At 42.5% G+C, this 72089-nt stretch overlaps 2 protein-coding genes across 2 annotated transcripts in view; one reads left to right on the top strand and one right to left on the bottom strand.

Annotated features, from left to right (window-relative positions):
- Positions 1-2944, top strand: part of MMGT1 (membrane magnesium transporter 1) — a 12161-nt gene extending 9217 nt beyond the window's left edge. Inside the window, exon 4 of the mRNA XM_008930719.3 lies at positions 689-2944. Coding sequence (XP_008928967.2) covers positions 689-851 — 163 coding nt within the window. The 3' untranslated portion in view covers positions 852-2944. The remainder of the gene's footprint in view (positions 1-688) is intronic.
- Positions 2945-12737: 9793 nt separating this feature from the next.
- On the bottom strand, positions 12738-53345 carry LOC103763898 (integrator complex subunit 6-like). The gene is given in 20 exon segments (XM_018070726.2): positions 12738-13749; positions 14177-14270; positions 16104-16496; positions 17113-17344; positions 17663-17805; positions 18356-18479; positions 18958-19173; positions 20836-20946; positions 21680-21774; positions 27428-27560; positions 29139-29291; positions 30316-30479; positions 32461-32589; positions 33428-33611; positions 33923-34012; positions 34422-34571; positions 52964-52981; positions 52983-53006; positions 53008-53043; positions 53151-53345. Coding segments are annotated over 20 exon segments (2700 nt in total). The 5' UTR covers positions 53262-53345; the 3' UTR covers positions 12738-13649.
- Between the last annotated feature and the right edge of the window lie 18744 nt (positions 53346-72089).

The raw sequence follows: 72089 nt of genomic DNA, 5'->3' as shown, positions 1-72089 counted from the left end.
CTCATCCAAAATCCTGCTGTGCAGAGTTGGTGGAGGAACGAAATGTGTACGAGGGAAGTAGAGCTGAGGAATCACAAACTGCTGTCGTGACATGGTCTCACAGACTGCAGGGCCCTGCCCACCCTCTGTTTGTGTCTGTTCCTTCACAAGAGCCTGAGTTATTTGAATCTTACACTGAACTATTCAAGGCAGAACATCTGAAAGGCTTTGAGAGAATAAGAGATTTTGAACAGGATATGAAATTGGACGGGCAGATGTGGCTTCTCTGGCTGTTTCCAAAGACACAGGAGTGTGTGGAAAGTAAACAAGTTGACATGGGTGTATTTCAGAGCATTCACCTTGAGGTGAATGACTTCAGCTTGGGGCACCCAAAGGGATGGAAAGCTGACAAGGTGTTAACACAAGTGACAGCTGAACAAAGGCTGGTATGTGGTGTGCACATGCAGCACTCCACAGGCTGCCCCTGAGCTCGAGGAAAGGAAGGGAAAGTGTGATGTGGACATTTTGTGGTATTTTTCACAATTGGCTTTGTATTTCCTCTGTTTTAGTTTAGGAAACTTAGAAAATGAGCAGATTTGGGTTGAAAGCTTGTATTTCTGTGTCTCAAGCCAATAAACCCCAGACTGACTCTTATAAACTCCCTGCTCCAAAAGAGTATTAACCTTGGCTTTTTACATTTATTTTGAAGGACATTTGACACATTAAGGAACCATCCGTCTTTTTATGTATTTAATCATCGTGGTAGAGTATTGTTCCAGTCCCCAGACACAGTGAATTCTTCTTCAAACCAAGATGCTTTGTCATCCAGCTCGGCACTGAAATTTCGAAAACTTGAACCTCTGCGCCGCTAAGACTTTTACAGATCCTACCAATAACCCAGGACACTGAGATGTAATATTCAAGTCGGGGATGTAAACACTTTTTTAATTTCTGGAGCAGTATTTATATTGATCTTCCAGACTTTATAAAGTATATATATATATAAATATATATATATAAACTAATGACCTTCTTTGTACACTGTTAATGAGAATGACCGAATTATGGATTGGCAATGCAGTGTAAATTCTACAGTTATGCTGTGAAACACATCTCCAAAAGTTTCAGATATTAAAATGAGTTGCAGCTGACTTAACTTCAGTTAAAACAAAAAGCAAGCTAGTTTTTCCTGCAGTTGGTGTCCTTTGACAGGAGGGAATGTTTGAGTGTATTTATTTTCTCGGTTTGCTTGCGCTACAGTCTGTGGAGCCCCTCGGAAATGCTGTGTGCACTGCTTCACTGAACAGCAGGAAAAGGGGCAGCATCTCCTGTCCCTAGAATGCCTGTGGGACACCTGCACGGTGTGGCAGGGGAAGTCAGAAAGATTGCTTTTGGTTTTATATTTTTTACAATGCTAAAACACAGTTGTGTGAAGGTTGGTTTTTTCCCCTGGTTTTTCATTATCACGTAATTTCCTTGTTGCCCTCCTTTGTTTTATGTAAGTGTCTGATGTTGTCCCCCTGTGCCTGGGCTGTGGCTGGGCTTTGGTGCTTGTGCTGGGGAGGCAGCTCACATAGATAATCCACCACGCTACATCTTCACCCACTGTATCCGTGTTCCCCGGCTGTGAACATGGCAATGTTGAACATTGTGAACATGCTGAACTGTGTGTTGGCACCAGGAACAAGCCCCAAGTCATCTTCTCTGAGAAGTGTTTAAGTATCATTAAGAACTATCCCTTCTGTCAGTGGTCCAGCACTTTGCTCTGTTTGCTGGCAGTAGTCCAGGTCATGGGACAACTCCCCCTTTCTCTGCCAACACAGCCTTTCACTTTGATTTCTCCAGCTGAGCCCTTGATTTAAGATTACTGTCTTGATTTCATGTATTAGAACAGATTATACAGTCCTTAACTCTTACTCACATCTAAATTCTCATCTCCCCTTGGGGCTGAATCAGTGCTAAAATCTATCTTGGTCTGGCATTTCTCCTCCCTGATGTAGCAAAGGGAGGGTGGGTTGAGATAGTGGTGGGGCCAACGAGAATTTTGCCTGGTCTGAGGATGTCTCACTGCCACAGTGGAAACTCAGCCTTTTATCTTGGCATCTGTTAGGTTATTTGTTGGGTGGGTTCTGTTGTTGTTTTTTTTGGTTTTTTTTTTAAACTGCTAAGAACTGTCAAAGGCAAAAAGCTTGGCAAAAGTACTGTGTAAACCGAAGCCTCTTTTTCTAGCTCTGCCCGTCCTATGGAGTGGGTGCCCCAGTGCTCGAGCAATACCCATAGCTGCTGCTCTACAATCACTCCTAAGCATCTGGGTGTGGTTGGAAAGGGTTACTCTGCCAGCTGAAAGTGTCTGAGCTGCAGGATTACTTCCTAAAGTGTCCCGATTCCCCCCGGCTGGTGTCACAAATCAGCTCCTGCCAGCTGCCGTCACCAAAGGCCTCAAATAATAGGTGTCAGGTCATCTCTCCATTGTGGACAGAGCTCTTTCCTTGGGGAACAGGGCTGCTGTGCAGCAGCTGCTGCACAGAGGGAAGAGCTGAACATTGGCTAGGTGACCTTGTGAGGCAGAAGAGAGACAGAATTAGCAGAGGGAGGGAGAAGCACAGCAGGAGGTCAGTAACCACTGTGCCAGACGGGTCCTGCAGCCATGGTTGGCAGTGAGGGTTCGCAGAGGGTCTTAGAGCAGAGCTGTTCACCCAGAACATCCAAGAAGCCCCATTTCTGCTGCTGTAAGGCTACGGGGACCTGCCTGAGGCAGGAGGTGCTGCTGTGGGACAAGGGGGTGGAGAACATCACCTGCTGCTTGGAGCAGGTCCTGCTGGGAACACCCTGTGCGCTGCATCAGGGCCCTGCTCATGATGAGTAGCCTCACTCTGCAGCAGCAATGGTTGTATCACAAAGCTGTACAAATTATTTTTTCTTATTGATCTCACAATGTCAAATAAAAATTGATATCCTTAAAGTGTTTATTTGTTTATTTCTGACCATTCTGGAGCCTGCTGCCACAAATCCCTGGTGAGTGACTATTTAAAAGTAACTGCCTAGCACTGACATGAAGTGATTGCCTTAATTACGGCAGCTCTGTGTGAAAGTGCTGCCTGGCCTGGTGTTCATTACTGGGAGATAGGATCAGTAGGGGGGATCAAAATAGCTGCAAGTAGCTGAGTAAAACATTTAGGAGGGAAATGCTACCAGCCTGGGGATCTGCCTGCCTTGGAGGCTCCCCATCATCCTAACTGGCAGAGCTGACATATTTTCTGTCTTCAATTTAACCACAGTAAAGGCTTTTCCACCATGTGCTAATCCCCTGCCAGCCCACAGGACAGGCTCCTGCAAGGTCTGGTATTGCAACAGTCACTGAGGGAAACATTCAGGCTGCTCCCAGGGTTGGTGACAGTTAAAATCCTGGACTTGAGCAAGATCACTTTTCACTCCTTGCTCTGCTTTTCTGTTTGGGGGGGGGAAGAGGAGGGAGGGGGTTGAAAAGTTGCCAAAGAACTAGAGGAGTTTGCTTAACCACAGTATCCATCAGGATTGCACCACAGAGAGCAGCAGACTCACCCTTCATCTCCTTTCTACACTGCTGCCGCTCCACGTTCAGCACAGAATATGAGGGTGTAAAACACCAACAGTGTTTCAAGAAGGGGCACCTTAACCAACTCCCAAACCCATCTCGTGCTTACCTTGCAGTGTGTGGTTCTTCACAGAAGAGCTTTTCTTCTTCAAAAGTAAAGCAAAAGTTCAGCCAAGAGCTTCTTGGATTAGACAGAATAGTTTCAGCCTCACCCAGAGCACACTTACAGCCACCACGTGATGGCTTTGGCTACAGGCCATGATATTTCTACTACATTAAATACTAAAAAAAAATATGTGCTGGTAATTTCCATTCGTAGCTGAAGTAGCAGGTTTAATCTGCATTAATTTTGCTGGATTTTTCTACTACTCCAGTGAGATCTCAGTGGGGCATTTTTGTTTGCTTAAATCTGAGGAGGGAGGGAGTTGTTTAGGCCCTTGCAGACAAGAGGACAAGGCCCATGGTTTGTGTCGGAGAGGCCAGGCTGGAAGTGCAGCTGGCAGAAAGCTGTTTTCCTAGAGAGTCAGTGAGGGCTGAACTGCAGCACTGTGTGTGGAAATCACTCCTGGTCACACATCTGACAGCTGTGGAGGAGCTTCGTGCGGCCCCTCCACACGTCGGCAGAGATGGAGCACTGGAGCCATCGCTGCTTCCTGAGACCCAGCCCTGCCCCTGTGCCCTCTCCCCACTGCTGCCCAGAGCTGGGTCAAAGTGGATAACACCCCATTTCCACTGCTCTGGAGCACCCACCCACCCTGGAGAAAGCAGGGAATGGTGATGACTTTCTAACTGTTTTTGGCTTCCTTATCACTCACTTCCCATGCTCCAGGTTCCCTCGCCCGTCACCACACTGCAGCAGAGCTGCCCTTCAGTGTCTCTGACACCTTCAGTGAGGACATTAGCTGTATGGACATCCTCCATCTGGACACAGCCCCCCCTTTCCCCACCATTTCTGCTCCCTTTTGGGATCACCTGCACCAAAAGGCAGCCATTTTCCACCAGACCATCCAGGAAGGCTGAGCTTCATCCCGCAGCATCCGGGGCCACAGCGCTGCCCCCGAGCTCCCTGTGGGAAGTCACCCAGCAGGGCAGGGAAGCTGCAGCTCACTCTGCAGTTCCCTGCTGTCCCAGGCACTGCTGTGCAGAGCTGGCAGCCTGCCTGTGGAGGGGAAGGGCAAAGCAAGGCTATTTTGAATGTTAAACAAGCAGAAAAACTTTGGTACCAGCTTTCCACGGCTGGCACTAACAGCAAAGGCAAAACACTCCTTGGATTTGGCCTTGAGGTTCACCTTGAAGCCATAATCACCAGGGCCAGAACCCCGGCGGAAATAAATCTGGTATTCCGGCAGGTAAAAGCCTTTTAATCAGCCCCAGGTTGGTCTCAGTGACACAATGTCATTTCAAAACACTTCAGACTGCGATGAAAGCTACATCCTTAAAATGGCAGCTAATTAATTTTCCTGTCCTGCTAACTTAATCCTTTTTCCAGCCAAGAAACGGGAGTTCACGGAGCAGCGATGCAGCTGGAGCCTGGCAGCGCAAGCAGGAACACGAGCCCCAGGGCTCCTTGGCAGGAGCCCAGGCTGTGCAGTGTCACAGCTTCCCAGGCCATTTTAATAGGAAGGGAGAGGGAGGGAAAAAATAAATTAAAAGGTGACATTTTGATTATCAAACCAGTGGCTCGTCCTATGCCAGTGGTCCTGGGGAACCCACAGGCCCCCACACAGACAGATGTGGCTCTTTATTCCCAGTTCATATCCCAGTGGAACCCTCGCTGCCAGGCAGAGCACCCAGCGCTGACAGTGCCCTCCCCGCCCAGACTGGTGCTGGCTGAACCAGTTTCCCTGGGATCTGCCAGAGGCATGTGGTGCTGCAGGGGCACTTCACTTTGGATTTAAGAAAAAAAAAAGGCCAAAAAAAGGCCAAAAAAAAGAAAAAGCAGGGAAAGAGAAAAACTCCCCCTCCTCCCCCAAGGTATTTGTGCTGGGTATTTCAGAGCTGTTCAGGGCCAGACATGGAAGGCCAGTGCTGACGTCCTCAGAGCCCCAGGCTACTCCATCATCCCCTGTCCCTGCCCCAGGAGGTCTCTGCTGCAGTGCAGGGTGCAGGAGGAACATCCTGTGCACACGGTAATTTATTCCCCCATTCTGGACACAGAAGTGTACAGAAGACACTTGTATCCCAAAGGAGTCTCGGAGCAGCTAGTCTGGGAGATGCCCCAAAGAGAGGCTTCTCTTCCCCACATCCACACCAAGCTGTCATTCCCTGGACTACTTCCAGAGCCCCTGAGGCACCCACAGGCTTGGGTTGATCCCCCAACCCCACAGTAAGACACCACCTCCCCAGCACAACACAAAGCACATGGAGGGGAGAGAGGGGGCCAAATAACGCCCCCTCCTTCCCCAAGGCCACCCCCCTGCTCTGATTTGCAGGCTCTGGTCACACACAGATCTCTGCTGAGGCATCCTGGAGAAAGCGGTGCCATTTCAATGTCAAAGTCACCACTATTACTCTGAAGCAGGAGCCATCTGCTCCTTCCACACCTGTGTGAATATGGCAGCTTCAGATCACAAAGGAAAAGCCACAGCAGAGTGAGGTCCACATTTACCTCCTGTGGAAGGGACACACATATCCTACAGGGTGCAACAGGACCGGTTAACAAACCCAGGTCTGCAAGTACGGCCACGCTGATGCCCTGGGTTGGCCAGGGAGGACAACCTTGTTAATAGACAGGCTGAGATGTCTCCCAGCACAGCACGATGTGGGCACTGGGCAGGGGAGGCCTGCAAGGCACTCTCCTCTCTGCCTTTGCTTCTTGTGCTCGGGTAGCAACTGCAGAGCTTGAAAAGGCAGAAGTGAGGGCTCAACCCCAGCACGTTCTGGGGAGCCAAGCAATGGGACACTCTGCAGAGATCAGCCAGTGTGCAAGTTAAAACAGGAGCACTAAGGGGTGAGTCACATCAGATCAGCTTCAGACAGAGCAGAGTCCACCAGCATCACAATACCCCTCACAAGGCACTGCCACCAGCCTCGTGCTGAGCACACAACCAGCCTCCCAGAGATATAACCTTGGTGCAAGTCTCCACCCTTCAGAGGAGCTCCCCACCCACGTGTCCATGCCCAAGGATGAACAGGGCAAGGCTTTCACAGGTGTTTTCAACCTCTTACTGGTTTCCCATCATGACAAGAGCTGTCCCTTCTCCTCTCCTTGCTTTCACAGCCCCCACTTGCCTCAGCAGAGCGGGCACTCTGAGTCCAGGGGTGCAAGGCAGACCCCAGGAAGGAGAGCCTGCTGTGCTCACATCTGCAGGAACGCAGGGTTTGGCCACCCAGAACCCTGACAAAAACCAGCTTTTGGCTGCCCCATGAGGTCAGAACCTCCCTGGGGCCCTGTTGTGTGAGAAAAGGCATCATTCACCCTATTATCCACTTCCCATCATAGCCTGGGCCGTGACTCACCAGCAACTGCCTTTCCTGCAGGGAATTCACAGCCCGTTCCCAGGAGTGGGTCTGACCCGGTTTCACCTGCTGGAGCTGCAGGGGCTCGGCAGCAGCAGCTTGGTGAGATTCTTCCCTAATCCCTCACCAGCACCGAGCCCCAGCACGTCCTGCCCACATCCAGCCCCCAGCAAGCCAAACGCTGCCACTGCACACTGGCGTTCCTGTTCTCTGACAACACTCCCACGGGAGGATTTGCTGGATGTGATTCACCTAAAGCAGCTTCTTCCAGAGCTCCCGAGTCTCCTACCTGTCTCCCTTTTCCACTAACAATCATTTTGGAGAGTGGCTTCTAAGCTCGGTCTGTTCTCTGAGCGCAGAGGGAGGAGCCCTGAATCCAGGGATGCCAGTGCAATTTCAAAATACACTGGGAAAGGAAAGGCACTGGAGCAGCCTGGATCAGAAGCCAGAACTCTTTTTAAAGAGGCAGCACCACCACCAGTGCCCACAGGCTTGGGCAGCTTCTCTACATCACTCCTATCTCCCTCTTTCCAAGCTCCTGCTTTTTTCCAGCTTTACAAGCACACTTCCAGCAAAAGGCACCTCCTTCAGCCACCTCTGTGTGGAAGCCATAGGGAAGCCTGTCCTGTCCCCATCCCATGCTGCTCGCATGCTAGACCCAGGCTGGCAGGTGGAAGAGCTCAGGGAGGAAGGAGCCCACTGACACACACAAGAGCCCAGCAGTTAGTGTGCTGGGTGGGATTGTGGTGGGATTGTCCACACCAGGGAAATAATTCAAGTTTACAAGACCAAATTAGGGCACAGGTTTTATAATAATCTTTGCTAGTGACACACTATATGACCTTGGGTAAGTCCCTCCATCCATCTCTAAAGACTCTCTCAGAGGAGAGCCACAGGACTTTAATTAGCAGTCCTAAAAGTGCTCGAGATAGTTTGTCTCTCTTCCAAAATAACCAACTGCATATGAATTGGAACAACCTTATTTTCAAATTCTGCAAGCAACTGGGATCCAGGCTGCTCTCAGATCAGTCACTTCAACAACATAATCAAAGTTAAATGTGCCAGCTGTGCATGAAGGGTTTTAATATGCTGCACAGACTGGAAAACAGCTCAAAGAACCAATGCTATTTTTCCATGGCTGGGATGTCACTGTTGAGCAGCTGCATTATAATCATCCGCAATCAGCAAAATGCCTTTTTTTTTAATCACTTTGCAATCTTGGGGAAGAGGGCTCATTTTTATTTCTGTCCTACTTAGGAGAGCACCCTCAAGCCCTGAGGCACCCACTGCCAAGAGATCAGGCAGCTACAACAGCAGCGTGTGCTGATCAGAGACCTCTGGCTGCCCATGATGGAACCCCAAACACACTGACAGGCTCCTGCCCAGACAGTAACTGCTCACACTGACAACACCACCTCAAGAAACAGTAAGTGCATTTCCACAAATCCAGCAAAAATTCAGCTCCAGCTGCCTCTTGTCACACATTCAAGACCTGGGATGGTTCCAGAGCAGAGTCCCTGCCTGTGGAAAACCCAAGCACAGCCCAGCATCCTTCTCTACCTCTGCACAAGCACATGGGTCACAGCTGCAAGATGAAGCAAGAGGGGAAGTCTCCCAAACCCATCCTTTACAAAAGGCTGAACCTCTCTGATACATTCTACATATTAAACATTTACAAATAAAGTTTGGAGAAAATGACAGGAAACAGGCTGACCACATAAAAAATGCTTTGCCCTTTTAACTACTGAAGTGCTTTATAACCCTCTCCTCCTGTTCACCATCCTGCAGGGCTGTATTTTTCAAACAGGCACACACCATGAGGATGATTCCTAAATAGCTCTGTCCCTCCTGCCAGGCTGCTCAGCAGTGGTGAGTGGAGCACTGGGATACAGCAAATTGCCAGAGTTGTCCAATGTTTTAAGGGACATTATGCAAGACTGTTTGCATTAGAGGAGTGACAGTGACTGACATGACAGCAAGCATATATAAATGCCAAGGATCCAGCTACTTCCACTGCAGTTGGAGCTGATCCAGGACTAGGAATTAGCTGTGAAATTCCCATTGCAGATGTGAAGATAAAACTTCCCCAAGCTCTCCAAAAAAACAGATCTCCAGTAAAACTCTGATCAGAGGTTTCCATTTCACTGCCTTTCCCAAGCCAAACTATTCTTTTGGAATTCACCATAAATTGTTTGAGAGTTTCAGCCCAAGCTCAAAATCTTAAATATGCAGTTGTTTTGAGAGCTTCCCAACTCCTGCTTTGGGGCAATACTGTTTTCCTTACATGGTACCAGAAGTCCCCGTTCCTGGCAAAGCCATCTGGCTTCCACTGCCTATGGAAATACCCTCCAGTGCATTTACCACGAGGCTGTACAACAGTTTAACTCCTTCCTTGGCACATTCTTCTTCTGAACACTCAGGAATCAGCTGTTCAAGGTACCAGACTGGTGCTACCAGACCCGAGAAGCATCTCACTGAACCACCTTCACAGCACACAAGCAATGGCTGCTTTTCCCACTGACTCTTCCCACAACTCCTGCCTGAACTCCCAGCTCAGGGTTCCCCTGCCACACTGGTTTAGCCACTACCAAGAGACAACAACAGCAACAAACACAACACAGAATGAGAGAAGAAAACCACCAATGGATAAAGCCAAGCCAGCAGTCTACTTTCACGGATGAAACAACGCGCCGGGTTGCAGCTGAAATGGAATGGAGAAGTTCAGGAAAGTCCAGCATTTTTTGTTTAGTCTGCCCTCCTCAAAATGATCACAAGATTCAGATTTAGAATACAGCTTAACAATTCCTGCGCGCCACAAGATTGTTGCTAAATCCCAAGGCATTATCCTTCTCCAGTTTCTTCTCCTTCCACTTAAGACAGACTTCAACTTGTTTTTGCAAACCTGAAAGCAGCAGCTCCTTTTAAATCCTCTGACTTAACATCCTTTCTTCAGATCTCTGCCAAACCTCCTTTCTGCCAGACTTGAAGTGTCTTTGGCCCTGTTTTCAGCTTAAATAGGTTGCACATTCTTCAAGACAAGCGCTCTTGAGTCCATTTGCTTAAGGTGTGATGCTGCCATGTTCCTAGTATGAAGCACTGTAGTTGAGCTTTGTAGTTATTTTTAAGTTTGTTTCTGTTAGGTAATGCATTTCCTCTTGTATTTTTCCATCAGAAGTTCCTCAGTAGATTTTAAAGAACAGAACAAACTGAAACAAACTCAATACCCTACACTGCTGCCATTTCAGCCAGCCAGTTTAGAGGTAGAACCTGGAGAAAACTATTAGAAGAAAAAAAAGAACAAAAGTGGGGTTTGGGGGGTATTTTTAGTTTCCTACAAAGGGAGACATACAATTGCTTGACCACAGCAAAGTCAAGCACAGCACAGTAACAGCCTCCACAGCTGTTATTTTGGAAGACAACAATCACTTTCTGATGCTGGTTAAACCTGGGCAAGAATACACTTGACAAATGCATTTAGCTTAGGAGAAAAACTCCTTGATGTTTATATAGGAAATAATAAAGATAACATGCAATGAGGCCTAATTAAGAGAGGGTCAGAAAATGGAAGCAGCAGAATATATCCAGGTATCCAGACTCCAAAGCACCACACAGCCTTTCTACCCACAACAGGAAGGCAAGCACTAAATTTGTTAATCTTGATTGTTAAACAATGCTCCTTATAGGAGACACAGAGCTGTAATTTTTCCCCTAGTTCCCAACATTCCAGTTTAAATGTGGCACATTACTTCAACCTTAGGCAAGAGCTCAAAAACGTAAGTTCGAGGAGAGCACAAACAGCTTCCAATTCCTGTATGTATCATGGAGTTGTCCTGTCTCCTGAGGAACACTCCTGTGCAGGGGCTGTTGTACAGACCAGACAGGCCCTGTAAGGCAGCTGTAGCTGCTGGGTCATGGTCTGTACCAGGAAAGGCAAGGCCTGACACCAGCGTGACCCCTCTTGGCTGTCCCTGCACTACCAGCACAGCTTGGGGCTGTGTTTGTCCAAGGCATGTTCCACCCACATCCAGCACTTTGGTCTGTCTTACAGTGAATTTGCTCTGTTAAGATCCTCCTTAACCCGGCTCTGGAGCACTTTCTGCTTCCTAAGTGAACCATGTTCACATTGAGCTCCATGTGGAATTCAGGACTGTGCTCCTGGATCAGTAACTGTTGTTTCTTTTTCTTCATCTCTGCACTGACACAACCCCTGAGGATGGTACATCTTCCTTTCTCCTTATGAAAGACTCACATCCAGTTCACTATATAAACATATATATGGTTTCTTCTCTTTTAATATTCTGACCCAAATTCAATTTATTCAGATAAAATGACAGCAACTTAAAGAAAAATTCTCACTGTTTGTACTTGAATGGGATATTTTGTAGCTTCTGAGGCATAAGATTCCAAACATGTGAATGAAACACACCAGCTTCCTGTAGCTGATTTGGCAGCCAACTGCATCACACCCGAAGAGCAGGTTTACATACTAACGAGGTCACTAGTTAAAAATTCAGCCCCTGCTCAGACACGCTATGATCAAGCAAGTGCCTCTGGAATCAGGAATGAAAATTAAACAGCCATTAACTATATGGAAGAAAGCTGTCTCCTCTTACCACCTACTATTTCAAAAATAGCATATTACATGCAACTTGATGCATGTAACCAGGGCATTTTATGATGAGGTATGCATGGTATATCCGACCCTCTGCAAATAAAATCCCTTTATAGAGTACAACATTAGGAATGGGAGATCCATCATGCAGACAAACAGCTTCCATGTAAAATTCTGAAGGAGTAAATCCCCCTTTGTGTCATTCCAAGGTATTTCTGTGGGTTTTTTTTTTAAAAAACGTTCAACTTGTACAGATGAATAAAAGTTACTTCTAAGAGAAGAATGAGGGCACATCGATAGTAATGCCTTCCCCTATGTCACTTCATTCATATACACTGTGACAGATTTGCTGTCGCTGGATTTCATTTCCTTCTTGAATTTCATTTCCTTCTTGAATTTCACTGCTGTAATCCCAATGGTCAAACTGCATCTTCCAAGGAGTCAATGCCACTGCTTCGGAGTGGATGGAAAAGATGCCTCACAGGCTGGCTAGCACTAAAAATACCAGCAGGAACAGAGAAGTACAAGCTCACCACGAAAATCTGTTTCCCTGCCTGGCAAGTCAACCAGAATCCATGGAATATTTGCCATACGAGGTCAAGAGCACAAAATAACACAAGCACAACTTCAACCTGTCTTCTAAAGAAAGCTGTCAGAGGATCAGAGGATGTTACGCGCGAACAACTGAAACCACACACTTATCCAAAGAGCCACTTGCTACTGGCATATTATTGGTATAAAGAAAATAATAATAATTACATGCAGGTGCTTCAGTCTTCTTTGTATGTTTTGTGATATATAAATCACCTTTGGAAAAAAACAGTAAGAGGAACGGAGGAGGGGATACCAGCTCAGGTAACTGAGGGTTTGGTAAACTGGAACTTAGTGCCCTTAAACCTGAATAAAAATGTGCACCCCACAGAGGCCAAGCTGAGTGACACCTGGGCAGGTACTCCAGGTACAACTACATTCAGCAACTATCACCACAAGCTTTGTGTGAGGGTGTGCAAGACCAGGTTCAGCTGGTTTTACAAAAATATTATCAGTCTGTTGGTAACAGACAACTGCAGGAACTCAGTGCTGCCCACTACAGACTCCTCAGATTAGCACTTCTTAAAAATTAATAAAATGGTTTATTTTATATATACATATGTTCCAAAAAATTTATACAGTTAAAATATCAAATTAGTGATCTGGTAACAATACTGTTCAAAATAATCTCTTTTGTATGAACATTAAAATACACGTTTTTAAAAGCGTTTCCTTTTAGTGCTTCCAAAGCACAGCGTGTGCCAAGGCCACCTGAAGAATCTCCGTCCTCCTCACAGGATGAAAGAGAACTGAAGTCGGGGACCTGGGAAGCCTCAGGTGCACTTTCATAATGTCTGCAGACAAAACAGAAGAGAGTCTGAGGTAGATTGTTTAGTGACCATCGGGTGGTAACAGTCACAGGGCTGTCTTTAGCTTTCATTAACACAATAGCAGTTTCTTTACTCTCAATCTACACTGAATCTCAAGTTTAAAGGCATGGCTAGCAGTTCTTGGGAACAAGACCCTTGTCTCTGTGGTGGCAACATGCAATTTTTACCAGTGCAGGTGTTTCTGGGAGGGTTTTTTTGGGAACACACGGGCTCTCTCCACGATGCAGACAAGTGTGTGCATTTGACAGTGCCCCATTTTAGTGCAACCTGCTGCCTATAGCACGTAAATGTCTAATGACAGCGTTCAAATGAGTAAATTCTCATCACCTGCAGGAGGGGCAGCAATGGTTATTTTCTTCCGCCTGTTGAGCAAACAGCACCCTCCACAGGAGAAAGCCACACCTTTCATAGCAAATCCTTAAGGTTATAGCCCAGCTTCTGCCGAATCAGGTTCTTAAAGTTAAAGCTCCACTGCTTCTTCTCAGACTGTGACAGTAAAATCACTTGACTGCCAAGATGGTGAGGGCAGCAGCTACATCCTCTTCCACTCTTCTGTGGCACAGCAAGCTCATTCCTGGTCCGCATTCGTCTGGCTGGTACATTATTATCTACTGTTGACATGATTAACTCTGTTGGGTGGGCTGGTGAAATCTAGTTCCTCTAGTATTCTCTCTAAGTGTTGTATTAAGACTCGTTTTTTAAACCTACAGAAGAGAGGGAGAGTAATTTAATTTTTTTCTGCCAAAAACACAGCTGAACAACTTAAAAGACTATTCATCCATGACAAATCGTAATACCAGAGGCTCTCTGTTTCCAGTATGGAGGAGTTTTCTTTTATTTCTGGCATTAGAATGGCTAGAAAATTTAATTTAATTTAATACAGTCACCCTTCCCCAACCCACCCAAATTTTCGGCTGGTCTTCAGTATCAACCCATCTCTGTAATTCACATTTAAATTTTAAGTAAAGACTATTTACACTCCACAAAAACATAACAGTATTTTGACCACTAAAACAACTATAATAATATGTCAAAACAGAAAATAATAGTACTGGAAAAGTTTATGATTTACTACCATGACCTAAATTAATATTTAATTTATGACTCTGAGTCACTTATATCTATACAAACCTGGCTGCTTCCTTGATAGCAAATTCAATGAAATACTTCTGAATTTCCATAGGTCCTTGCACCTCCTCGAGAAGAGAGAATATTTTTTCATAATCTAAAAAGAGATAAAAATCCAAACCATGTATTAAAAATCAATCTTGCAAATGCAATTTCACTAAAGCTTAACAGCCAAAAGGAAACCCAAAGCCCAGTTTCACTTGCCTGTGTATGATAAAACACCTAAGGCAGAAAAACTCCCACATAAGCATTATGCAGAGAACAGAGGTGACAGAGTGATTTGAAGTGATACTGATGATCAGGTAATTCAAATGTGGTATCAAAGAATAAGGTTTTCTTCGAGAGCAGCAGCTAGGAACATTTATCCTCAGAAAATGGAGGCTAGGTAGAGAAGCCTCCCACCTCCATGACCACAGTGCCAGCATTAGCAGTTAATATGCACAGGGTCACCAAGCCCTGATTTGGCCCAGAGCCATTGTTTCTGCAAGCAGAGGTCAGGATTAGTTCTCTAGAAGGACAAATAATCAATCCTTACTGTGAGCACAACATCACTATCTCAGTGGTACAAGATAAATATGTCCATTGCAAAAGAATAAAGTGGACACATTAAATTAAAAACAATTTAAATAATAGCATTGTTTCAACATTTCCACATCTGAATCCAGTATAAAGGCATTTATGGTGCTGTGACCAAGAGCCTGCTCAGAGCGATGCAGCAGGCACAGAGAGGATAAATGGTCAGAACTGTGGACAGATGTACATAGTTAACCCACACCCACTACTGTTTAGCTTCTTTCTTCGATGACTGCCTGAACTCTGCAGCAAGGCAGGTGACTCACACTGAACACAGCACTGTTTTACTCTACACCACCATTTACCAGTCGTGAATTTGGTATAAAATTAGATGAGCCCACTTTGCAAAACAGAAAGCAAACACATCCCCAAGTAAGAAGTTTTAAAACTGTTTAAAAATAAATTACAGATGCAGTGTAAAAAAGGCTTCACCTCTCAACAGCCTCAGTGTGCCACAAGCAACACAGGATGAGAAAAGCAGAAGAGTTAAGAACACTCCATTATACTAATTACTGGCACTTGAGAATGTATTAGAAAAATATCCAGCAGTTTAGTTTGTAGAAATTAGTCACTCAGACACAGACCACATTAGGGACAGCTGCCATTTAATAAAAATTGGAAAAATAAGTTACTGTGGCAAATCCTACAGCACAAGACATTAACTTTCAGGTTAGTGTTTTGGTTTTGATCCTGTATAAAAGTACAGCCAAAACATGTAATAAAAGCTGAAGTGGTAAGATACTTTTTCCACAATATTTTAGATTTTGTAAGGTTACCCAATCTTACAGGAAAACAGAAAAAAGTCATTTTTAGTCTTTGTAAGTCTTAAAGAGTTTGCAATGGTGTTCCATCACTAATTACAGTCTCACAAAATAAAAAAAAACTTCACTTTGCTATTAGCTGTTAATATTCCTTTTCAAACACACTCCAAGATGCATCCTTACAAGAGATATGCCTTTGCTCTGCAAAGGAAGTTTTGATGGACACAGAGCAACAAGTACACTACAGATACAGAAGGAGCAGCAAAGTGTAAGACAGTCTTTAGACCACTGATAACAAACACAAAACATCTAAAGGTGCTTTCACAGGGCACCTCTTATACCAGTTAAGGTGTCTTTGAGGGCAACCAGGGTGGCTTGGCACTCAACCTCTCAAGCACAAATCTAAACTTCAACTCACCTGCCCAACATGTCTTCCTTTTCTTTGCCCCTCCATTGCTTACATGAGAGCAATCAGAAGTTACTCAAAATCCAGAGCTAAGTGTATTCTGAAAATAGTTCCTTACTTCAAGGAATAACTCTTCTCTCTAACACCACATATAATATACTGATAAAATAAACAAACCCAAACAACTTACTTCTTCCAGGTTTGCGAACCTCTTTCATCACTTTGATTTTGATGTCAGCATTGCTTCCCTCCAGCATGGTGGGTGTTATTTTAAAGGAATTTGGCACAGATTCAGACGTAGATTCCACGGCCCGTTTTTGGTCATCTCCACTCACGCTGTAATTTAGAGGCCCTCGAACAAGTGCATTGGTACCAGGTTTATGATCCAACCCATCTTCACTCAAACAATTGAATTCAACAGGTAGAGAGTCTAAGTCATTGGGTAGCATTTCATCCTCTCCCACAGCAGCTGGAACAGCAGGAGCCATTTGCACAGATAAGCCATCAATTTGTTTTTCCAGTGACTGACAATTTTCTGCTTTCTTCTCTCCATTGCCATCTTGGACAACACTGTTATTGGTATCTACAAATGAAGAACACGTATCTTACTAATGGTATAAGTGAAGTATCAAAAAACCCAAAAAGAAATAGTTCGGTATCGTTTTGGTTTGAAGTGATGTGCAGTGAATTTGGCAGTGCTGGATAGTGTTCCAGCACTGCTATTCAACTTTGGATGTGATCAAGGGAATACATCCCTTTGGGCTGTTACCATCTCGTATCACTATCACCAAGTCACCATTTTCTGTACTCCTATTTCAATGTTATGACTCCTAAGTAAACCAATATTTTTCTTCTCTCCCCCAAATCCAGCTAACCAAGTTTTCTTCTGACTTCATTTGCTGCAGCAGGTGGGTATGAAAATTAGTATTTTTGGGAAATGAACACAACCATATTTTAACTTTCCTTCTCCACAGAATACACAAACAAGAACTAAAAGCTGAGCTGAGACACTTTCTACCTCTAGATTGTTTTTTTTTAATTTCAGATTTCATTAGCTCCAGCAGCAGCCTGTTTATCTGGGCCAACAAAAGAAACTCATTCCTACCTAACACCGAAGGACAGGCACATGCTGAAGGATCCTTTTCCCTTCCTCTCCAGATATTCCCACCAAACAAGCTGCTGCACTACAGCTAATATACCTTTATTTCCTGGCACACCTTTGAGGTTTAGGTACGAGGGGGATCCAGGAGCAGCTGGTGGCCCCTTCCCACCCACATGGTTGGTGACCACGGGCGGTGACTGTGGCCGTCTCAGCAGTGGGGACATGCTCCTCCTCCTCTTCAGTGATGCTGGAGTGTTGGGCTCTCCAGGACGCTTGATCTTGTTCTGAGGCCCAGCAACAAATTCATCGGCTTCGTCAATCATCATACCCTGAAAAAAAATATAATAATTTAAATAACAGTACAGGATAGGATCTGTTTCATTAATTCACTGATGAACTGAGTCCCTCTGTGCTCAAATTCAAATGGCTTTCAAAAGACCTGACAGCTCTCAGAACAGATACCCAGTGTAACCAGAGATAACCCAGGGCCACTCTGTAAACCAGCACGATTCAGGACATGTTTCTCTAGGACCATGTGGAAGACATCCCTCCTTCCCACACAACATTGTGGGGGAGAAATTCTACCCACAAATTATTTCAAGCCATGTCAAATATAAAGACACAGCAGAGAGCATGGCCCCTCCTACCTTCTTATCCTGTTTGAATGGATTGCCAAAGGTGTGAAGTCTTTTTGGTTGATCCGGGTCAATCTCCCGAAGAGGTGAAGGCATCATTTTCAGGTATTCCTGGTAATTTCCCATCTGAGCAACAGGAACACTATGAAGGCAGTCTGCAACAGAACAAGAGCTCTTCATTTAGTCTACCTTAAAAATAAGGCAATACAAACTTCACACCCTTCAATTGCAAGTGTTAGCATTTAAGAACTAGAAATGACTATTTGTTTTCACTACAGAGGAAGAGCTAAAGACTACAACTGTGGAAATAAGGCTGGCAAGAGCTGAACTTAATTGGCAGAAGAAGAAAGGAAAAATAAGTAGGTTTGATCTCTATGCTGACAACTGCATCTTTAGACCATCAGCAAAGTGAGATCCTCCCTGCTTTAAGCCCCCATCACTACACAGAACACAAACCTTGGTGAATGGGAAAGCTCTCCCATCAAACTTATTTTTAAAATTCAGACCAAGCATGACATCTTGCATGACAGAAGGCAAAAATGTCCTTCCTTCCCCTTCAGAGCCAGGCGAAGGAGACTGACTCAGCAAGAGATGCAATGGCCACCTCTGCTCCCACACCAAAGACAAAAAACATTATTCAAGGAAATAAAAAAAAACCCAGCTGTACTCTCTCCAACCTATTAATGAAGAACTGTAACTCCTTACCTTCATCCTGCCCCAAAATAAGCCTGTGTGTTTTCAGAAGATTGGTTCTCATTCTGGTTAGCTGGTCCAGAAGACTGCGACGAGGAATATCATATGCATTTCTGAAGGCCTGTGGCTTCAAATCCTAGTTTTATAACAAAACAAGTAACTTTCAGTTAATCCATTAGTTTTCATGTATGGAGAAATTCCATTATGAACTGTAATAATGTTAACTATTAAAAAATACCCTTAAGTAACTTCAGAGCTTCATAACTGGATACAGCAAGCTCAATGGTTGTCTTTTCAACAAGACCTTATTCAGCATTAGTTTGAAATTTCAGCTCCATTAAGACTAAGCACGTTAATTCCTGGATGAACACTAGCTGTCTTTTGCAAATACTGGCACTCAGAACACAGTAATCTTTGTTTACTATCATGAGATTTTCAAACAGTGTCGCAAAATCAAGCGCAAAAATTGCATTTACTCATCTCCCTGTTTATGTCTACGCTGCACTTTTCACAGTTCAGTAAAGTACTTCCTTCTACACCAAGTCCATAGAAGTTACCCATTTAAAACAGATAAGATTAACTGCTTAGTCATGCAAGATTACTGTGCTGTTTACCTTGTTTAAAAGTCCTATGTGGAAGCCGGCAAATTCTTTAACATTCATTTCCGCCAGTCTCAGTGGAGATTCCCCAGTGATCCCTTGCAGCAGTTGCTTAAAGTCCCTACTGTGTACCAAGGAGAGGCCACTGGAGTGATTTTTCACTTTTATTCCAATTTCTTGTGGAACTTTCTTACCCACTGAACCTATTATCCGTTCCGATTCTACTTTTGTCTAAAATGGAATCACACCATGAGTTAAAGAATCAGCAGGCATTGCACATTTCCAGTATGAAACACACAGTACATTAGCAGAATAAAACTACAAATTTAGTTCCCAACTACCTACCCAGGGATATACTGGATTACATAGATTAGATCTCAAGTATAAAGGAATCCTAACGTGCTAGCATTTGGAAAAATATTTAGCCAGTGTATCTAAATTTATATGCCAGTAGGAGGCCTGTGAAAATCCCTGCTTTTGCTGCAAGACTGTGACTCTTTTGTGTCTCTGAAGAATCATCTTTAAAGGGAAAGAAAAAACATAATGGAATGTAGGATGCCTTAAGTTACAGTAAAGTTGCATCTAAACCAACAATATTGTTCAGGTACAGTAACAAAATTTCAGTTTATTTTTTAAACAACCTGTGTACTAAGGGTTGCCCTGTATGTTTGCAACAACATAAGGGAGAAAAGTTGTAAAAGAATTTTGCTTTATGAGTAAGCTTCTAAAAACATATCACTTCTCTAATGGGCACAAATTTCTTATTATAGCTACAGAGAATTTTACTGTATTAAGCTCTAACTGTATTCAAAGTAAGACCATTTTTTTCACCCACTTGCAATACCTCCAGAAAAAAAACCCCAACCAACCAAAACCCCCAAACCCACGGTGATTGCAACCCACTTCCCCCAGATCTCCTCCTCTGCACCGTTTGCTTCATTATCTGTGGGAAACTCTGAATTTAAGGACAGCAGGAGCACAGCAGAAGTCTGGAATTGCCTGTCCCTATACAGGAGCTTATAATGCATTCAACACATTCAAACTGTTCCATGTGCTGAGAATGCTTGTGAAAGCCACAGCAGCCATCTCGAGTCATTCCAACTCCACAGTACAGATAAATAATATGAATTTGCATATCATTAAGTTACCAAAATACCACAGGAAGTTTTATTAAGTCTAGTAGATGCTCAGTCATTCAGAGGCTTTGGGATATATTTTGTGCATTCTTTAAGGTGGAGGATTTTTTCTTTGTAATTTTAAAGGCTGCACTTGTTCCTCGCTGACTTCTAGACATTAAAATACTGTTTTAAGAGCCCCTCATGTTAAGGAAGAAGGGCTTCCAGGCAGTTACACCTGGAATGGCAGTCTTGACAAAGATAAAAAGACTATTTCCCACCAGGTCACACTTTAAACATAGAATGGATTTGACCTGATGGAAACAGGAAGGTCAAATAGAAAGCCTGAACTATGATTTTATTCTCCATGGACAAGAAGGCAGAATTTTTTTGGAAAATGCACACTGCCAAGGAACACATGGAAATAAACACGAGGCTGAGAGCAAGCCTCTGACTTCAGCTGTGAAGAACAACAGCAAGAGCAGCCACAAATCCAATTAGTAATTTTCTATGAAGTTTAAAGTCTAGCAGATACTTGAAGTATAGCTGAGGAGGTCCTCATTGCACTCCCCTCCACTGCTTACAGAAGGCACAATCACTGGCTACAGAACCACACTAGATTCATCCATATTTTCAGTGGAAATGCTCACCAATCTTCAATTATAATATATGCTGCACACCCATATGAACTCCCACAGGGATTAGCTGCTTTATAATCAGATTACCACAAACTAAATAATCAACGCACTTCTAATTGCAAAGGTTTTATCAATACTACCTGTTGGCTGAGTTTTTTAAGGTAAGAGATAACACTGTAACTAAGTCCACAATCTAAATTATCTGATATCAGATTTGGAGCTCCCATCATCCTTAGGGCTTTCTTTAATGGCTATAAGGAAAACAAAATACACAATAGTAAGAGAATAAGTATTTAAAAAAGAAATTTATAAGATCAATTATAGGAAGCTAAGGCACACAGATTAGTGCTCTAGCTTTTCCACTTTTGGCCACTAAAATTCAAGTCTATTCAGATAACATGTGACATGAGTTTGGTGTCTAACTAGCTCACAATGGACGTTATGCCACATCACCAAGACACCACACACCGTGGTGCCGCTGGCAATTTCCACTCAAAGGCTCAGGTCCAGAATAGCCGGGATGATGCAAGTCCATATTGAGGTGCATTGTCCAAGCTACACGTAAAAGGTGACACAGTGCCTCCCCCCACCCCTTATTTGGCCCAGCTTCCCAAGTTCTAGCAGTTCACCCACATTAATAAACAAACTAATCTGCATTTTCCTCATCAAGTTACAAAAATAATGCCAAATTTGGGTTCCCTCAACAATCTGATGTACTTTTGATAAGAGTTCATTTAATATTTAATGAAGAGGAAACACATTTAATATCTTAACATAATTACTATTACTCAGTATTTCTACAAATTTATTTATTTCTTAAAAATGTTTGACCTAATCTACATACCTCTGCAAAGCAAAATGTTTACTACCTAAAAATGTCATCATAATTACGTAAAAAAATTTACTAGGAAGAGGTATGATGCACAGGACTCTGGTCACACCAGCCATTATACCCGGGAGGATGAAATGAGAAGAGGAACATACCAGTAAGTAGTAAGGAGGCATTGTTTTTAAGTAGTTGTCAAAAGCCTGTCGCCACTTCAGATTTGGCTTAAGTTTGTGAACCTTAAACAAGTCATCTGCAACAAGGAAAACAACAAAAGAAGGTGTCATTTATACAGTCCCAGACCATAAGCTTTTCTCCAAAATTGCATGTACCACGTTTCCCCCCCCATTTTTCTCCCTCCACCCATCTCCCAATGGGGCTTTCCCACAAAAACTGCTCTTAACCATAGGTGTGAAGGATTGGGAATCCCCACCCTAGCTGCAGTAGGCAGTCCAAAGCAAGTCCCCATTATAAGCAAACTTACAAGGTACATCAGACTTAAACACTGCACACAACCACCAGCACGGAAGGTACAACAGATCCACCTGTTAAGATTTTCACCTTCCCTGCCTCTCTCTTGCATCAAAGGAGTCCCTGTATCTGATTAAACCAAACAACATTAATTTGGTTTAATTTTCATTGTCAGACCAGCTTTCTTCTGTTCAACCTGTACGATGAATTTTGGTCTCCGGTAAAGATATTGTTTGGTATCAAAGGGAAAGGGGAAAACAAAATATCAAATCAGGGAATCCCTCTGGCCAGCTTTGCTGGACTCTGCTGCCAACAGCAGCAGCTGTGCCCTGGCAGAGAAGGGGTCTCCTCCAGCCACACCACCTGCCTCATGCCAGGGCAGCAAAGTCTCCCACAGTATAGACAAGAGACAGTAATTACCTACAGAAACTGCTGCCCTTTACAAAAGGGGCAATCAGACACTTATTTCCTTTGGACACTGTTTTAGAAACACCGTGCTCACACCAGAGGTGTGCATATTGCCATTGAGGAATCACTGACCACCTATTTGCTGTGCACACTACGTACTGCAACAGTGATCTCTAAAAATCAAAACCAAACACAGTATCTTGCAATTTATCATTTGAAATTATGAACTGAAACAAAGGGGTTTTTTAGTAGGGTAGTATGCTGGAAAACTGAGGCTAATGGAAGGATATGCAGGACTGGAGAAAAGGATGTCCAAAAATTAACTGGGGAGAGCTGCAGGAGACAGAGATGCACAGAAGAGTGCACAAAAGACAGATGCAGCAAGGGAATTGTTTTCTCCCGAGTGAGTTTTCAGGAAGATATATTTGTAGAAGAAAATTTGACTGGCATAGTATTCTGCACAAATCAAACAGATAGTACAGCACTATTTCCCAAGTTCTCATAGTCAAACCACACTGCATTACAGGTATTTTCCAATCTAAATGAATTCTGAATCACATACAAAAACCACATTACAGATCCTACTTGTACTTCCCTGAAGGAAGTGGGGTGGAGTTTGAGAGGACAACTCAGAATTCCATTTAAGATCTCAATATACCACAAGCTTAGCACTATTACCCAAAAGAACCTGTGATGGTATCATGACATATGGTAAATATAAAATAACATCCATTCTTATCTTACAGGCCTATTACCTTTTCGCAGCAAAATGCAAATTAAACTACATCCCCTCCAAAAATTCAAAATGAAAGAAAAATTAAAAAGTAAAATGATCAGTATTACAGTAAGTCCTAACATTTTACAGTCTATGAGTTGATTGTGAGCACAGCTTGAACCTTAACCCCTTTATCAGCACTTTATTACTGTCTCACTTCCTGCTCTGTGAGGTTGTACCAGTAACTGCACAGGCACCACCCTCATGCTCAGCTGTACTCCCAGACATCAAACATCCAACCTCCCCGATCTCTGCTACCCAAGAAGGAAGTTCTCCAATCTATGTAGAGCTCCAGTAAAGATTTGTCTATTTAAAATTAGTCTCCCCACAGCAGGAACTCCTACCCTGGGAAGGGTGACAGTCACGGTGGTAAGCAGTCACAAGTTTCATTTATATAAATAAGCAAACTAACAGTAACCAAGTTAACTATGTCTTTTGCAGAAAAAAAGTATAAAGTATTGGAAAAAATCCTTGCATAACTTTGTTTTATTCCAACCTAATAATTTTCAGATACTACTTTCTGTATTGTCCACTTAAAATGCAGAATTTTTTACTTCTGAACTCAGAGGGAGCTAAAAGCAATGGATAATCAGGAACATGGTATTAAAAACCACTAGGGAAAGGCCACGAGCTGCAACAACTCAAGAGATCAGGTAAAATCACACACCAGTAAACTGAAAACTATGTTGCAAAGTATTTATCCACTTCAGATTAACGTACGAAACAACGGAATGGTGACAAACAGGACAGCAATACAGACCTTTAACACCCAGCACTACAGAAGGGGACTGGATGCACCTTTAAGATCAGTGAACAGTTAAAAAAAAATAGCATGAGAGGGAGAAGAGTCAGCAGGTAATTTCAGTAGTTCACCTGGAGCCTAAATTATAAGAACAGTTCATGCATCATATAACTCAAAGTAAAACTTGACCCTTTTTTTTTTAAATTACCACTCATATTGAATTCCACCTGAACAAGTATACCACCATACCCTGTTGACTCCTGTAATTCTCCTAATTATGCACTAATAGATACACTCCACTGCTCTAAGCAGTAGAGACTCAGGATTTTACATTCACAGAAAGCAGGATCCTTCCCTGCAAACCACCTAGCCAAAAATAAGGTACTGCAATGGAAAACAAGAAAGGTATTGTGGCACTCTTTCTCCACTGATACAAAATGTTCAGCTCTCCCTCCCAGCACCACAGCATGCTGTGTTCATGCTGGTGAGAAACACAGCCCTTCTCTTCCAAAATATAAAATCATTACTCGCAGGTTCTCTCACAGAGCCTGTAAAAACATCAAAGGAAACTGTCCACGTTGCAGCCCTTCACAGGCAGACATTTTTTAAAAGCTCATCCTCCTGCATATTTAGACCCACAGAGAAAGGGTATTAACCATCTTCTGATGCTATTTCATAATGGCTGTTCACGGCTGCTTCTGCTGGCACTCCCAAAGAACAGTCACTCCTATTGCCCAGCAGGGCCTGCCCTCCCACCAATGCAGCCAGAAGCAGCCAAGGAAACATCTTAGGCAAGGCAGAAGCATTTAGAAATACACCTCATCTTTGCTTAGCTCTCCCTCAAGCCCCTCCTTCAACTTTCTACTTTATGAACTTGGTTGTACAATTAAGCAGAACAAAACTTGAAGTACAATGGCTTTGTTCATATCAGTTACAGGCAAGAATCCTCCAAGAGGAGTTTCTATAATCTGTGGGCCAAGCACTCAGCATCAAAGCACATCAGCATCTCTCTGTGAAAGGTTCTGCCTTCAGCAGCTGCCTTACCCTGCACAAAGAACTGCACCCCACCTCCTCAGGCCTGGGAGCAAATTCCCACCAAGCTACTCATGACTCCTCTCCAGCCTTAGGACAGCACAAGGGAGCTGCTCAGCTGCAATAGCACATCCCACCTGGTCTGTCACTGCTGGGAATGGACCAGAGAGCAGCATTTCTGCGAGAAAACCCATTACATGAAGGCTTGAGTCAGGTTAACACAGGGCTGTGTGGCTTCACTTTTTTATCAAGTCCTATTAACTGGATCCTTTCCTTACAAAGCTTCAGATTCTAAAAGCAGTCCCTTTAAGTTACAAGCCAGGAGAGGTGACAGCATTCCCAAATCCATTCTTGCAGAAACCAAGACATAAAACCAGCAAAGCTTGCTTCAGTTTGCTCAAGTATCACCTGCAAACTTCCTCATCCCCACCTACCTTGCCTGTCTTTTAGGGCCTTCTCTTATGTTATTTTTCCTAAAACAGAACTAAAACTTTCCCTGCTCAAGAATGTAGGAGGAAAAATACAAGGAAGAAAATTCTTAAGCATCTTACTATCTATCTCTGTTTATAAGATTGAACACACATAAGTCACTTGACAGTAAAAATATACAATTGTAAAGTGGTTCTGCCTTTGACAGAGTCAGAGAAGGAGCAGAGAGATATTATCCACAGCACTACCCCAAACTAAGTCCCAGTTCTCCAACACAACATTCTACCAGCAGGGCAGGAGCCACTAGGAACACACTGATGTGTCAGTGTGGGTGGTAGTGGCTGAATGGAACAGACTTCTGGTCTTGGGAGTTCTCATGTCCTTTTCAATCTGAGTGAGAGTAATGAAAAATTGGTTTTACACACTCAAATCAGTCCTCTGCTGAACCATCAGTATCCAGTATTGGTATGTATTGAGACAGACACAGGGGGAGTGTGCCTGAAACAACAGAAACAACCCCTACTTATCTAAAGAGACAAACCCAAGTCAGTATTATTACAAACATCTACATTTACCAGTTATGCTCTTATCATCTCAGTCATTTTCTGTACTGCTAAGTAGAAAAGGCCCAGATCTGCTTTCATGTTGTAAGTATATTCCACAGAACTTAATTTCACCATGCCTTAGAGACCAAGGATAAACAAAGTCCTAGAAGGAGATCTGAAGGTAACATTGTGTATGTGTTTGTGTTAACAATGTGGAATGCACAGGGTTTGTGCTCTGAAGAAAACATCCGCTTTACAACTCCAGCAATGCAGAAGCTCTGCATTTTCCTTTTAAACAGCCTTCAGAAATTTAAGATGTGGGATTACCAGGTGAGTAAACGGCAGGATAGCTCTACACACACTGAAAAGTGTTTTTCTCCAAAGAGTGGGAAGAGCTTTACACCCCTGCAAAAAAGGCAGGGGGAAGACAAGAGCTGGCAGGGAAGACACAGCAGAACTGCAAATGTCAACATCAAAATGAGCAGAGAAATTAATTTAGGATCAGTGATGGCTTTTCAGCTAGTGGATCTGCTGCAGTATTTCAGGAGCCACAAACTTGCAGAAACTCCATTTTAATCTAGAAGCATCCTTGCACACTGCGACAATTATCAGGCTACACAGATAACTATAAAAGACACATTATCAGCAAGCACAAATTTCTTCTTTTTTGGTTATGACCAGGATTATGAAAAAATATTCCTGAATTGTGTTCTGGGGTGTATTTTTCCTAGAAATGAATGGAAAAATCTTGAGTAAGACAGTAAGACTCAATGTTAATTCTCTTGATCACTGTTATTCTGCATCACTAAATACCTGCACAAAAATTAGAACAAAAAAGCCTTAGAGCATCTGCAACTAAAAAGGGCTGGTGGCACCTGGAAACTCCTCTCTGCCACTACTTTTATGCCACATCCCTAACAGCCACAATTACTGTGGCAGTTACTCACGCAGCACCTTTTCATACCGTCTTTCCTCAGAAAGTGATTTCAGTGTGAGAGTGAAAAAAAAAAAAAACCAACTCGTCCTTAGGGCAGGGAAGAAATGCAGACTGTTTCACTGCTCAATTCCTTCTTAGTGCTCTAAACTGCATTAGGGAATTCCCTCTTCCCAACACCCGTGGCAAACACTGCATCTGATCTTCCAGTAAAAAATAAGCTGCTACAAGAGCAACTGTAAAACCTGGATACACCACACCCTAAACGAGGGAAAAGAATGGAGGTTGAAGCTTACTCCAGGTTAAGGAAGAGGCTACGTGTCTAGGAGGTGAACAGCATCAAACATGCACTGGAAGCAGGTAGCTCTCCTCCTCTGCTGGAGAGAAAAAAAGGGAGAGGGGGTATGAAAATCCTCTCCTCCCAAAGTACGTTAAAAGAGTTTGCAACATTCTCTACTCTCTGATCTCCATTATTTTATAATGTCTCAAACTAAGGCAGACCAACCATTATTGTTTTGCTTTTACTCTGAAGCAGCTGCATTGGCAGTCCGAGGCAAATTCGTTACCTACCCAACAATGGAAGTAACACAGGGTAGTTGTAAGGCATCACAAAGAGGTTTACACAGGTTAAAGTAGTGCTTGCTTTTAAATACCCAAATGGGTGGCCAAGTTCGCTGTATTTTCCACTGCTACTCACAAATACCTGACAAGGAATAAGAGAGATCACGGTATTAGAAGAACATGAAGAATATTAAGCATGGAGCATTTAAAAATTCAAACCAGTCCAAATCCAAGTGTATTAAGACAGTAAATTACCAAGAACAGCCAAGTCTTGAGGTTGCACACATCAGGGTGACAGTGCACTTATATTCCCCAGTCACAAAACTGAGGCATGCAAGGTTCAGTGTACCCCCAGTCAGTGTGGAAATGCTCTTCAGAGTCATCTTTAGTGCTTTAGTAAAACAACTGTGAAACGATACCCTGAAGAGTTTTTGATATTATTTATAATAGGTTAGGGGACATTTGTTGAAGGTCTGTTAAAAGAACGAGCTATTTGGAATTAGTCTTCTGACTCACAAAATAGCATAACTAAAATTAACAACATTGATAAAAGAAATTTAAGCATAGAAATTAAGCAAAACAAGCAAACATTCGAGAAATGTCTTGATTATGCCCAGTGCCAACAATCTTGACTTCATTTTTTTAAGTGCACACATATGAGGGTATTAACCCTGAAAAGCAATGTATGTAAACAACTCTTTCAACGGGATAAAGATGGTACATATTCTTAACTGAGACAGGCAAAATAACCCACATCTAATGCAAAAATAGCTTTCCTAGAAAAAAATAAACCTTGCAGTACATAGCAAGTATTTTCCCTGTTTTTTCAGGGCATAAGGAACTGGGTTTGTTATATGGTTTCTATGACAATGAGCCTATTTCTCTAATCTGTAGGGGTCTGATGTGTAGCTTGGAGAAGAAAAGCAGTTTTTGAAAACCAGGAGAGTAATTTTAGAAACTCAGGCAAATAAGGTACTTAGGAATGTTTAAAGGACATTTTTTAAAATTAGTTTACTAAAAGTAAATTGAATTTTTCTTCTGAATATGCGTGTTATATTTTCAGTTAAACTGTAGTATTTATTAGGGAAACAAAAACAGAGACATCTTCAAACCCATCTTTCCAGCTAAAATGTCATACTAAAACTTCTGATATACACATTAAGCTATTATTTACAAGAACATCACTGAGAAGGGAGTTACAAGCCTTATTTTACAGAGCATGCAGAAACTTATAAAAAACTACAAAAGGAGCACGTAACAAAGGATTTTAGCAACAGAACTTTGACCTCTCCAAGGCCAAACCAGTCAACAGGATCAACAGCTTCCATTCAATTCCCATCAGCAGCTTCAACCATCTAGTGAAAATTATTTGCAGCTGTTGATGAGGTAACATGATGGAAACCAGTGCCTGGTTTTCCCTGTAAGCAAATGAAAGCCTACAGAGAATTCCAATTTAGCAAAAAATGGAACCTGAGGGACACATTTCTTAGCAAAATGAGATGGACCTAGAAAGTGAATTAAATGAGATTACAAAGCCTGTGGAGGGAACACTCATTCTGACTCCTGATAATTCTCTTAGAAAGGAGGTAAGTGAAACCTTGACATGTTTCTTCTCATGAGCTGCAGAGTCTGCAATGAGACCCCAATTCTCCAGGCTTACAAGGACCAAAGTACCTCAGATCACCCACTACATTTCTAGAATCAAATAAAGGGCAAGTACCTGCCAGCAGGTATGGGGAGACTTTCGTTCCAAGATGTACTGTGTGAGGGGAGAAGGCTCAAGCTCATACTTGTCAAAAGGAAGTTTGTCTATTACCATGGGCTCACAATCCACACAGGAGAACCTCACCACGGGGTGAGCTGTGCGTGGAGGCTGAAAAGAAGGGAGAGAAGTGCATCAACTATCACTTTACCATCTTGTATGGCTAAAACTCTCAACTTTCCACAATTTTCTTTAAAAGAGAATCGAATACAAGCTCCCACAATAGAATAACTAAATATTTCTCTAACTGAAAAAAAAAAAAGCTCACACACTGATACAAACATTTTTCCCACTAAAAGAAAAACATGGTTAATATTCCACTATTTACCTCAATATTTAAAAGCCTTCATGTCAATCAAGCTATAATAACACAGACACGTTTAAAGAAAACTACACCTCTGCTTCCCAGCTTGATGTTCATAGAATTACAGATGTGAAACTGCACTCAATTCACAAGGGATATCTCAAGATATTCCCTATAGATCTGATTTTTTTTTCCTCTTGATTCAGGAGGCAAGAGGAGGGGGAATGGACAGAGAGTACCTTGAGCACTTACAAAGTGCAGGAACAGAACATGCCTAACAAAAGAGAGATGCTTAGAAAGACTAGCAAGGCATGCCAATTGTATGATCATTTCATTAAGAAAAGGAGAAATGAATACTGTTTTCTCCTCATTTTCTGAAGGGAGAAGCTCTTCTGTTTCAGTTTTAATTCTTCCTGCTAGCAAAAGAAGAGTCCACACATGAAGCAATACTAAGAAGAGAAAACATGGCTGATCTTATTTCAAAAGTAAATACTCCTTTTTCCACATAAGTGCATGTTATAGAGCTTTGATTAAAATTTAATAGGCTCACTATGATTTGTGGTACGTGAATTAACTTACAGTTAAATTTTATAACCTTTAAAAACCATTCACCAAATTAACTAATCACATACATTCCAGATGCAAGAAGCATCACAGGTTACAGTATCCTCATCAGATTACACCATTTTGTGCTAAAACCAGTTTTAACCTTTTAAAGCAAAGTCACATCATATGAGTAAACAGAGAAAGTAAAAACTACTGCAGTATCCATTTTCAGCCTGTTCAATTACTAGTGCAGAATCCTTTTTTTTCAGTTCTTGTTTTACTTACCAGTGTTGGTGAATTCTGATCAGGCCAAAAAGATTCTGGGATTGGCCAATGCCCCACAGGAACCCCCGTTTTAGGGTTGGGCCGTACATAAATGAGTTTATGACAACTATGCCACGGCTGAGAAGCAAATGAATTGATGGGCCTGGATGAATCAACAAGTCCATCTAAAATTTAAAGAAAGCAAAATAACAAACAAAAGGGAAATGAAAAGCTACGTGCATGCATTTGTCTGCTAGCACAATTTCCATATTAGCAGCCAATAAGGTGTTTCATTACTCTTTCAAAGACATACAGATCTTTACATCAGAGGCTAAAATAACCTACACATCCAGGAGTATGACAGAATCATCTGAGAAACAATGGTAACATCTGCCCACATCTACCCTTCTGCTCCCAAGGCCCAGCCATCAGACAGTGAGTGTAGCAAGACACACTCACACATTAAGGAAAATGCATTTGCTTAAGCCCAGTGTGTGACACAGATCTGACAGGCAGCAGCAAGTTACTGCTTTTAGTTCTGCTGCAACCAAAAAGGCTGAGAATTTGCATTTAGTCTTTCTACATGGGCTGCAAAGCTCACTGACTGATGCTGCCATTAGTGGAAGCTGAAAGAGGAGGAAAGTTTCATGGAGAAGCTGGATGCCATCTTGCAGGAACAGCTTTTGTCATATTTTTAATTAATAACAATTCACAGATCACCTAAACTCCAAAGCCTACTGGAAAGACCAGTGTTCCCTGCCAGTCCACTGCAGTGCACTTCATGCTGAGGACAAGGAATTTTGCAGCAGTACAGAATGTGATTATTAGTTTTCAAAGACTGCTCATCAAAGCAAACAGCACAGCAGAGATCACCCACTTAAACAATCTTCTTCATTTTAAAAAGATTTTACAGTACTAGTTTTCCTTGCTGTAGAGAGCTGGCAAATAATACTATGGAAACCATGTTTCAGGGACAGGGACACATCAGTTTGGTTTCTCTGCATTACAAACACAATGATTTTTATAGCTTTGGTAAATCCTATCGTATTTCTCTGTAGTTTAGGACTTTCCCAATTCTCACAGAGATGAAAAGTCTTGATGTTTTTATACATTCCTATTCCACAGTGCATCACCACTCAAATGGGACAAAAATAAAGCAAACAAATCCCACATTTCACCAGTTTTTTCGCCACATGAAGAGAGCATTTGGGCCAACAGAGACACAGGAATTTGCCGCTGTGTTGTCCTGCACAGCACTACAGGAAAGCCTCCCAATAAAATGACATTTAAATAAGCAAAAGAAGAAAACAAATATAGAGAAAGGTGATTCCAAAATGAAAGCAGGAATAAAGCTGGCTGTGCTAGAATGTCCAGGTGATGCTAAAAGCATTTTTGATATTCCAGGACCATCCTAATTTCCTAAATATGAACTGGTCAGCTCTCTCCCTTTCCTTTCAGCCATGAATTTCTGCAAATCTAAGGAACTGCTCCACTTTAAGAGTGCACCTTCCTCCTCCCTGTTACCAGTAGCAAAATAATTCCTTGTTCTTTGCACACAGTTTTTCACTTACAGTTAAGAACATTCAAGTTACTGTGCTGTGATCAATTAGCAGAATGAAAATGTAGAGAAAACTGAGCATTAAGATTGCTTTAGAGATGTTTAAGTGTTTAAATACACTAGTGCTAGATTTAATTATTTTAAATACAGTTTTGACAACACTGTAATTCAAACTTAACCACTTCCTGCAAACACTCACTTTCCTTAGACCCCCAAAAAAGGTGGCAGGAGAGCCAGCCAGCGGACAGATGATCCATAAAAACATGTGCAGACATATGGCACCATTTAACTTGCCAAAGATCAAACTAACACTTGTAAAAGTTTAACTAAAACAAAATTAAACATAAATAAACAGAAAACTACCCAAAAGCTGTAATCAGAACATCCATTATGATCCGGGCTACTTAAAGAGATACCAGAGCACTCTCACTGAAGCATAAAAGCTTTATACCTTAACCTCTTTTTTTACAGAGTATCAGGCATCTGATGCATCCTGTTCACTACAGGGAAAAGCTGGCGGGAAGGACACCAAAGACACTAAAGGGCATTTACATACAAACAAAGCATTTCTTCTGAAACATTACAGGAAAAAAACACAGTCAGTGTACCTTCTCCAATAGGAGCTGGATCTGGTCCTGACTTTTCAAAGTTAATAACAACTCCACTTTGGACTTTTTGAACTAAAGATTCTAAACATTGATTCAACATTCTTTGTGTCCGAACACAGTACGAACGACCTGCAAGAGAGAAATTACATGGGGAAATATATAAGCAGGTTTTAAGTAATCTCAGTTTAGGAAGATGTTCTTACCTAAGTCACAGTGCCAAGGCTTGCAATTTATTCCAAAATAATAGCAACAAACTGTACAAGCTTATGTAAAAGGCAAAATACTTCTAAAATGTAATACAACTAAAAAAAAAAATACCAAAAACCCACAACCTGCTGAGATTTAACTCGTTACTAAAAGAGGCCCCTAGGGCCATATCAGGCTGGACCAAGGCCAACTTTACAAAGCCCTTAAGACAGCCTGATTTCACCAAGTCTATGCAATCAATCTGCTTTACTCTACCCTAACCTTACCAGCTTCTATGCATACCCAAACCTCCCTCTCCCACACATAATCTTTTTCAAGCACCAAGTAAAAAAAAATAAATTCTGATCAACATATCAAGCAACAGACTCCAGATATAATTCTTTTAGGATTAAATTTAGCTTACTAGCCCTGCAGCAGAATTAACATCTCATTAATACCCATCCCACTCAATTTGACACTTAAATAAGAAAAAAATCAAAATCTCATGATGCAGCAAAGACATCCTCTGGAAGGACAATCTAAGAGATTTTCCTATCCCTGCTACTGCATTAAGAAAATGTTTTCACATCTAGATCTGAAATAGGAATATTGCTTTAAAGTTCTCCTGTGTTACTGGAAACCAAGAAAGCACCACACAGATTCATATGGGCACTGAGTAAATCAAATGGAAAAACAGGAAGAGGTGAAGCTGAATTAAAGGAAAATAAATATTCCAAGGCAAATGCCAAATGGGAACCAAAGCAAAAGAGCATGCAGTTACCTCCTGTAACTTCACACATCTGTGTGATAGCAGATTCATCAGTAGGCACACTCCCAAGCTGCTCTGGTTCAGCAGATGCAGCTCCTGGCAAACGCAGCACCAGAGCAAACAGCCTTTGATCCCAACGGAATGGTTCTTTGGTTAATTCACTTCCAGGTAAAGGAGAATTCAACGGAAGATGAAGCTGGTAAAAAAAAAAAGATTGAAGAATATTTTCCAGTATTTGACAAACCATCTAAAACATTACACCCAAATTCATTCATTTCTCTGTAAAACACCCCATTTCTCTCCGATATCCCTAATTTATCTGACGTTCTAGTCTCAAAACCCCTATGGGACTATGAATTTAGGGGCTGGGCAGCAACAGAACAGTTTCTGTTCTCTATAAAACAGGTCAATGATGCAGAGTACTGTTAGCAGGAAAAAAACAATATTCATCTCAGCCTAGCACCAACTTGCAAGATCATAACTTGAAAGAACTTAGTTCAAGTTTACCTCCTCTTGAACTCCAGCTGTATTTGTCAGTTTGTTTCCGTCTGTGATGGTAATCAAAATAGATGGCTCCAAAAAGAATGGATTCCTTCCCTAAAGACAAAAGCACAGGAATGCAAAGAGTAACATTAACACTCAGTATTTTTGTCACTACAAAATAAACAGTGAGATAAGCAATCTTTCAAAATAACCCTGTAATTTCTTTTAATAGGTGTTGAGCCACATGGAACTGTGCAAGATGTGCTACTCTTGTGTATCTACAGTTGGGGCATTTATACTCTGCTTCTTTGTTCTTCAAAAAGAAAGTATTTTCCAGGGTGTTTTCAGTAGCCATAAAAAAAGAAAAAAAGTTCCCAGTTGAAGTTTTAACACACAACTATCCAACATTTTAAAAAAAGTAAAATGCAAAACCAAACCTGAACCACCAAAATCCTTCCCCCCACTATAATTTAAAAAAAACACAGAAAAACAGAAGACAGAAGACTTTAAACAGATTTGTTACCTGTCCATAATTGTCTATTCCAGACACTAATCTATTGAGATTTAACAAGTCAAACGAGGACCTGAGTGCCTGACCAAGGGTTGTTAGTCCTGAAGCCTGAAGGTTTTTCAATTCATTCATAAACGTTGCATGGTTTTCCTTCCATCCAGCCTATTACAGAAAACAAAGAAACTTATTAGTTATTCTAGCAACAAACTGCAATCAACTGCAACTTGCCGTTTCTCTCTCTTCCCACCAAAAATTAGATTAGATTCCTGATTAACAGATGCACTGCGTCATTTACAGGCTACACACACCTAATCCATGTATGCACAACCTGATGTGAAACACAGTTACAACTACAATGGGAGACTCACAAAACACACACACTGCCAAGCACTGGAAGAAATTTTCTAATAGCCATCTCTTACCATGAAAACTGCTGTACAGGTGATTCAGGAAAAGAAGTATTTGGATTTAGCATGTGAATATTTTATTAGAAGAAACTGTCAAATTTGGAAATCAGAAACACAGCTGCCAAAGTAACAATGGTTAAACAAAAGGTACAAGAGGAATAATATCACTGCTTCTTCGGGCATATACCCAACCCCCTTTCATCCTTTCTTCCATAAATTGAGAAAAGGAGTGGCTGCAAAAACCCCACGTAAGACAGAACTGAATCACTGTTTAAATTGTCTCAGTGTAACAGCTTGAAATTTTGGAGGTCCTAAAGTTATTGCTGACTGAGCCTACAGATCAAAGGAACAGCAAGTGGGTGGATCAGTCCAAGCAAGCACTCTGGACCCTCTGGTAAGCAGGGCCAACACACATCAGCATCAGGTGTGATTCACATACCCTCCCCTTAAAAGGAGGTTTGCTGCAGAGTTGGGAAGCTATTTTAGAAAAGACCAGCTCACAGGGAATTGGTGCAGGATTTAAGGTGCCTCACCTAAAACAAGCAAAGCTTATAAGTCCCAGATAGTCACACAACTACCAGCCTTGCTATTACACTGTACTCTCCAAACCATTCCTGGAGTAAGCAAGCAGTTATTTACCCAGGCTCACTATCATCTGGCACCGGAGACATTCCCGTGCTCCATCAGGAATCCTAGCTACGCAGGCATGGAGAGGATCATTTCAGACAGCCTGACTTTTGCTGGGATAACCTCTGAGCAACACATCCTGCAGGTGAAGTGTGTTCTCCTCCCCTGTGCACTGGGCTCCGCAGCCACCTGCTGACTGTGCCAAGCTGTGCAAGAACCTGAGAGGACAGGGTTTTCCTTTACTTTTTTAAGCAGCCATATTCCACTGCCAACCTTTAGTAAACACTGTGGGCTGTGTAGGTGGTCACAGAATACACATGTTGGAGCTCTAAAACAGTAGAAGGAAGTAGAAAAGAAAGACATGAGACAATCATTATCTCTGCTAAGTTGACCAGCCTAAGCTGGGTGGGTTTCTTTTCAGAATGAGGAGTTATCCTAAGGAGATACAACAACAAACTTTTCTTGGTCAAGTTTAGCTCCTTAACCAGTTCTTCAAGCTTTAGATTAATGTAAGGGAGACAGAGAGAAAACTCCCCAGTGGGGCAAAGGAAAGAACTAACTTTCAGCAGGACTGGTCCAGCTTTATGGTTAAAGGGCCCTGAAAGCTCAAAGGAACAGCATTGTTTTATCAGATGGATATTTGTCAATAAAACACCAGCAACACTCACACACAACCAGGACTTAACAAAATACATCATCTCATCAGCAACTTCCCACATCTGCTCTCAGCCCAAGGCAAGAATAAAGTGCAAACACAGGGTCACTGTTTTGGAATAAAAGTAAGTTAGTTAACGACCCTTTCTCAGGGTAAAATTGCACCAAACCTCAACAAGATGATTTGTGTCATCCTAAAAACACTTGCCTTAAAACAATTTAAGTGAACAATTACCAAAATATTTTTGCATTAATTCTATGGACTCGTAGATGTAGGTGAGACTGCTCCCTTTTGCTTGTTAAAAACAGCCATCAGCGAGTCCAGCTTTTGGGAACAGCCAGGCTGGAGCTCAAGTAGTGTTTTCCAGCAAAGACCATTTGAGTTACATTGTTGCAAAAGCACATGGGGGAACAAAACATTTACAAAGGAAACACTATTCCCAGACTGCAAGTCTTGATTTGAACTCTAACGAATTTAAGAGTATTCTTTGTAAAATAAACAGTAAGAGTCTTCGCTGATATTTGGAGATTCTGCTGTTTCCCCGTTGTGAAAATGTTTGCTCAGCTTCCAGCTCCTACTGTGTTTGATCTCACTGCAGTGTGGTCAACTGCCTGCAAAATAAAATATGTACCATTTCCCCAGGCACAACCAGAGAAGCTGAAGGCACAAGGAGCAGCTGATCATCACTGGTTTGCTGTCCAAGAAAACTATTTTTCATCTTACAGCTCTCACAGGATCTTTAAAGATAAAGCCAATGAGAGCTGCACCTTTGAAATAAGCAGAGTAAAACTGAAGAACTTCTCATTAAGGGAACAAGGGCAGCAAACGCAAGATTTCCTAATTCCATACCCAGCTTTAAATAAATGTCTGACTAGTTAATGCACTGCATTTTCTACCTTATCCTCAAAACAAGATTCTTGAATCAAAAACACCAACATCCATGGCAAGAAATTCTACTTCTGTAAAATGTTGTTGTTTGTTTTTTTTTTCCAGAAAGACTCAAGACCACATATATAAAGAATCATGTATTTCATGGACAGAAACTCAAGCCCCAAAGAACTCTGTGCATTCTCCTCTCCATATACACAGAAGGATCATTCTGCAAAACAGTCAAGTACCTAACCCAGAGCATATGCATAATGAGTTCAACAAAGCACTTTAAAGTGATTAAATAATAATCCTTCCTAAATTCAAAATACTGCCACTAATGCTGTCAGAAAAAAAAAGCACTGCTCTTATGTAGCATTGCTTCCATTTCCCAGCAGAAACACTAATGACCAAAAAAACCACCAAAAACAAAAACAAAAAAAACCCCACCAACCAAAACCTCACGACCTTAAAGGACCAAACACAAATATATTCTACAAAACTATGTATCCTCTACAGGTCAGTAATCAAGAAGTCAGAACTAAGCATTAGTTATTTTAGTTGTTTATGAACCAATTCTAACATAGAGAGTGGTTTCTCTTAATCTTCAATATTACATTCCTACTTAAGTCACTTTTATGCCCAGAATTTATTAGCAGCAATCTGAGCAGTCTCTGCCTCACCAGTATGTTTCTAACTTCTCCTCTGATGATTTATATGAACAAATAATTTTATCTTCTAAACACATACTAAAAGAGTTTCAAAGACAGCTGAGTTAAAAAAGAAGTACTAAAAGCAGAAATCTCGCCCTCTTTGCTTATGCCAAGAACAGGCAAAAATGCAGTGTCATTTGGCTTTCTGGGTTGACAACTGCAAGCTCTGGACGCCATCCTACAAACCACCCAAAGATCTGGAAGCAGCACACCACCTTCCAGCTTCTGGCTTTGGCCTTTGCAAGAAAATCATACTGAAAAAAAATAACATACTTAAAAAGTAACATTTTTTTCTGATGACTTAGTTTTCACACAAATCCGTGTCCTGCTCTATTTCATCATACAGCTATTGGAAGTATTTCAGCTGCCTCAAGAATCAGGCAAGGTCAAAACAGCTTATTTCGGTAGTAGATAGGCCCAGATTAACAGGAATTCAAACACCAAGGTGAAAAATCTAGTGAAGAAAAGGAGGTCTTATTTAGACCAACCAGAGCAAGGACTAACTGAACATCAAAAGGAACAGAGTTGAGCAGCAAAAGAAAATCTCATTCAGAATCAGTATCATAAAAAGACATTCAAGACTTAGAAGAAATAGAAGATTTTAGTTGCAAGAGGCAGGAAGGAGAATCTTAGAAAATGCTGTAGTGGGGAAAAAAACCCCAAATCACCACCGCACCTTTATCACATAAAAAGGAGCAGTATCAGAGTAAAAATAAAACATTATCAAGTTCTGAATATGTGTAACACACAGGTCTTGTAATCTCAGCTACACTGGCTTAACTGTCATGTTTACTGGTTTTACTGTAGTTTTTTTTTTGGTTGATTCATTGTTGGTTTGTTCTGGTTTTGATTGGTGTTGGGTTTTTATTTTTTCTTTTATTCCTTCCAACTATTTCTTGGCACAGTCTGGTCAGCCTACAGGGGCAGAGCCAAAGGCTGGGCATTAGAGCACAAGAATTCCAGGTCCAAAGAAGTCCCTCCTAATCAGCTCCATGAAGTCCAGGGAGCTAGTGCTTTTGAGGCTGCAAGTCTTCATCTTTAGTGCTTCTACAGCCAATGCCAAAAGACAGACCTGTATAGTTTATTGCTCACTGGATTGCTTTCAGATCTGATTCAAAAACTGCAATGTTACTAAAAATAATCCTCCAAGCAAGAAGACAATTTACAATCTTGCAGGGCAATCACAACAGCCTGTGTTACAGTAAGTACACAATGTTTATTTAAACATACAGATTTTTAGAGTTCTGCTGATGTTTCCCTAGAAAGAAGAACTGGATCTCAGATATTACCACTTGTTAAAAGTATTTAAGTTTCTCAATAATTCAAGCTATTATTAAATGCACTCATCTTAGGAAAGCAGACTAGTTCAGGATGCCTGTGGCATCCTGGCTTGTCAGTGACCTCCATTTGAAAAAAATAAGGTAAGAAAAAAAATCCAGCTGTTGAAATCTGAAACCACTCCTGCTACGGAATTTTGAAGTGCTGTGGGAAGACAGTGAAACCAGGAGAGCACTTTGTCTTCCAAATCATCACAATGCTTCATTTTTAAGTTACCTTTCTGTTCACTGTTGACTGTGAACATAACTCAAACCTGCTCATGTCGGTGCCACAGCCGAGCAGGCATTTCTTTTGTAGGGTACTGAATTATTCTTCTGGATTCCCTACAATGCAAGGGGCTGCTTCTCAAATGTCAAAGTGTCTTCAGATCTCCTGAACACAGCCCTAGCATTGCTCAGTGGGATCTGCAATAGGGAATAACCTCCTATGCAGCCTAGAGCTTCCCTGCCTCAGCAACTTTGGAATAGGAAGTCTAGCAAACATAGACTATGTTGGTCACCCCAGTTTTCCTACAACAAATCTTAGCAAAGAGGGAGAAGAGCAGAGGTCCTGGTACCATGTGTCCCCCTGCCCCATGAAGGGCAGGATAAGGCTGCTTGTCAGTACAGAACAGCCAATGCCCACACTACCTCCTCGTTTTATTTGATGTTCAGAGATTTACTAGCTAGGAATAGCACACAGGAGAAGAAAGGCATTGACTACACTATAAAACACCACAGACATCTTTATATAACATTTAAAAATTCCTAAAATAATTCAGCATCACACAACCCCTACCTATCACCCACTAATTTCATCCTCACAAATATTTGTCTCTGCAAATGGCACAGAAGGAACAGCTTTAAGAGACACTTACAGACATTGACTCTCCTCCAAATCCTTATGAATGCCATTTTTGAGGCAAAGCAGCTCTCAGGTTCTGTCTGTACCTTTGGCTGCAGGAGAACCTACTCTCATTTCAGCACCTATGCTCTCTAGTTACTTTTATGCAACATACCAGTCCTGTCACAGCACAACATCAAACAGCCCTTAGCAAAGAACCTCACAAGACCAATTCTTTTCTGTTCTTGGCACAGCAGAGCATCACAGCACCCACCTCTCAGCTATGAGATCAGCATAACTCCAGCACAGAATGATACTGGCACAGAGGCCTGCAATCAGCTCATCACTGGGGCAGTGCTGAACACAGTGAGCCAGCCTGGATCTGAGCTGTACTGTTCTGGGCTTGGAGGACCAGTGCTGGTGCAGGTACAGCAGCAGATCTTACTGGTCTGATGCAAAGCTTGTAGGAAGAGAAGGATTGATGGGACCAAGACAGCTGTGTGCAACTGCTATCACTGTGTTCAGCCCTCCAGCACACAGTCAATCATTTATATTAGTTTTTTGTTTGGTTTTTTTTTTATTCCCCACCCTTCTTAGAGCCTTCCTAAATCTTTGTTCGCAAAGCCTAGCCATGATTCCCCACCCTTCCAGTCTCCCCTTGCCTTAGATAAGGTTTTGAAACACCAACAACTTCTACCCCTAGTATTTGCTGTAAGAAAGCAAAATTCTAGGGCTTGGTGACCAAGCCAGGGAACCCCATCTTCAGCTTTTCACATGGAAGTCTAGTTTTGCAAAGCAGATCAGGAACACAGATTCAGGGTAAAACTTAGGCATGACCCCACTGCAGGCACAATAGAAACAAGCCCTGGTTGCTCAAGCAGGTATACACTGCTGTTTAATGAGACCTGCCTAACAAAACCCCACCCTCTCAGTTCTCATCTCGTGAGTATTTTAACAGACAGTCAATTCACAGGTTTGAACTACTTCCTCAAGAAGCCCACAGAGCAGTCGAGTACAGTGAAGAGTCTACAAAAGCATCACTTGGTCCTCCTTACATTAGAGCTGGTGAGCATCAGGTCAGTGTTTTGAGAATAAAGCACTGTGAATAGTAAGGTAAGTGTTTCTTCCTGTCAAGTTATTTCTGCTGGCTTTGTAGGACACTCAAGCTGAAACCTATTGGTCAAGTGCTTCTTTAAATCCCGAGGGCACTTTTTGAAAATTTATTTTTTAAAAACATGTAATTAAGTTCCAGTCAAATAGAAGTTTAATATACCTAAAGTGTTTCCAAGAGAATAGAGAAGTATAAACTCCTTTAATACATTTTTACAAAAAACACGGCTTAAAAAAAAAAGAAGATGCTGGAGTAGATGATTCCTTTAACCCCACACAGCTGATACACTCTGACACCAGATTTTTATCAGCAAGTTGTCACTTTGTGTGCCCTCCATCTCCACAGTTCCAGGCACCACAATTCTTCCCTCTTCTCTGGGACAGACTATGTACCGTGATAACAAACTCAGAATCCCTCCTTCCCTCACCCACGCTATTTTTCCATCCACAACTGGAACAGCTTTAGTGCACAGAAGGAGGGATCAGGAACCTTCAGGCCTGCAGGCAGTGCACACCAACAGGGCAGATGCCCCTCAGGAGGTCACAGCCAACTCCAGCACAGTCCTGTACACTCATCTCTCAGTGCCTGGGGAGCATCTTCCAGTTTCATTGCACCTGAAAGCAACCCAGTTCCTGCACTCCAAGGCAGGGCTGCAGTGTGTGAACTGAAGTGCCCAGGGGATCCCCTTCAACTGCACATTTCTAACCTGAACTCTCCTGTAGCTGCTCCAATCAAACTAAATCGCTTATAAAGACAGATCAAACTTGCTTGTTTTCTAAAGTACATACTGGTGAATGTGAGCAATATCAAAACTGCATTTTAACACTATATGTAAGTGCCAGTTGTTGTTACAGACAATCAGCTACACAGGAAAAGGTTTCATCTTGTATAGAAAAAAACTATTTCTCCAGGAGACCTTAAAAGAAACCCCACACACCTTAAGAAACAAGCTGAGTCAAACCATACCATGTGGTTCACTGTCCTTTCAAGAGGACTTCAACATCAAACAAGATATAGAAATGCTTTTCCTTCAAGTAAGAACAACTCAAATTAATCTTTAAGTACAGTACCCATGCAAAACACTAGCACAGAGGATCTTAAGCTCCAGTTACAAAATGAGTACTGGAGCCCTCTGTTAAGAGAAGTAGTACTTTCTCCTGTAGGAATGTCAAATGCAGATGCTGTATGAACAATTCAAAGCTGGAAACTGTGCTTGGAACCAAGTGATGATAATCAATGCCAAGCAAAAAGAAAAAAGCCTACATTATCTTTTTATTTATTACCGGTTGCTCCTGCTTTAATCCATCCCTGGATTTAGCTTTTTGGTCAACAGTATTTCATGTGTTTTGACAGCTACTCTCACTGCACTTTTTCCTGCACAACAATGAAAGGAAACACATGAAGAAAGGAAAGTATAAATACCAAAGAGATCACAGTATCACCCTGTTCCAAGAAGTATTCTTATTTAAATAAAAGACACTATTTATTTATTTATTTAAATAAAAGACTATAAATCCAGTTTAAAAAGCACCTATTTCTGAGAAACACTCAACAAGCCAGGATGTTTCAATTCAGAGCTGAACCAGACCAAGCTACATTTCACACAACAGCTTAATGGAGAGGGAACACAGAAATAATCATAGTTTGCAGCCCTAGCACAGTAAGCAAAACAAGAGGCTCCGTGGTCCTGCTCAGCAGCATAGCACTCATTGCAGAAATACCATTATAGGTGCATCTTCTCCAAACACTGTCGACAGGGTGACTGCTGAAATGGGGAGGTTTCAACCAAAAATTTCCATCTACTCACAGTGCCTTCCAGACTGTCCAACATGCATTCAATGCCAGTCAGCCCCGGCTCTGTCCTTCTCCTGGTCCCTTCCTACAGCCAGCAGGGCTGGAAAAGTCGCAAGGAATAAAGGCAACAGCTGAGAGGTTACAGTGTGTGTGCTACCAGCACAAGGGATGCTTCATGGCCCATTTTTGGGAATCAGGTGGAAGAGCATTACTGATGCCACTCTACCTTTACAGCCCAGAGCTGAAACAACACAATTAGGATTCATGTTCATTTTGAAAACTGTCACATTCCGCCCTCTTCCTTCCAAAAGCCCACCACAGAACTAGTGCACCACACCAAAGCTTACTCAAGAAGTTAAATTTAGGAGGGGTAATCTAATCAATAGATGTCCTCAATTCATGTCTGAAATGCTGTCCAACACACCACTGAGGGAAAAAAAAAAAGGCTTTAGATCACGACTAAATTCATAGGGATCACAAACTGAGAAACCTCAACTAGCCAGCCTAACAAATAATGTCAACTTTACTTTCATTCTGATACAGGAAAAAATACATTGGTGGCATTAGGAGCATTATAATGGTCAGATTTTTATCTTAGAGGATGGCAAGGATGGGTTTTTTTAATGCTAGAGTCACCTGGCTCAAAAATAACTACCTGAGCTTCTGCTCTTTGCATCAGAGGAGGCTCCCCCAAGCCAGGCCTGGTTGGCCCAAGCCTGCAGCCCGAGCTCCAGGGCACATGGATCCCAGTCCATCCCACGGGTCCCACCGCGTTCCAGCCCGGGAGCACCATCAGGAGGCCTGGCAGCAGCTAAAGGCACCGAGTGTTCTGCCTCAACAGATGCACATTCTCCCACAAAGCAGAGTTTAACTTTTTTTTTCTCAATCAGAACTCACTGGCTGTGCTGCTAACACGCTATGAAGACCAGTGCTAATGCATTATTCTCACTTAGAAGCAGAGCATGGCAACATCAGCTTAACCACACTGTAGATCTTTGTTTTCTGTCCAATTAATTGTTCAACAACATCCATCTTATCAAGATTTTTACATTTTTTAAATAGTATTTTACACATCTAAGATTTTTAAAGCATCTCTGAAAACACAGCCTAATCAACAATCACCTTCATCTTTAAAAAGCAAAATTAAGGAGTTCTGAACTGTTGATTTTGTAGCCTACAATACCATTTAATAAATCTAGAGCTGCTTATCCTGAAATTTGCGTGGAAACACAAGGAAAGAATCATAATAACTGGGTACACTGTGAGATTGTGAGCTAGAAATTTATAGTAACAACAATAATAATCATAGGAGCAGCTATTTAAAAATAAAACAAGGCTCTTGTTTACTTGTTTGACAATAAGTAGTTCAAGTTTCACAGATCCTTGTCAATACCAGATCTTACATCAAGACAAATTTTGTCTTTCCAATACTTTGCAGAGTGAATACACACATCAGTACAAGCCTACGGGCAACCACAGATTCTGATCTGCACAATAACAGAGTATCATTACAAAAATGTACTTTTTTCTCTGCATCTTCCTAAACCTCAACCCTAGAACATGCTGCTCACAGCTGAAATTGATTGCTACATGGGTGTTTTCTAATTATTCTAAAATTGGCCAGAAAAATGCAAAGGAAAAAAATTCCTTTAAATTACTATCTGCTCCACTTTTGAGGGGGGCAAAAGCACAAAAGTTACATTATTAAGTGGTACACTGTGAGAATAAAGTTTAAAAAAGAAGAAAAAATTCCAAGACTCAACCTACAGGAGTTCATTACTTAAATAACAATCTCCATTTAAAATTCAGAACAGCAGCAACTGCCCTTTCCATTAATTTTTTTTTTTAGCCTTTGTTATTAAATAAAATCAAGGATACAGAGACAGTGAAGAAGAAAATCACTGAAGACTGGAGCCATCCAGAACCTTCTCACAGGGCCCTTGGAGTCTCACTGCTCCTCCTCCAAAATCCCTCATCTCCAGAACACGAGTCACACAGTACAGAACGTGCCTTTTCCCATTTGGTTCCAACAGCCTGAAGTACGAGAACACTGCAGGAGACAGTACTAAGTTTTGCCTTTTCTAGAGCACAATAAGCTCAGAACAGCACTCCTGCACCACTGCTGTAAGTCACAGCTCTTTCTGACAAGCTGTTTTGAAGAATATGGCAGGGTGAACAGCGTAGAAGTGTCTGCAACCTTAATTACTTTTTTCCACTGTTACAGTGTGAGACACTCAGCATATAACACTATAATAGTTCTCATGAAGCTTAAAAAGAATAAATGCCCATTCTGAAGATATCACAGAAGTACTTTGTGCATGTCAGGTTACAAGGCCTATGCCTTCTTCCATAAATACCAACAAAAATCAAAAAACCCCACCTGTGAAATTTGAGTAATAACTGCACCAAAGGGAAAGAGGCAGATTCTTAAGATTCCACATGGCAGGAACCACCAACTGCACAAAGCACCTTCCTCCTTACAGAACATCTCACTACAAAAATACAACTAGAGAGATCCAACTCAACTGTTTGATTCCACATTTTAAGCTGCTATTTTTAAAATAAAAGTGACCTTTGCACTGAGGATGAGTTAAGCCTCTTAATGCAAACATATCTACTTTTGTCTAGTTTATCCTGTAGTCTTAAGGGCTTACATCTTTGAATGTGTCCAAGCCCAAATAAAGAACCAAATAAAAAGTTGAAAATATACATTGCTATAGTGGCAATGAACAACAGATGCTGGTTTCCTTCAAGGCCTCTGGCATCTCATCAGCTGTACAGAACAAAACAGCAACCCATTTCAGATGAAAAAGCAAGCTCTGAGTTGGCAGATTCCTGTAGAAACAGGACCAGTTAAAATAGTTTCATTAAGATTTAACCTTGCAACATGGACTCTCCTTTCAATGAAGACAGGCAGCAGGTGAAAGCACAAGTTCAAGTACTTAGCTAACTTCAAACTTATAATGATAAAAATGACAGCTAAGCAGAGTTCAGTCCATCCTATCTATGAAGTAGTTGTTAATTTCTGAAATGTCCTTCCATTTAAATCAATTCCTTTCAAAAACTTAATCACCACCTTCAAGTTCTTGCATGAACTCCATTTTTTACAAGAGACATCAATTTCTGAACGCACAAAACTGTTTCTTTTAGAAGAATGAGTCACTCTGAGTATTATTGCTTTGTTTTTTTAAAAGCAAAAGGTACATTACTATGCACGAAATTCCTCAGTATAATGCTCTGTCCTGTCACACCAGTTCCTGCAAAAGGCTGCTCACTACAACTCACAAGCAGGACAAGAAGAAGTAAGAGTGGCATGCTTATGTGTGTTTAAAAGCAATTTAATATGCTTTACACTACCCAATGTGTTCTCAAGAAAGGGAATATGCTTTTTAAAGGATACACTCTATTGGAACCAATTAAGTATCTTTATAAGCTAAAAGGAGATACACTGCTTGCTGAAGGGATGCCAGCTGAGAATTCTTAAGATTTTAGTAAAACACATTTTTAGATGCTTTTAGATTCTGAGAGACATGCATTGAAGTTTTGTTTGGCTTTTTTGCAGAGAGCACACATCCTTCAGTCAAAGACTAAAGTGATAAAGCAGTTAAATTAAAAGGAACATGTAAAAATTGCTGTGTGGTTATTCTCAAATAGTATTAAGTGGATTTTGTTTTGTCTTCAAAAAGAACTAGACAACTAGGATTTGCATGAGTGCTCCTTAAACAACTGACTTCTGTTTCTTTTCTTAAATTCACTGTGTTTAGCAGAGGAAGAGCAATTGTTGGCTTTAATCTACCAGTCATTTCTGCTTAAAGACAGCCTTCAGAAAATACACAAATTCCATGACAAAACCCTAACCAAGCACTGTGGAATACTGCAGTTGAGGTGTGCACAGACTGCACAGGCAATGGAAGATGCTGGTGCTCAGAAATAAAAATACTGCTGACCTAATATGTGTTTGGTGGTAAAATAGGAATGGTTTTCTCTGCTAAATAAACACAGAATATAGTCTCCTGAATTAGTTATCAAGAACAGACGCTGTCTATGCTGCCTCAGTACTATATTCTGCACTTCTTGACCTCCTTCCAATGCCTGGCTAGTAGATTCACTAAGTTTGTACATTATTTACAGCATATCTGGAGAGAAAGATAGGCCTCTCCCACTGACCTCAGCTTTCTTTCCCCTTTGCATCCCTCTGATACCAGCTTCTATCCTGCCCCTGCAGCTGCTATCTGCCTTGCACCAACAATTTTGCCTTCAGAACTTGCTACCAGCTTGTAAAGCTCCAACAGTATTTCCAGCTGCTCACATCACCAAGCAGGTCAGACCACCAAGACTTGAGTTTGCCAGAAGTCAGAACTTTCACATATTAAAATGATGTTTTCAGTGTCTCGAGGTTCTTGTAAAAGCTTAAGCAACTTAAGCTTATTCTGTGGATTTGTTATGGTCTAGTTTACTTAGTATTCCTCTGCTCTTCTTCCCTCACAAAAATTAAAAAACATACGAATGCATTTCCTACCACATCGGGCAGCATTCCTGCAGATCTGTGCCTCAAACCCAACAGGTTTCACACTTGGGTTTCTCTCTCTCCTTGCAGCTCAGGGTCAGGAGCTCTGATCTAATTTCTTCCAGAAACAGGCAAACAGATCTCCCATCTCTCTTCTGCAGCACAGCCTATCCATTTGCCACTGGCCTCTGCAGAGTCAGTGGTAATGGGCTCTGTTCCACACCAACAGAATGCCAAAGCAAAATTAAAAAATGCTGGTAAAAGCCTCTGTGCCACTGAAATAACAGACAGCAAAAGTCACTCTCCTCGAGTGTGACCTTATGAACTCCCAGTTTTGAAGCACTATTTTAATAACATACATGAACAGGTTATTTACATACAGTAAGTACTCTTTGACAGATTGTTAAAAAAGCCTTCTACGAATTCCCATTCCAGCCTCTGAAGATACCCCAATCCAACACCAGAATTTCAGGGAAAAAGAAGAGGTTGCTCAGAGTCCATCACCAAGAGCTGCTTCCACAAGGGAGCTCTTTAGCACTGAAACATATGTTCAGGCTAGCGGGGAACAGCAGCGGAACTGGAAGGCATCCTATCCATCAGTCCCAGTTTGCACATCTCAGTGCAGTGTTTCTCACACGCTGTATAAAGCAATTTGAGCTACTTTTTAGACAGCTATGTACATATTTCTCCACTCAAATTCAGGGAACCTATTTTTGTAGTGCAGTCATAGCTGGCTCTTGAATTCAACATAACACGTAGCAGAAGGAGGAAAATACGTATTTCAGAACATAAGTTCTCTAAGTCCTCTGATTTGTGACCAGATCATTTATGAAGGTCATACTACAGTCTCAAAGAACATAAAACAAAAGCCATATTTCTGTGACCTGATCATGAATAATATTTCCTCAAGCCCTGAGGAAAGACCGTATCACCGCCAGCAGCCAGATATCAGTCACAAGGGAACAGGGTAGTCCAGTTAATCAATAACTTCACATAAGGCCACCATTGTGTTTTTGGTCTGGGCCTGAACTAGCCATTTGCAGCCCAAACCCACAAGCAAACCACAAACTGCAGGATGTGAGGTTTCACAAAAATTTAGAATGGAAAAAAATAAATCAAGAGCTAAAACCTTGCTTTTCTTTTCAAAAACTCTTTTTAGGCTGAGATTTTGGCATGAGCTCCGTTTTCAGAGAAATTTAGGTACATCTTACTGAAACCTCATCACTAGAAAACAGGAAAAGCTTGGGGGGAAAGGGTAGGTGAGAACACTCTTCCCTTCTCCCTATACTTTTACTCTGGCACCATTACTTCAGGAAAAAAAATAAAATCACTTAAGATTCTCTCCATTTATACCATGGCATATGCTTAGGTGTCTCAGAGAAGCATGTATATTTGACAGAGGGGAAAAAAACACAGCTGAGGATGACGAAATTTATGTGACTTCAGAAAAAGTAACTGGGCAAATACCTGGAAAAAGCCAGATAAGACCTTTACAGCCATACCAATGCACACCATGGGTCTCTGAACCACAGATGGTGGGAGCCTGGGAAGGACTCTGCAGAGCTGTCAGTAACATGTCTGGCCTGTTCTCACCCTCCTCCCCAGGCATTCCAGATCAGCCACATTGTGCAGGAAGGGATGAGAAGGGTGGGGCTGGCACACAAGGCTTGGAGGTACTGCAACACCAGGTCACACCACGGTTGGGATGGAGCAAGCTCTGAGTTCCAGCAATCCATGAATATATTAATCCACTATTTAAGTCTTAGGACACATCAGGTACTATATTCCTTGAATCAGATAATGCACTTCTCTTATCCCAGAGGCCAAGAACATCAAATACCCTGCCAGCAAAGGCTGTTCTTGAACCCATTTTTCTTGCCCAATTGGATACACATGGGAGAGTAAACTCCTTCACTACCTAAATTTAAGCACTGGTGTTTCAATAGTAATAGACACCTGTTACAAAGGTCCTTTACCATAGATATCATTAGGTTCCCAATGGTGCCAAAAACCCAAAATCAGATACCCAAATACCAGAATGGACTGGCTCACTGCCATGCTGCTAACATGCCAACAACCTGACAAGACTCACTTGACAGTATCCTATTACAATTTGAATCTAAAAAACACACTAAAATCATTAGGCTAAACATTCTTACTTCCTGAAATAACATACAATTTTTCCCTTCTGGTCCATAAAAATTACAGTTTGACCCAACACTCAATGGAACTTACAGGTATTTTTCCACTGACCTATACAGGATCGCATTGCTTGACAATTACAAGGTTAGTACATTTCATAACATGCTTTTAAAATATTAAATATTTGTCCCTTACTGTAGAGTATTTTAGAATCAAAGTAAGAGTTGTAAATGGCTGCACCATAATTGCTGTCACAAATCACCATCTTATACATTATGTAACAAACAGAAGCAAAACAGCTGACGAGATTCCAAAGGCATCTGCTGTCAGAGTGGACTAAGATTCCTGCCATCCCCATCTCCCTGTCCCCACCTTCCCAGGACAGCACCCTGCCTCCTCTTCAGACATATGCCACCATAGTTCTTTGCAGAGCCACACTGCAAACTTGGGAGACTAAAAATAATCCCATTTTTAAAAACTGGCACAAACATAGAGCTATGAGCAGTCAATTAAACAGGAGCAACAGGTCTTGGAAATTATTTCAAATCCTTTGTACTAAAGACAGTTCCAAGAACATCATCTTACTTCCAGAGATTTTATCAAATAATTCGTGCAATAGCACAATCCTTCCACTTAGCACAATACCATCATATGCATGACATTTCCTTGAGATATACTTGTCCATCAAAAGTGAACCAGTGCTGTCGGTTTAAAATACTTTAAGGCTGCAGGTAAACAAATTGTGAAACAAACCAACCCAAGGAGCTCATCTCAGCCACCCCTGCTCCAAGCTGAAGTTCTCATAATACCTCTGCCTCCCAGGTGGTCTCAACTCCACCTCCGGATTATTTCCTTCAATTGCTCCACTAGTAAACTATCTGTGAGACTATATAATTTAATTAGTGTAATCATAAAGAAAACAAGAGGATAAAGCAGCCACTAACCAAAACCAGCCGCTGCTGTGCATACTTGGAAAACAAACTCGTAAAACACATTCACTTGCCAAGTTTGTTTTCACCTTCTCTAAATCAAGGGAGATAAAGTACCTAACTGCAGCAGCATGAGCAAAGAAACTTAATTTTATGTCTTTTACAAGCATGTTTTGTAAGACATACAGAATTTGGCCCAGACTAGGAAGTTTTCCTGGCATAACTATGGTTTTTAGAAAACACAACAGAGGGACTATCATAAATACCAGCACAGGTCTTGAGAACACGTCTTCAAAGAGGGAAAGAGCCATGTTGCTGCTGTGTGGCTTTCTCTGCTTGAGGAACAGACACAGTGACAGCCCAACAACACTCATTTATGCCATGAAGTCTTCATGCAGTACTTGAACTGGAGTTGTGATCGTAATTACTATAATGAGATATTTATTGGATCTGCAGTCTGTTCCTACAAAAGCTACTGATTTTTGAAAAAATATTTTAGAATTATTTCAGGTGTAATTCAAAAACCAGCTAAAGGCAGAAAAACAAATTTCTAAGAAGTGACATTAGCAAGTTACAAGAACCACAATACCTTTTTTCCCTTGGCTATTTACTGTATCTCAAACATGACTGAATGCTACGATGGGTATCACACAGTCCCATTTATTTCAATTACTATTTACTTAAATCGGGAACACAGTCAGATGCTCATTAGCACATTAGAATGTACACAGATGCTCATTAAACACAAGGATTTTCTTCAGCAAATCTGAGTATAGATGTGGTAATAACCTGTAGCATTACCACACAGATCTCCAGCAGAAAAGTCATCTTCTTTTATTAAATCACCAGTATGTTTGCTATCACTGTAGGGAGAAGGTTCATTCATCAAACCTAAAATATACTTGTAAAATACTTGACACAAAACTAGGAGACAAAAAAATCCAAACTCAAGAAATCTAGAGTTAACACTAGCATAGCAAAGATTTGGGGTTTGAATCCAGCCACAAACATGGATGGGGAGAAGGGTGTGTGGATTATGTCTAAAAAACACCTCTTCCAGGCAGACGGTTTTTGGACAGTAGGTTTCTGTAACTCAAGGATGGTTTCAACTCACAGAAATTACTTCCACACTTTCATCTGAGGAAACGAAAGGTGCAGTACCAAACAATAAATACTGACTCACTCTATCACTTCTGTCACTTCAGAGAGCTGTATAAATTTATTACTCATGAAAGGATGCAAAATTCATAGCTCATGATAATTACATTTCCTCATTATCAAAGATATGAATAAGACAGCATCACTGAGCACTTATTTTTACAACTTCTCAAGCAGTTCTAGCTGGGGGATCTAGAGAGTGTCTTCTTTTCTTCCCTGGGATGACTAGCAGTGTATTTTTACATGAACCTCCTTGGCCTTCACAGAATGGCTCTACTGGTCAACAGTTAGGATAACTACTGTATTAGTCAGGGCAAACACAGTCCTAATCCAGGACTATTCAGGAGGATTCTAAAACTCCCACAGCAATGCTTTCTGTGACATGCTTTATCTAGATATTTTAAGTAAGACATTTCTATCAGCAAGTTGCAGCCTACAGTGTAAGGCCCATAGTGCGATTTTTTTTTCCACTCTTGCCACCACCTCGTGGTACAGCCGACACGAGGAACTGCATGGCACTACCTGCCTCAACCTGGAGGAAGGAGAAAACAGGGATGAGAGGAGCTTGGTCTCAAGAAAGCTCAGAGGGACCTCATCGCTCTCTACAACTACCCGAGAAGAGTTTGTAGTGAGGTGGGTTCTACTATGCCTGCAGCGAGAGGATTAGCCAAAATGACCTCAAACCGAGGCAGGGGAGATTCAGATTAGATACTAGAAAAAACAATTTTGTCACTGTTCGGGCAGTCAGGCATTGTAATAGGCTGCCCAGGGAGGTGGTGGAGTCACCATCCCTGGAGGTGTTTAAGAGGCGTCTGGGTCTGGCGCTGGGTGATGTGGTTTGGTGGGTTGGGGGTTACAGTGGCAGGGCCGGGCTGACGGTTGGACTGGATGGTCCTAAGGTCTCTTCCAACCTTGACGATTTTGTCTCCACGTCCAGCTCACCACAGCCCTGCACGGAGTGGAGATTACGAGCACCTTACACAGTGCCGGTGCGGGTCACCGTGCTCAGCAGGAGGAATGGAGGGGACACGGGACCCCAGCACCGTGGCTTCTTCTTGCCTCGCAGAGGCGGAAAACAGGCGTGGGCGCTCCGTCCCACTGCCCGGCGGGGACCCGCAGCCGTGAGGGGGCCGCTGCCCCAGCGCTGCCCTTCGGGATCGGGCAGTACCCACCGCACCCACCGCCCCCGCCCGGGGGGGTGTCGGGCCGAGCGGGCCGGATCCGGCGCGGCCCCGCCGGAGCCACCGCCCCGCGGGGGGCGGAGCGCGGCCGCCCCTCGCTGCGCCGGGGCGGTGAATCACGGCCCGCCGTCTCCTCCCCCCCCCTCCTCCATCTCAGCAGCGCCCTCAGCCTCTCTCCTCCATACAAAAGCAAAATGTCCGCCATCTTCACAGGCTGCTGCTGCCGCCGCCGGGCCGGACGGGGCCGCGCCGCGCCAAGGGCGGCCCCCGCGGCGGGACCGGGGCGGCCGGGGGGGTCATTACCTTGATGCAGTAGGGCGGGCTCGTCGAAGGTAACCAGCATGTAACCTGTCGCCGCGGCTGGCCGGGTCGCGGGCCCGCAGCTGCGGAGAGAGCGGAGAGAAGCGGCCGTGAGCGCGGCGAAGGTGCGGGGAATGGAGGGGGAACGAGCGGGGCGGCGGCTCCCCCCGGGGCGGCGCCGCACACTCACCTTCATGAAGATCTCCACGGCGCCCTTGGCGATGTCCAGGTAGCTGGTGCCCAGGTACGCCCGCTGGTTCATGGAGGCGGACGTGTCTATGAGGAAGAGGAGGATCGGCATGGTCCAGGCAGAGCCCCGGCCGGCGGGCTCCCTGCGGAGGAGGCGCGGGCGCTCGCCCGCCGCTCGCTCGGCTCTGGCGGCGCTGCCCGAAGCTCGCCCGGACTCAACTTCTCTTCCCTGAGCCTCCACCAGCACCATGTGACCAGCGCGCACGCCATTGGCTTGGCAATTATACCGTATTTGCATATTCATGGCGGCGCTCGCGCTCGCGCGAGGGACGGGAGGGGAGGGGGAGCGAGGGCGCGCGCGCGCGCGCCGCAGCCTGTCACACACGCGCACACACCGCCCCTCTGCGGGGTCCCCCGCCCCGCGCCACAGGGGCCGCGCGGCCCCTCACGGGCGGGCCCCACGCGCCCCGTTACCCCGCCGGTAACCGCGGCGGGGTCACTTCCCACCGCCGTCTGCACCGCCCGCGCAGCTCTCGGGGCTGGGGGAGCCCCGCGGGACTGAGGGGAGCAGACGGGAGACGCGCGCTGGCCCCCGGGGAGCCGAGCGAAGCAGCTCAGCTGCGCGCCCGGTGACATAATCGCCTCCCCCGTTCCTGGTCCACACAGGTTTCACTTAAAGCACTAAATCCTCAGCCCTCCACGTGCGGTGCTTTCGTAGTCAGGTAACTGCTGTCTCTTGTCACAGCTCGGAACTGGCTGTCACACAGAGGCAGGGCACCTCAGTGTACCGGGATCGAGACAGGATGGCAACAAATTAATTGTGGCAAAACTGAGGATGCATAAACCCTGCGTTATTTCCAAACACTCGGGTGAAAAATAAGTCTGTCTGAAATAAGGGATGACAGAATCAGATTGGAAAAGACCTCTGAGATTGTCAAATCCAACCTGTGACCCAGCACCACCATGTGAACTAGATCATGGCATCCAGCACCATGTCCAGTCTTTCCTTAAGCACCTCCAGGGACGGTGTCTCCACCACTTCCCTGGGCAGCCCATCCCAATGTCAAATCATCCCTTCTGTGAAGAAATTCTAATGTACAACCTAAACCTCCTCTGGCACAGGTTAAGACTATGTCCCCTTATCCTATCACTGGTTACTTGGGAGAAAAGCCTGACTCCCACCTGGCTACAACCCCCTGTCAGGGAGTTGTAGGGAGGGATAAAGTCCCCCCTGAGCCTCCTCCTCAAGGTCTCCTGCTCTGAGGAAGCAAATGGCAGCCCCAGCCCTCGAGCGGGTGGCACTGGATGGCCCCGACAGCACCAGCAATGGTAACTGGATAAGGGGAAGGAAACTCAGGAAATATTTAGCACTATGTCTGCTCGTGAGTGCTTGTTTGCTTCCAGGAGTGAATCCAAAACACACAAAAGCAGCACTGTCAACATGAATCTTACTTTAAAATAATAAAGAAACTGATAATACCTTCCGACCTAGCTTTTTCCGGGTATTTTTTTGCCGTTCATTTGAGCAGTGGGCAGGGCCAGTTTCGGTTCTCACTCTGGTTTGTGAAGCCCTGGACAGTACTGTTGTTTCACAACACCACAGGTGAATTCTAACATCCCCATTACAAAGCATTACGAAATATGAATGTTTGTAAACATACCATTATGCATCTTGATCAAAATAATCAGAGATCTAAACTCATTTAATTCATCCATTTTGTCACCAAAAAAAGCCCAACACCTGAATACAGGACAGTAAAGTCTCTATACTGGCTTTAGAAAGAAGTTTATCTTTTCAAAAACATTCTGCAAATATTTTTCATAAAAACATAATCATATTTAATTCAATTGAACCAAAAGTGGATAAAGTAGTAGCCGAAAAGCAGCTCATTTTGAAAATAAATCCTGCCAAACTTGGAGACTCCATTCCATTATCCAGCCCCTCTCCATAAGCTGCATATGTGCGAGTGCAGTGGTGATCAAGGTTTCTGAATTTTAACAATCATAGCAGAAATGCCAGGAGGGATAAACAGATAAATATTTTTAAGCAAGTGATTAGTGCACATGAATGGAGCCAGACTGAAACAAATGCGATTTGAATCTCTATAGATAAGATAAAAATGCAGATACTGTATTTTTGTACCGCTCCATGTTACTCTGGAAAGATAACTCCTGGATAGGAATGGATTTGCAAAGGCCTGAATGGAGACTGAACTATTGGTAGAAGATGCCAGCTACCACTGCCAGGTCCCGCACTGGGAACTCAGTGAGGCCACCTATGCATTGCTCTCACGTCAACCTGATGAGATCAGAGACTCCCTTCTGCCTCCAGCTGACCTCAGCCAATTCCAGCTGGCAACCCAGAGGCCCCGTGTCCTGCAGCCTCCTCGAGTCAGGCTGTAGGAAATGCTAAACTATTACAAGTTCTTACCATCACCATTTTCTTTTTTTTTTTTCATTCCAGACTGCCAGATATCTAAAAGCCACTTCTTTCCCATCCAAACACAGTATTTAAAGGTCAAGATGAAACTCTTGTTTCCTGTTTCAGAAGTTGACCTTTCCAAGGGCAGCAGCAGGCAAGGTTCACATACTGTTCCTCTTTCTCTGTTGAGGATTTTGGCTTTTGGATCCTGCTCCTGCTGGACACCACAAGAGCTGAAATCTAGCAATCTTCTGGGCACAATGCAAGACATATATTTAGTTCAATGAGACACTTTTTGTTCCTGAAAATAACAGATACCATGGTTGCTAACGTGCATGAATGCAGTTAGAGTGGCTCTTTATTGCTTCTTCATAGAGTTTGTGTTTGCAGTGCTGACTACCTGGCAGATGTGGTGGCAGGCATTTGTCACCTCTATAAAGTTTAAACTTTTCTTGGGTTTTAATTGCAATTACACTCATCTACATTTCTTCAACTGCAATAGTTACAGAAATTGTCTCTATGGGGAAATTAATCCCAACAGCTACAGCAGATTAAGCTCTCCTATAATTAAATATTTTGAAATAGTTGCTATGTGGATATTCTATCCCACAGTAAAAAGGAACATAATTCTGGGGTAATAATTCCAGTCAATTTTTGGCTGGATCCGTGGTATTTTTCCCTGTTGTGCTGATAAAATATTATTTTTCTGTTCCTTGTCATAACACAGTTATAACATCTAAACTGTTGCCTCTAACAGGATTTTAGCTCTAACAGCCTTCATTTCTTAACACTTTTATATTGCTTCATTTGTTCCTTTTTCTCACCTAGCTGCTTTCTGCCCTGAACAAGCAATACACCTGTGAGACAGTGGCCATGCTGCTTTAGGCACTGAAGATGCTCAGCTTTGGCACTGATCAGCCACCTGAATTTGGGGCACACTTGATATGTTAGTCAGAAATTATCTACTTAAAATCTGGATCAACAGCTAAACCCTTCAAACCTCCCTCAGCTGCTGTGGCTCCCTATCTTGGTCGTGTAATACAGCTGCCCTGATGACTTACCTGCTTAAGTTAAAAGGCTCCAAGGCAGAGCAGAAATGATCACTGCTAAATCGCTACAAAAATATGGATTAATCCATGCTGTGAGCTGGGGAGGTATGATCCCTGTAACAAAAAAAAGGGGCTGCTGCCAAAGCTAAGGGACTCGTTTGGCACTACACAAGGTGCAGTTTTCAGTGCCACAGTGGGAATTCAGAAGGCTTTAGTTCTTAGCCAGCCACAGATCTGTGCTGTCCCTTTCAGAAAAGTGAAATTCCCAGTTTACTTAAAGAATTTGTGTGCAGCTGGACTCTATATGAAAGGTAAGAAATTGTACTAAATAACAACTCCTTCACAGTTATATTCAAGATGGCAGAAGCTGAGCAAATTCAAGTCCTTTGATATGGTGTGCTGTGTCAGAGTTAAATATTCTCAGCCATCAGCAGTTAGCTGCTCTTAAGCCAGACACTAGAAAAGGCCAGGCTGCTTCTGCCAGTGTGTCACACAGCCCCTTCTGGAAAAACAAAACAGAAAAAAACCCCAACCCAACAAACAAACAAAACCCCCAAGCCAGTATTTTCCAGGATATTGCTCAGCAGCACCTTCTTTTTTTTTCCCCCTCTTTTATGACAACATTATAAACTTCCACAAAATTATGACTCACCCTTGAAGATTTCTGCCCCTTTCACTCACTCCATCTCCTTTCTGAAACTACTCCGCTCAAGAGATTGGGAACCTGATCCAAAACCTGCCTCTCCACTGCCTTTCAGGAGTCTGAGTTTGCTGTTTGAAGGACAGTAATGGAAGCTGAGGAGCAAACCCTGCATTACTGTGGGCCATCAGACTTTAAGTCTCCTGTGGAGATTTGCACCTGAATTTCTTTGCATAGGCTTCAGCAAATTCAGGAATACCATTTTCAGCTAAAGTATAAGGAACAGACTACAGATACATCCCCTGACTGCAGCAGGTTTTCTGCTGATTTATTGACTGTGCATAAATACTACACTATAACTGTCATATTTAACCACAAAGAGAGAAAGCTGTATGCTCAGGAAAATAATCCGAGGCAACTCTGAGGTTTCTCATCTGTCTTCCATGCACTTCAGAAAAAGCAGCCACTTAGCAAAGGGGCATAGTCCAGCCATCCTGGTTTCCCCCCTCTGCCCCAGATGTGTGTTAACCCCTTGCTGTGCACAGTTCAGAGCACCTTTCCTCTTCCTGCAAGGTTTTTATGCAATCCCAGCTAACACTGCCCACGGTCCAAAGGTGAAAGCCAGATCACCGCAGCCTACGTAACAGCAGGCACATTTTCATTTCCATTTTGCTTTAAAGATCTATGAGAATGGGTTGAGGAAGTGATTGGTTGCCTAAGATGGGGGACTGTTTTGCAATAATAGTAGATAAGCAAAATTCTGACAAAACATCTCTGAGGAGACATAAAGTGATTCCACGAAGCAGCACTTTGAACAGCAAAGCAAGCTGGAACAGATTTCCAGACAGGCAAGGCTTTCCATATGAGAATAGGTTTCAAAGTCCAAGAGTCTCTCCAGAGAAGAAACAACATTCGGAATAAAACTTTGAAAAACATTCTGGCTACTGAAAAAGAAACTGAAACCGTCTTGGTAAATTTAGCAGACTGAAGAATTGAGTTACTCTAAACCTGAATACAAGAAAAAGAAATTAAAACTGTACACATACCTATGCAGGGAGATACAGAACTGAAAATGTGTGCTTCAGATAAGTGCATCTTTGTGATGAAACAGCAAATAATATCAGATTAATGGGGTGGGTGCCCCAGCCCCAAGCCCCCGGATGCCCTTCCAAGTTCTTCCCACATAAAGATTTCTCATCTGTCTTCATAAATGCTGGGAGACAGCAGAGCTTGTTCTGGGGGGTAAGAGAAAGGAAAGGGAGAGGGATTTGTGGCCGAGAGAGGAGCCTTACAGCAGTCAGTCACAGCCACTGGAAGCAGGGGCTCTCAGGCCAGGGATGCTCTGACCTGAAGGTGCATTTGAATTGACAGCCAGCCAAGAACTGCGTGAAATTCCCAGTTACTTCCTTTTACTGGTCTTATGCTAAGTGTTGCTAAGCTGTACCTGGGAATCAGGCCAAATCAGCTTGGGATCTTTGGATGAAAAGCATTAAAAAAAAAAAAAATCCAGAGTATTACCCACGTGGAAAGCAACAATATGAATTAAATGGATGCGCAAAGTAGCAGGATTCGGATTTTATTATATTCCACAAGGCAAAATATAAAGACAGACTAAAAATTACCACTTTGGAGGAAAACTACATCCTTCTGCCTGGGTTTCTGTGAGGAAGAGTCATAAAAGCAGTGTATCGTTACCAGAACTGAAACCCGAGAATACACATTTTTAAATAGACTGGAGCCAACGGGGACTGGTTAGGAGAGTCATTTTCCTGGGCTAGGCTACACAGATTTGTGCCACCGAGTGAGAAGTTCACACTGCTTCATCTATTCCCTATCAACACTTATTTTATGACAAAGAATACTCATGTGGGCTGGGGACCTGCTCTGAACTGTCAGGATTCATCATAAAGCGAAAGCCACATTTGGCTGTTTCATTTCTGGACACTGTTATGATTTTTTACTATATATGTGGCCTGCCTGCAACAGAAATTCTCCCTTACAGAGTTCAAAGTATCTCCCACAGAGAAGGTTTATCTAACCTGACTGTGCACTCCACATCCTGCTTGTGCCTGATCCAAAGCGGACCGGGCCCTGCTGGAATCCTGAGGGAGCCTCAGCCCTCCAATTTCAGCTCTGCAGGTCACCTCTCACCTCTCAGCATCATTTCACTGCACTGGGAACACCCACTGGCATAGCACCTTGTGTGTCCCACAAGAAAAAAATTAGAGACAGTCTCCTAAATATTGAGGGACAACACTCCATGGGATGTTAACTCTGTGCTGAGGGCACCTAAAATAACTTACTGGTCCCAAACCAGAAATGTGATGTATTATTTAAGGATGAATATTAACATTTCCAACATGTCCTTAACAGATCATCATCATCTTATTGAAACTGAACACTTCCGTGGCATGAGTATATTTATCATTATTCAGTTCCCAAAAGCAACCCTTAGCTACCACAGAAAACTCTATGCAATAAAAGCATTATATTTTGCCATAAACAGTTTTCACAAAATATTTTTTTTCCTCCCAAAGGAATCCCATATTTAATCCTAAAGACTATTTGTCATCAAAGACTGTCAAAAGAACAGACAGAATTATTCACTTGGAACACTAGCTTTGGTGCCATGTGAGCACTTGCTGGCTCTGTTATAAACCTTCACCAGCATCTTCCTGGCCTTCCTACCTTGGTTTCACCAGCTGCACAAGTGCTTATTTTGTTGCTTTCACTATTTTTTCAAAACCATTTAAAACTGTGCCAAGCCCTCTCTGCAGAGATGAGAGGAATCAGTCCTGCCCTGCAGTTCTCACAAGCTAATTTCAGCCATGATCTAATGAGTGGGTGGTAACAAGACAGAAAGGCAGGACAGGAGGAAAAGGCCCAAGCAGCAGTGGTGAGGTTGGTAGGAAACTCAGCAAAAAGCAAGTGCATATGAGAATAAAACAAAGATCTTCTTATTCTTTAATATTTATATTTTTTTTAGATAAATAATGAGGAAGAGGAAGTGAAAACTCATCTCCTGAGGTGTCTGGGAGATGTTCGGAAGAAACAAGTTTCCAGGAGGACCTTAGGCAGGGACACAACCCCATCTTGTAAGAGCAGCTCTCTGTGTGGTGGCATGGAAAGAAGAGATGGCAGGAGCAGACAGCACAGTGCTGCAGCATTGCCAGCAGCACAGAGCAGATGGGAAATCCAAAGAACTGAGACACAACAGCAAGCAAGAAATAGGTGAGCAGAGCCTTGAAGAGTCAGCTCGAATGCGACGAGGTAGGACAAAAAGGTACAGGGTGGAAGAGCTGTGTGACTTTGCCAGACAAAGGGCAGAAAGATGTTCCCTGCAGATGCTTGTGCCTGGATCTGAAGACATTTGCATTTGCCTCTCTCACATGGGGTACTTATGCCAGATAGGAACATATAAATATAAAATTAAAATGTGCTCTCTCTTCTACGCCTCTGTCTCTTAAGATTTAGGCACAATAGAAGGTTTTGTGCTTATTCTGAACTAAGTAGAATAAAAGAACCCTGCTCTCTGTGTTCCTGTTAATGCTGCAGACCTTGCTCAGTACAGACTGAATTACTGAACTTCCTGATCTCTCAGGTCCCAGTTTTGTCACTTCCTTACACTGACTCAATTTTTGTGTATTAAATTTGAAGGTTTGTTGGCAGCAGAGAAGAACTTCAAACGCAGATGCTTCTTCTGTTTACTTGCTGCATGCTCTTACCTAGTTTTGGGTACAAACACAACCTCAGACCAGAGGGGGTTACAGGAACAAAGTTTCCTCTTCTCTTCAGAAGCTTTTGGCAATTTCCAAGAGCCAAAAGGTAATTATTTTGGCACAAAGAAGCACAAAAAAACTTTTAACTATGGCATTCCTGTACAGAGTTTTCTTGACACTTTCGTCTGAGAGGAAAAAGAAGAGAGGAGTAATAAAAAGCCCACTTTTTTTTTTTTTTTGAGATACAGGACAGCAGTTTCACTACAAGAAGAACTTAAATAGACAAAGGCTCTTCAAGTTGGAAAAAAAAGGTGACTGCAGAGAGAAATCTTGGCAGTGTTTAAAATGTTGAAAGGAGAAGGTAAATGCAGAATAATTGTTCACTTTCACTTGCAGTACAAAAGCTGAGGGGGCATCCAACAAAGGCATTTAGCAGCAGGTTTAAAACAAACACACCCAAAAGGAAATACTCTTTCCTACCGTCCATAATTGCCTTGTGGCAGTCAGTGCCTCAGGAGGCTGTGGAGGCTGAAAATGGATTTTAAAAGGCATTAAAAAAATCCATGTGGGACAGTGTGATCAACAGCAAATAAACACTGTAGCTTTGGTGAAACTTTGGGGTTTTCAAACCCTTACTCAGCAGATCCCAAAGCTGGGAGGAGGCACCAATTCAAGATGATTCTGTACGTGGCCTTTTTCTCCCTCGCTAAGCATCTGCTGCTGGCTGTTCCTGGAAACAGTGTGGCAGTTCCTGTTCAGTGCTGAGCCATGAGCCGGAGTGTTGCACATCAGTAATGAGCAGCAAACGGTTCTCTGCATTCTCCTGCCCAGCTCTATCTTCCAGCAGACTTCCTGTGAGGGCAGGAGATGCTTCTGGCAGAGCTTTGCAATTCAACCCTCCCCCTCCTTTTCCCCAGAGCAACCACACTTATAATTGTGCAGAGAAAGAATATTGCATTAGCTAGTGAAGTGCAAATTTCAGGTTAAACCAAGGAAGATTTCAGTCCTATCTTTTGGGATTTAATTGTAGCTTTTATCTCATATTTAAAGGCTAGAAAATGCAGCTGCCTCCATTACTGGCCAAAAAGCTTGTCAGTCCCAAATAATTATTTGGTACTTTCTACAAAAAAAGAAAGGCAAGGCAACCAAACAACTGTTCTCCATAGCCAAGTAAAAGTAACAATTTACCTCAGACAGCAAGGAAAAACAAACAAAGAGAAAACCCAGAAACTCCACCCTGAAGTCACTCCATTTAATTTTTAAAAAATAGTAACTAAAATAAAAGATTTTATACACAACGTTCATATAAAGGACAAGAATTTCCAAATATGATTATGCCCACTCTTTTATTAAAAAAAAAACAAGGCTGTAATAATGCAAATTCTCTTCCAAACATTTTCAAACTTCAACTATTCCCTATTCAGCCAAACTCATTGTGTTTGCAAGGAAAATTCAACTGAACTGGGAGTTTGTGCTGTTTCCCATGTCACAACATGCTCATTCATCACCCCAACACTTCACCAGCCTTACACAACACACTTTCCACGGCACCACCAAGCCAGGGACAGGCAGCTTGTCTCTTACCCCCTCTTCTCCCCCATTCCATCTCCCCATGCAATCTCCCTTTTTATCCCAACACACACATCCAGCTCCCTTGTTTTATCATCCAGCAGAAACACAGAAAAGAAAGAGAGGAGAAAGCAGCAGAGAAGGGGGAAGAGAAAAGGACATGGTGGGTGATTGGTGCTGGGCACAACCTTACATATATACAAGAAATGAAACAGAATTAAAAATTCCAGAGGGAGGACCACAAAAGCCTAGTGACAGGCTAGCAAGTGAAAATGTGTGGTAAGGTACCGGTTACTCGAGGTTTCCACAGCCCTTGTATTCTCAGCTTTGGAGCACAATAAAACAAAAAATATGAGGCAAGTGGTACACTAACACTAAGGCAGGGGGGTCCTGAGTTGTTCAGCACCCCTACTAATGTGGGTCTCCTGGGGAGAGAGTCACTGAGACTGGACTGTGTCCTTCAAGGGTTTCTCAGTGTAATGCCTTGGAGTTTCCTACTAAGAGCTCACAGCCCCTTTGCCCTTCTCCAGTTGCTCAGGTCTTCTCAGCACTCACACATGTTAAGGAACACAGACAAGAGAGAAATTAAAATGCAGGAGAATGTATGTATAGAGGCAAAAAAAAGAAACAAACCTTTGAAACATTGTGAAAAAAAACAAGTGTAGATCAAAAGGAAAACAAGCACAGAGAGAAATGCAGTTCTACAAGGTTCCTCTTGTTCTCTAGGAAGATCCACCATGACAGAAAATGCATAACTTCATCCATTGAAACCATAAAATACTCTTTGATACACATAACAAGAGCTTAGCTGAATTGTGTCCCAGGCAAAGAGAGTCACCTGATAAAGCTAAAATGACCATAGAAATAGAAGTTAGCTTTGTTTTTTTATTTGGAAATTAGCACTGAAGAGAGTATTTAGCCATTAGACTACTTTAAAAAACAAAAACAAGCAAACAAACAAACAAAACCAAACAACAACCCAAACATGATAACAATGTATTACATCTCAGTGCATTGAGGCACACTTCAGAATGGTGGAAACAAAGGAAAAATTAGCCTCAGCTTTCCAAGGAGTATTTTAGTGAAACACAGACGTTTCAGTTAATGGGCTTTGACTGTGGGTATTTTAGCTCTAGGCAGTCTCGCCTGGTGCACTTTGAGCTTAATTCTCTGAGGTATCAATCACTTGAAACTCCAGATGAACTCAGGAATATCAGCAGCTGATGCCTAGTCAGAGTCAGGCCCAGCTGCCCCAAAATGGTCAATAAAAGAGGCATTAAAAATGTGAATCCACCAAGGTTTTGATAACTAGGAGTTCATCCGTAATAAGACTAAAAGGGCAACAGGACCCTAAAACCAACGATATAGCCTGCCATCACTGGCAGAGAAAAAACAGAAAATAGAAAGACTTTTGTCCTGATAGTGACATCCAAACATATTCTTTTCCAAATGCAGCACAAGCTGCAACATGCAGCACTTCTGCCTGAGGAGGGGCAGTCCCTGGACCTGAGGAACAGGACAGCACCTGTAGCCATGTGGGTTGCGATTCCTACAGGGAATGATGTGGGGGCCAGTGCATTCCTTGCTAATTAAATGCAGTCCCAGGCTGCCAGCCAGTTACCCCTGCAACTCTCCTAGGGCCACGTTTGCAAACCTCTGGTCAAATAAGGGATATGTGGAGCACTTAGAAGGTAAGTAAGTTCAAATTTAAAGTGTTGCTGCATACCAGATACAACCCTAATATTTTTCTTACACGTTTACTATTTTCAAGCAAAAGCACTAAAGGCTGTCTGTCTGGGCTCGTAATTCCCATTGCTTGCAGTCTCAGAAAGTTGTCCCATGGACCCTTGGCCTCCAGGCTCCAGGACTAGCATATCCACAGCACCCCCAGCTCCCAAGGAGCTGGTGATGTGGCAAACAGGGAGGGCCATAAAACAAGGTAGGGCAGTGCTGCAGCAACACCCCAGAAAACTGCTGTACCTGCTGTTAGTGTAACATGGAGACTCCTCCAGTCAGTGCAGCTCTTTGCCAAAGTACAAAATGAGAATCTTATCTTTTTCAAAGCTTTCCTTGAAACACTATACAGAGCTGCCTGTGTGCAAGCATTATCCTCAGCTGCTCCTTTCCCAGCAGATAGGCAAAGAGTGCTATCTGATTTCAGAGGCTGGGGCTACGCTCTGCTTTCTCTCTCTAAGTGGAACTTTGCCTTAACACCATTAAAACAAAGCCAGCCCATTTAAGAAATGGGACTCTGCAGACAGTGGACTGTAGGGGTTTACTTACTGTTCTTTCTTACTGAGGTTTGCTTTCTCGTCAGAGCCTAATCATTAGTTTTCCAGAGGTACAGAACATACACATAACTCAGCAAGGCAGCAGGCAGTGGCCACATCCTGCCACAATCTACCTATGACGACCTAAACAGGTGTGGTAAAAATCCTCATTTTGTGATTACTTTCCAACCAAGAAAGCAGCTGGGAATGATTCTGTCACTACCAAGTCTTCCCACACACCCTGCTTTCATCTTAATTTTTATTCATAGGAACATGCAAATTTCCTGTGACATGGGCTGGAAATTGCTTCTACTGCATCTCCAAAAGACATCAGAGGATTTCAGCATCAGTCACCACTGTGTTACATAGGCCAAAATTTTGACAGACAAGAGTGGAAAAAAAATCCTGAACCAAGAATTGGCCCAACAAACATACAGAGAAACTCAGTCCCCTCTGGAAACCCTATTGTTTACTGCTGCTAAGGTCAATGAAACTATAAACAAACTGTTTCAGCAAGCCCTGCAGAGTTACATGTGCCAATACCCCACATTGTTAGTTCTGAAGATATTTTAAGAATGGTTATAATCAGAAGTAGGCAGGCCTCAAATACAGCAGCTGAGCAAAAACTCTGAGGGCTTGAGTGGCATCGAGGCCAACCTGCTGCTTCTCCAACAGGATCCCTTTCCTTCCGAATCTTGGGAGAGAGGGACAATTTTTGAGAACTCAGTGAAGAAAGTATGAATTTCTGGCCTCAAAGGCTAGGGACTATTTGCTGCTCCTTCAAGGGGACCCAAATTTTATCCAGTGGCTTTAGCCATCCCAGGTGTCCACCCCAAAATCCTGCAGAGAAAGGAAAGAAGGTCCAGTTAAAACTGAGCATCACCAGACAAGAAGAAGCTTTCCAGATGAGCCCAGATCTGGTTTAGGATCCTAACAAATTGAAACCCTTCTACCAACCATAATTACAGGCATGTCAGACATCTCTAGTAATAATTAAATTATTACTTTGTGTGAAAATTGAGCCTTTTGTATCTCAGCAAAAACTAAAGAGGGGAGCATAAACAATGAATAAGACTGAGCAAGTGATGCTTTCCTGTTACTTGTCTAGTTGCCAATATTTTGGGACAAATATTAATCCCAACTGTTTAACAGTCATATAAACCAACTCACATCCAACGTGCTTCACATGGTGTGAGTATTTTATTCGCATTCACTGAGGGAGAAATCAACATCTAATCAGTAGGAGCCAAAGGCACTTTTGTCATTGAAAATCACCTTGACTGCTGTGTGCCCCCTTTTCTTCATCACTCGGCATAATTTTGACTATTAGTTACAAGTTTGATTTTTTTTTTTATTTAAGTTAGGTGACTTTTGCAGTCTGATCTTACATTACTTACACAGAGCAATACAGGGAATAAAAGGCAGAAATGAGAGCAGAACCTCCATTTCCTTACTTAAAGCCACGAGCTTTAACCATTCTCCAGTGCTGCCTTCTTTACTGAAATAGTAAAGTATAAATGCAGGCAGTTCTGGTGTTCAGATTATATGATCCCAGCCTTCCTCTTTTGTTGTTGCTCATTCATCCTTTTTATGTAACTGTTGCCTTAGCTGTGAAACCCATAAAGGTCAACTTGACTGTAAACTGTATCATTGGGAAGAGTTATCAAAACTGTGGACAAAGCATACAAAGTTGCCACCAATTTCCTTGATTTTGGAGAGAAAGCATGTTGGTAATGTTATTCTAAACACAACTGCTTCAGTGAAAATACTTTTGCAATCGAATTTACTGCTAAGATTGGGTCTGCAATAGGGGGAAGCTGTAAATAAACAGCACGGTCTTGCTAATGACTGTATAGAGGACAGAACTAAGGTCAGACAGCAGTGCTGTTGTTTTCAATGAATTCTGTGGGTCTGATTTTATCTTCCATTGCTATAATTTCAGTGGTATTATCCACTTTTATCATAGTATAATCCAGAGTTTCCCAACTGTACGCTGTTTGTCATAGTAAAATATTTCTTGTGAGAGTAATAAGACTTTGGCGAACTTATAAGTATTACTACAAAAAAGTACAAAGAAGCTAAAAATAAGACTACACCAAGTGCAATATGTATGTGGTCTATACCAAACTGTGCTCCTAGTGTAGTCATGGGGAAAGGAGTGACCCAGGGCTGCACTGGACTAGGAGTTTTATGAGGATCTGTGCTTCACTTATGCTGGAAACACCTTTCCCAGCAAAAGCCCACTTTTACTGTAATGAAATGCTTCAAGTAATCAATAATTTTATCAAAATTTCATTTTAGAGGAAAAGGAAAACTTCCGAGAACATCTGGTATCTTGTTTCAATATTTTCTCTCCAAAATAATTTTCCTGTGACATGTAGCACAGTGCCTATAAACATGGAGTTGCCGTGCTGCAGTGCAAGAGACTCTAAATTAAAACACACATTTCAGCCTACCCACCCTGCCTTTATTTTTATCTTCTGAAAACTGCAATTTTACCCCAAATAACAATAACTAAACTTTCCAAAAGCAGTGGAAGAGATCTCTTCCTCCAGCGTTCATGGTGGAATTTCCTGCTTCTTCCCATTTCTCCCTGGAGCGAGGTGGGTGCATCAGGTGCAGTCCTGCAGGGAGAACATGGAAGGAAGGCTGCTTTCAGGGCTCATTTTCCACGTGGATTTGCAGCTTGGACTGGCGTCACCTGGCTTTCCCCACGCTCCCTCCCGAGCTGGCATGCTGGTGCCTGGCTGGGCTGCGCTCCTCGGGCAGAGCTGAGGAGGAGGTGGAAAGCAGCCTGTGGAAATGCAGTGGGAAGCGAAGCGGGCCATGCCGATGGCAGCGGGAGGGATGGTGATGGCACAGCGGGGAGTTCCCACAGCAACCACTGCACAGGCAGCACCCAGCGGGCAGAGCCTGCCGCTGAGCGCGGCAGGAAATCGTGAAAGAAAGGTTACAAACTTCAAACAGACTCCCCCCCCCCGGGTTGCAGTTAGGTGTAATTTAGACCCCCTTACTTAGAAGCCGTGACCCTTGAGCTGAGCCATCCCTTGGGCTGCACTCAGACCGCGTAGGCACCACAGGTCTGCAATTAAACCCCAGGTTTTGCATCGGTTGTCCTGCCAGTGCCAGAGGAAATCTGGGAGCTTCACTGCTGTCCTTGTCCCCACGGCATTTTGATGTGTTTCAGAAGGGTGGTTATATCTTAGAGTCGGTCATTACACCAAAAAAAAAAAAGGAAATTCATTTAAAATAAACTTTGTTATGTTTGCATTTTAGAATAAATGTAAATTTGCACCAGAATTGATGTGGAATGAGACTTACAAATGTGTTGGTACAAGCCTGCATATAAGGCAGTCACAGATGATTGATACGATGACTGATACTGTAATTTAGCTTTTTATGCAGTTTAAATGAGCACTCAATTCTGTACTCTTTAATCACAAAGTGGCATTTCATCTCAGGAGTAGCCAGCTGTAGTTCAATAAAAGAAAAACTGCCCAACAGGAGTGGGCAAAGTAGGCTGAGGCCTCCAAAAAAACCCAGATCAAAAACATTGTTTGAAAAATGAAATATTTATATGGGCAAGGTTTCCAACTAAATGTTTCCTTTGGTATTTGTTCAAGTGAATGTTATACCTCTAGTGGCAGGAGAAGTGAATTATTTAGCATAATGATGATGGAAAATTCAGACTACAGTTAAGTAGTTTCTACATCTTGGCTATAGGTATGTACATAGAAAAATGCATGTCATTTTTGAAAAATGAAATCTTAAATCCCCCTGTCTGCAATTCACTCTGCTCAGATCCTGAAAGCCAAGCAAGAGATATGAGGAGGCCTTTCCAAGTTAAATACAGTAATTTGTCCAAGTAAAATGACAGAACGCAGGCTCCCACACAGTCTTGGGATGCACCCATGGCTTCTGCTGAAGTTACCAGATCTGATCATTACCTCCCGTAGAAAGAAAGCTTATTATAAAAATGCTAATGTACAGCCCATCCCTGCAGGCACAGGGGAAGGCAAACTGCAGGTTACAGCTGCTGCTCTGGGAGGGAGGCTCACAGCAAGACTGGTTTAGGCTGTGACAGTGCTGGGAGTCAGTCTGTGGACATGTGTCTCCTCCCAAATCCAGCTGTGTTGACAGCACAGTCCTCCCCCAGTCTGCCCAGAGGCTGGTGAGCATTGCCCAGCAATAGGTTACCACCCCTCTGATCTGGATATACTTGTTTGAGCAGTCCCTAACCTATTTCAGTGAAAATCAGCTGGGCCAGCAAACTCTTATTACTTAAAATGTTAGGCCATGGTTGCACAGACATTTTTTTTTCCCTGCAAAGGAAGCTTCAGCTATTTCTAGTCCCCTAATCTTTGGCTACACTTTGCCTCTGCATCCCCCACTTCAGGGGTCTATGCACTATTTTGTCTATTTTTATTAACCTAAGTCATTGTTGGGGTTTTTTTTAAGTTGGATTCCCCCACTCCCCTGATTCACTTAACTGTCTGTGCCAACACAACAGAGGAGATGGTAAGAGGTCAGACAAAATGTCCTAGGGGTCCCTACATGAAATTTATCTTCAGGATAAATGTCTTGAGGAAACCGTGGTCTATACTCTCTAATTCCCTTCAGAATTTGGCTTTGATAAACTACATGACTCAAGTTATTTTACAGTCACAGAAACAATGATCTCAATTTCACACTCCTCAGATACACCAAATTCAGTAGGTTTGGCCTGGGCCTTCATGTAAGTAATTCAGGATGTGGCTGTTGCTGAGTTGTACCCTCCCATACACAATTTGGAATATGCCCAAGGCAGGTTGCTTCTAATGCCTGGGGTAAAAGGGGTCACTGTAATACCTGGTGGAGAAATAAACCCTAACCACTGTGTGTGCAAATCGGGCAGAGGTCAGATCTGTGCTGATGGGTTTCTTCTTTGAGCCAATGCACTTAGATTATCTGCACTCTAAGCTTCTCATTGGTGGCAGCAAAGCTCAAATCCAGAGTTTTTTGAATTTCCAGGTCAGAGATCAAGTCCAGCCCAATTGCCTCCCAGGTCTCTTTTCTGCAGCATGTTTGCAACTTACCAACGGCTGCACAAACTAAGCACGAGACCATCTGCTTAGCAGCAACAACAGTTCCTTGTTCTCGACTTCTACCCTCTTCAAATCCCTTGTCTTGGTCCTGCTGACCATAATAAGGAACGAGTTCAGCAGGAAGGACGAGTGTTCTCCGGAGTAACTCCCACTGAACTCCATGAGGAAGCCGGGAGCCTGCCTTGGCGCCGTGCTCAAGAAACAGAGCGTGCAGTGTGGAGAGCCCTTCAGAGAGCGGCCAGGATCAGAGGGAGAAGGACAAACGGTACCTGCTTTTAACAACAAATCCAAATATCATTTGCTGAGGTGATAGCAAAGCTGCCCTGCCTCTCCCCCAACCAGCTGCACAAAGACTCAGCAAGTCACGCACGTGGAACATTTGTGCAGCCAAGGTGCAAAATGGATCATATTAAGCGAAGCTTTTAATAAGATTTTGATAACAATGGTTTTTATGTTAATCTCCAAAGAGTTTGCTTTTGTAACATATAACTGATAAGCATATAATCTAGTTTTAATTTAATCTCTGCAGGTGTTTCCCAATGGTAAATGTTAAATTTTTATTGCTTCCTTAGGCAGTAATAATAGGGGAAATGTCTGTAGGGCTCCCATCATCCATTTGTATGCAGATAGCATCATATTTTATAATAGCTGTAAATCTGACAGGATAGACTCTTACTGTTGAGATGATATTATAAATATGTGTCAACACCGAATAAACATCTTTGAAAGGAAAATAAAATAGAGATGTTATTAGAGGTCTAATGAAACAACCATAACCACTTATTTATAAGAGATGTATGCGCACATCCTTGGAAAAAACTAGAGCCCATGCTGGGTTTGCAGCTTTCCAATGAGCAGGACACAGAGATTCTCAGCAGGGTTCTGCAGACAACGCAGAAATAGATCCAACACTTCATAAAGATGATGACTGCCTATAAACCTCTAACTGTTTGTTCTCTCTGAGGTTTCAAAGTGATTATAAATACCTCAGTGTCTAAGACTCAATTATGGCTTCTCTTATACAGCTGAGGGATCACAGCACGTCAGGAGCTCCCACACCAAGAACCGTAAGACACCAAGTACAAGCAAGTAAACCCTGATACCTGTCTGAAGTGTAATGTAAACACATTGTGGGCAAAATTCACTCAGTACCAGACCTGAGAGGGACTTGATCCATTAAATCATATACTGGCCTTATTTGCTGTGCATGCTTGAAACCTGCTCTTGTTTACATTTAGTTTTAGTTACATTTACATTTAATTACATTTACATTTTAGTTTTAAAGACAGCTATTCTTTAGGCTATATTTTCCCCAAATCACTTTATCTGTTCTGCAGCAAATGTGGCTCTCTGGCATGCTGTGCTCCCAGTGTCCATAGGCACATCCTCAGAGAGCTGAGCTAAAGGACTCCTAAGGTGGAAGTGGCTTGGCTTCAGCCATTGGGGAGCATGGGCAGAGAGATCTTTGAGCTGTCTTCACTCTCCTATACAGGCATGCCCAGAAAGGGATTACACTTTAACAGAGGTCTAGATATTTCCTCAACGGTGCTTAGATATGTGGCTCCCCAGGTCTACATCATTAGTCATAAAAGCAAACAGTGTAACCTCTGACACGAAAAATATACACTAGTATGTCTAAGTCACCAGTGACAGGGAATGGCAATACAGCACACTGCCAAGGAGGGGGGGAATTGAAAAGCTGCCACATAAGCAAGCAAAAAAAGAAATCTTTTACTGGTAAATTAAAGTTACAAGAACAGCTTGGACAGTTTAGGTTGAGCAATTCTTGCTTCTGTTGTAAGTCAGAACACGTATGCTGCTTTAAGGTGGTAGTTTGAATGCAGTATTTTGTCTCTCCTGATAGTCTTTTAAAGTGAAAAAAGTATCTTTTATGAGGACTTAGTTTTATAAATTGGTATTAATTAGAAAGAAAATTCAAATCATCTTCTGCAGAAAGACAAGATTAAAAAAATCACAACATGGGCGTGAATGGAAAAGCAGATACATCATTTGAAAAAAACCAAATACGTCATTTCCTGAGTGTCTTCAAAGCCTAAGAAGATCTGCCATGTTGTGCCATGGAGAAGGGAACTGTCAAGAAAAACAAAATCACATTAAGAATATTCATTATTAAGAATTAAATGCATTACAAGCTGTTGGTAAGATACAGATACATAAAATGTTGTG

This window comes from Manacus vitellinus, unplaced genomic scaffold, assembly GCF_001715985.3.
Source record: "Manacus vitellinus isolate BGI_N305 unplaced genomic scaffold, ASM171598v3 scaffold_19_pilon, whole genome shotgun sequence".
NCBI lineage: Eukaryota > Metazoa > Chordata > Aves > Passeriformes > Pipridae > Manacus > Manacus vitellinus.
Note: the sequence above shows the minus strand (reverse complement) of the source record. Positions and strands in the feature narration are given on the sequence as shown.